This window comes from Emys orbicularis, chromosome 4 (assembly GCF_028017835.1).
Source record: "Emys orbicularis isolate rEmyOrb1 chromosome 4, rEmyOrb1.hap1, whole genome shotgun sequence".
NCBI classification, from domain to species: domain Eukaryota; kingdom Metazoa; phylum Chordata; order Testudines; family Emydidae; genus Emys; species Emys orbicularis.
This window is the reverse complement of record NC_088686.1, coordinates 140,848,389-140,919,967: the sequence shown is the minus strand read 5'-3', so window position 1 is coordinate 140,919,967 and position 71,579 is coordinate 140,848,389. Positions and strand designations below refer to the sequence as shown.

The following is a 71,579-nucleotide window of genomic DNA, read 5'->3' as shown; positions in this document are numbered from 1 at the left end:
ACTCCTTATCAACTCGGGTTTTTTTCCCGCCAAGCTACGGTTAATGATGGGGAAAGCAATTCAGATCTACTCCAGAGAACCAGGAAACCTCACCAACAAGCTGCTTCTAATTATTCACTGGTACAAGATGTAAAAGAACAAAATAATCACTAGCTCATAAAAGCGTTAACCCCTTAGGAAAGGGCAGGTCCCAATACCGTCCCAATACCTCAGGGGAGAACAAGTGGGGAAAGGGGTCAGTTTCCAAAGGGTGCCAACATGAGGGTGCTGCAGAACTAGCTAGTGGCTGCTTGAACCCGCAATCTTCTGGGGGCAACTCCCAGGCTGGCCTTATTTCTCGCCCCAGTGGAGGAGGGAACGTCTCTGCTGGGCCTTGGCTTTAGGATAGAGGGGAGGCAGGTTGGTCCTTGGCTCAGTTGCCAGGGGCACTTCACTAGGAAAAAGGGAGGATTTCTGGCCATTGGCAGGTAGGTACCTGTGAGGTCCAAATCCTGCGAAGCTCCCTCAGGTGGTTCCCCTGACATGACCGGTCTCCTGCTGTTTGTGGCCCCTACCGCCGTCCCTTCCCCGCAAGCTCAGCGCCAGCAGTGAAGAGACAGTCATAGCACAAGGTCCAGCTGCGTCCTGGAAGTGGGTACGTGTCAAAGGGAGGTGCAGTGGTTGCGTGACAAGGATGGGGGGTGGGCCAAGAGGAAGAGCCAGGGAGTGGTTCTTGTGCTGCTGGTGGAGGGAGTGAATTGGTGGTGAAGGTAAGACGGAGTCAGGGCTCCAGGGGGAGAAGAGAGGAACTGAGCACAGAAGCCAAGTATTGTGCTCGCTGGAGAACGCTCATATTGACTAGAGCTGGCTGGGAATTTTTCGACAAAACGTCTTTTCTGTTGAAACCAGAACTTTTTGCAGACACACGTTGGTTGCAGCCGAACTCCGAAACCGGGCCTGCATTCTGGGTCCCGCACTTCTGTTTCTCCCCGGGGGCTCTCCCCAGCGAGTCTGGCAGAAGTGCAGACGCCCTGTTCAGAGACTTTTTACCCCTTCAGGCACCCGAGTGAGTTTTGCAGTGACATCGTGCAGCCTTTTCAGAACAAGGCAGCACTTATTAGTCCCCTGGCATACAGCTTCTAGGTTAGGATGGGAAAGCCAAGCTGAAATCAGAGTCCATACTGGCAGAAGCAACTGACCCAGCATGCTTTCCTGGATCCGTCTTGGCTCTCCGTCCCTCTGTCTCTGTGACCCTGCATGTCTCAGTAACAATCTTAAAAACCAGTCTGCTCACCCCATATTCCTTTGGTCCCCATTTGCAGCCCGCCTCAGCCTCCCAGTCACTGAAAGTTAACATTCAGTCATTGAGGCTCCTGTCATCTCCCCTGGGCCTTCCATGCGTATGTGCTGATTCCAGCCAGCTCTCGTTAGAGCAGCTGGTCTCAACCCAGACAACATACGTGACACATGGCCATGCCTCATTCCCCTCTCCATTGACATCCAGTGCATAGCAATACAGAGTCAGCAGGTAAATTGAGTCACCCATGTTTGTCCTACACACGTTACAAAAATTCCCTCATTTGCCCCAGCTGGGTCTCTCTCGCTCTGCTAATAGTGCTCTAGGCCCAGGGTTCCCACGCTTTTTCATTGTGGGGGACCCTATTGTAGAGACAGGCCATCAGTCTTCTTACTCACAAGCACAGAGGACCAATATGACGTCCCTGTGGCAACCACAGTCATTGCTTACATGGAAGAACCAGGTCGGGACAGTGCTGAAGGTCCTTTTTTAAGTTTCTTTGGATGCGCATTAGCTGCTGGAAGTAAGGACGAGGAGCCAGCGCTATGTGACCAGGCAACTCGCTGCAGACCACCAGTGATCCACAGACCACAGACCGGGATTCTCTGCTCCAGGGGGTTAAGCCATTAAAATAGCCAGGCTGATGAATCAGAGTCTTGAACCAGCCAGAAAAAGCAGAGTAATTTGTACATCAAGAGAGGTCACGTTGGCTTCTCTCGCCTCTTTCTATGTCTCCTCCTTGCTCTCTTCTCTCTCCCCCCTGCTTTCCCCCCTCCTCCCTTTTCCCTCACCTTCTCTTTTAATTATTTGTACTGAGGTAGCAGTTGGAAGCCCCAGTCATGGACCAGGCCCCCACTGTGCAAGGCGCTGTACAAACACAAAAAGATGGTCCCTGCCCCAAAGAACTTCCCATAAGTAATCTGTTGTTTTGGCGTTGCATCTGTCTGCTCCTCCCTCTACGTTCACCTTTCTCTCTCTCTCTTCATGAGGGGAAGGGTGGCCTTGTGGTTGATGCCCATGTCTGAGAAGTAGAGGTGGTCAGCTCGGCCACTGACTCCCTGTCCAACATTGGTTAAGTCACTTAAACCAAGATTTTTTTAAACCTGGGGGCCTAAAGCTAGGAGCCCAAAGAAGTGGTTAGATTTTCAAAAGTGCTAAGCATTCAGCAGCCTCCTGAGAGCTCCAAAGGAGCTCCTGGGTGCACCTATTTAGGTGGCTAAATTTAGACATCCCTATTTTAAAACAAAAATAAGTCTTACCCTTTCTGTGCCACTGTTTCTCCGTCTATAAAATGGGGCTAATTCACCTATCTATAGCTTCTGAGCTTCAAAGTGGGGCTGGGAGCCTTAACTTGTGAAGTGCTTTGAGACCCTTGAAGAGAAGGTGCTATACCTGTGAAAAGCACTGTTTTTATTCCCCTCTAAGGCATGACAGCTGCCTCCCTTTGTGCTCTGTCCTGAGCTCAGAGTCAGTGACAGCAAGAAGCTTTCAGCTATTTTGACTTCCCCTGTTCATTAATTTGTTTGTCCCGCTGCTGCCCTATCATTTCCAGACAAAATGGAAGAGGGGGAAGCGGACATCAGGCTGGCCAACACAACACTGCTTCAGCAGTCATGCCAGACAGCAAAACACCACAGCTCTGGCTATTGGTGGGGAAAGCAGAATGCAAAGGAGATCAATCAGCATGTCACACACTGACTGCTCTTCCAAGCCTTCACCGAGTCAGGGGGAAAGCTACATGACCCTTTCCAAAGCACTAACCAAGCCAAGCTTTTTGCTAAGGTTGGTCCTCTGGCTGAGCCCAACATCTGGCTGGCGATTCCTTTGTGTTTGGAGAAACTCCACGTTGCAGACAATTAGCAGTGCAAACAGCTACGCAGCCTCCCTCCCCCCCTTCGCCGCTGCCTAAGGATGTGCCAAACGCTAGACAAACGTTGACCTTTTATTACCACTGGGCCTATTAATGTCTCCTAATAAATCAGGGCTCTTCACTGTGGATGGATCTCACCTCCCTTTGCCTCATTGAGTCATTGTTGCGCTTTCCACTGTTTCAATACGAAGAGAGGCAGTTTTGGCTCCGAATTGACACCCTGCGAGAGATTTATTGGGGGGATTTCTGCATGGACTAGGGGCACGTGAAAGTGAGAGAACAAAAAACTCTCAGCAGTGCAGTTCAAATGCTCCTCAGTCCTGCCCTGCAGCATGCCCTGCTATTCCAAGTCCTGAGCCCACCCCACTGATGCTACTCAATCCCAACCTCTACCAGCTCTTCCCGTGCCAGCTGTGAGCCCCCCCACGGCTATGCTAATGCACCTCAATCCTGACCTGCAGCACCTGCCCGGCCATTCCAGCTCTGGGCTCTACCAAGGTACCACAGTCCTCAACTGCCACCAGTCTTGGTCTTATTCTGTGCAGAGATTTTTCACATCTAGCCTTGCTGTGCGGTGCTTTTGAAAAGGTTCGCTCTGCATTGGGCTGAGACCATCACGCTCGCGGCATCAGTGATCCATTAGAAGGTCTCCAAATATAATCAATTCATTAACTTTTCTTGTGTCACTCTGACCTTCAGTGGGTGTAATTTAACATACTTGCTTCCTGCTCCACTAATTCTCTTCTGGGTGACATTCTTGTGTTCTCTGATAGCTAAATTCTCCCATTGAACCTGTCACACCACCAAACTGTGCCATCGCCTGCATTGCTGGTGTTGCATAACCTTTGAAATCAAACCCTGTATGCGCAATTGCCTTCCTCTATAGAAACACGTACTTTCGCGAGCCCCAAGAGTAGGCCCTGGATGCAAACTCGGGAGGACTGGCTTCAATCCCCAGCTCTGCCACAAACTCCTTGTGTTACCTTAGGCAAGTCACTTAGTCTCTCCGTGCCTCAGTTTCCCCATCTGTACAATGGAGAGAAGAATAATTTACTTTCCACACCATTCGCCTGTCTGGTCTATTTAGATTGTAAGACTGTCCTTTGCTCTGCGTGAGCACAGCACCTCGCACGACCCCCTATCTTAGCTAGGGCCAGCAATGATTACGTCAATATAAATTGAATGTCCCAAATAAGAAAAAATTAATTTAGACATTGATTTCAAGTTAATCAAACGATCCTACTCTTCGGGGCAGGCACCCTCTTTTTGTTCCGTGGTTGTACAGTGATTTACACATGGCAGGGGCTCTAGGGGCTGTCACACAACAAACAGTGATGAGTAACAATCATGACCATTTAACCACTGTGCAATAAGCGAACATCTATTGCAGGTTTATTATCCCTCAAGTTACCGTTTGGAACAACCCTCACTCGTTACGAAAGTAACATTTTATGGCCGGGGCAGGCCTGCGTTTAATCAAGATAATTTCATCGGGTTATTTAATGAGCAACAGAAGGACAAACATTTGGGATTTCACTGCCCTCTCACACACATTGTTTGCAGAAGGAATTTATTACAAATCTATGAAGTCTCGATTAATCTGCTTTTAACATTAGTTCGCCTTTACGTCACCTAAAATCAATGTCCTTTTTCTTCCCTCCCCAATTTAAATGCTATTTTTAGGGGCTGTTTGGGAGAAAGCGTAACCAGAATTCATCCTGGCTGCAGTCTGAATAACTCTTCCTATCAATTGGACCCCACCCTACTTACCCTCACTAGGGCTCTGCTGATCCCCAGTGAAGTCTCTCTTCCATACACAGAGTAGGAGTGTGCAGAATTAAGCAATGCTATATTTTTATACATAGCATCTTCCAGGCGAATGGTGCTGCAGGGCTAAAGAACAGAGGCACTGCATGAAAGTAACCTAGGAAATCACAGGGAGGTGCGGGCGGGAAGATACTGTTGCAGACAAGGTTGGGGAGATGCAAAGGAGAAGGCTCTTGTAGCAGCAGGGGCCAGATGGCAGGAAGGAGGAGAAGTGCTAGGTAAGCGGAGAGCACAGTAGAGAGAGCAGATGGGCCTGATTCTGCTCACACTTAAAATGATGCAAGTACCGTGGGCCTGATTCTACACTAAGCCCACCTTTATGCTGCGCTGGCAGTGCCAACAGGGCCTTAAAGTCAGTGTAAACGGCCCCCTGATCATCCCATTCCAAAGGAGCTTCCCTGGCCAATGTAGAACTGGTGCAGGAGCACTGCACCAGCCCTGCTCCCGGCCCCCTGGTAAGTGGCACATTGCTGGAGGGCATTGCACAGCATGCTGTTTATTCTCTGCTGCTTAGGGTACAGTAGGAAACAGGATAAGTTAGAGCAGCCCTCTACTGCGGACCTTTGCCCTCCCCCTTCCTACTCCACATGCAGGAAGGGAATTACTGAGAATCCGGTTCACTGCCTCCAGTGCAGCTGCTCCTGATTCACCCCTGTTTAGATGAGAGGAGAATCAGGCCCGTATCAGCAGAGTAGTATGGAGCAACGCCCGTGGTGGGCATTTACAGTCAAGGCGAGCGGCTCTGAACGAGACCCTAAGCCAGTGGTTCCCAAACTTTAACAACCTGTGAACCCCTTTCACGAAAATGTCAAGTCTCGCAAACCCCCTCCTAAAAATGAATATTTCCAGGGATTTTCTCCTTTACCTGAGTATAAATTATAAAAGCAGTGATCTTGGAAATACACAATTTGTTTTTATGACATGCTTATTACACACTATTTATCATTATTATTTATCATTACAGTATTTTTATTACATTATGAAAACAGCAACACTCTTCCAAGATCTCACTTTCGTAGCTTGTGTCACTTTGAATAAGCCTGTTATAAGACAAGGCTTCTATGTTTCATCAAGGAGTATCAGATGTGAAACAGCAGGAAGGTATTTAAGAAGTCAACTCAAAGAGTTCCTCCTACACAAGCATTCAGGTCTTGAGCAGCCCAGGCAAACAACGGACAAAGCTTAAACTTGTTCTTCATAATAATTTTAAAAACAATACTAGTTGCCTATTTCATTTTAAAAATAGCAAAAAATATCCACCTCCCTTTCCATTTCTTATAAGGAGTCTTGAAGTTTAAATCTCCTTAGTGTGTGATAGATAGGCTTGCTTTGATCTGCTTAGCTCTTGGAAGTCCAGGGGCTCTGGGCTGCTGGCCCCGTGCTGCCCGGGGTCCCTAGGGACAGCTCTGTCCACCATTAGGGATTTTTTTCCCCCAAGAACCCCCTGGAACATTTTACAAACCCCAGTCTGGGAACCACTGCCCTAAGCCAATGGGGAGCCATTTGGGGCCAAGGGGAACGTGCTGCAGGCAGCAGCCTTCTGCATAAACTGGAAGAAAGGGGCTGAGGAGTCAGGATGAGGGGACGGCAGAGCACACTGACCGTTTATCTTGCTGCCCCAATACCCCTGCCTTCGTATCACGAGGGACCTTTGTAGCAATTTTTGCAGAGGTTCCAAGATCACTCCTGAATCTTATACCTGCCCATCTAGCAGCCCAGCCAACCTGGCCTCTAGACTAGAGCGATCTGCTCATTCACCTGTCTCAGGCCTTTCTGCCTAGCCACGCCCTGGCCCTGCCACTCTGCAGTCTCACACACACACTGCCAGCTAGCAGAAAGCCATCCTCCTCTCCTCCACGCTCCCCTGAAGCCCCCAAGAGATATTAACTACATGAAGTTACATGGAAGGAGAGGGCAGGGATCGCCACTGGGGAACTTGAAGTAACTACCAGATGTAAAGTATCAGGGGGTAGCCGTGTTAGTCTGTATCTACAAAAACAACAAGGAGTCTGGTGGCACCTTAAAGACTAACAGATTTATTTGGGCATAAGCTTTCGTGGGTAAAAACCCCACTTCTTCAGATACAGATGCACTTGATCCCATAAGCATGGGGCAGGGAGCTGCCAGTCCTTCCCCTAGCCCCAGTCCCCATGCATAATGAGCCTGCAGCCTGCTCCCAATATCTCCATTGTGGGAACTCCATCCCCACAGAGCACAGCCCCCCTGCAGGATGGGGCCAGTCCTTCTGCTAGCTCCAATCTGCCACCCCCTAAACAAGCTGCTGTAAGACTCGGACGGCTCCAAACTCTCAGACTAACCCCACGCAGCACAGACACCCAACAGAGCACACTGCAAATCCCTCCCGTATCCCCACCCTCAGCAAACCCGCCACCTCTCAGTATAAAAATCACTGCAGGCTCCTCCAACACCTCCACTCGCTGTCTGGAGCTCTGCCTCCCACCCTCTTACAGCCTCACCCTTGTGCACTGGAGAATTACAAAGCACCCACTTCAGTTTCCTTAGCAGAGGTTCAGTTTAGACTAAACACCAAAAGCAATTGCCAAGGTACTAGACATTGCTGCAGAGGCCTGACCAGCATCAAAGCCAGCTACTGCTCTAACAACCCTGTGGCCACACCCAGATATCAGTTACCTAGCAGGTGCTCAGCACCACAGATTGCATCACCCTTGATTGGTCTCAGGCCGGACACCTTGGGGTCCTGATTAACTGATGTTTCATACCCTGGAGTTAATTTTAACCCTTTGGTTGCCACATGCCTCTCATGCAGTGGGCTCTCAGCCGCTCTGACATCCCCCCCCCCTGAACTCCATCCCTTCCCAGCATACCCCCAAGTCAACCAGAATTCAAAGGGGGAGATTTTGCAAGACACCCCAAACTCTGCCTCTCTCCTCAATGACGCCATTAAACCTATAGTATAAAGGGCCATTTTTAAGAACCCGATACCTAGCTTGACAAAACACAAGGGGTTCGTTTAAAACAATCCTTGGTCCTCTTCAAACTTTGGGAGAAGGCGCGGCAAATTCCGAGGAAGCATGTTCAGCTTAAGCAAGCTGTTGTGTAAACTGGCCGTTCTTTCTGCTAAAACCGTTTGAAGTAGCTCAGGCCTCCTGCATGGAGTTAGAGGTCTCCCTGTTTCAATGAACACGTCTGTATCATGCAGGGGTTCTCAAACTCCATTGTACCGCGACCCCCTTCTGACAACAACAGTTACTACACAACCCCGGGAAGGAGGACTGAAGCCCGAACCCCGCTGCCTGGACAGGGGGAGAAGCCGAAACTTGAGGGCTTCTCCCCTGCGTGGTGGGGCTCAGACTTTGGCTTCAGCCCCGGGCCCCAGGAAGTCTAACACCAGCCCTGGCGACTCCATTAAAATGGGGTCGTGACCCATTTTGGGGTCCCAACCCATAGTTTGAGAACCACTCAGCTACAGCATTTCTAAGGAAATCTGGGTAGTGCCAGTGTACAGGTGCAAAACTCCTCCTCCCTTTGTGGTACAAGTTCCAGAGACCTTGATGCCTTTGTTCACATCTCTTTGAATTTACTAAGGCAGAGACTAGTAGCAAATTGAGAAAATAGTTCAGACACAGATTTGTATTCTTCTGGTCTTGGCTTCCTCCTGGGCTTGCTTCACTTCCTTGGAGAGGGATGAAAAGATCCCTGAGGCTTTACCTGTCTTCCTGGCACCCGCTGACCCACTGAGGGAGGACACAGATCTCTTTAAGCCTTTGATCACTCCAAGGAACCTGCTGGTGGGACTCAAGACAGCAGTTTCCACATTTGTCATCTTAGACCGGCTGGCTGCAGCAGCGCTGGAACTATCTGGTTTGCTCAGGAGCTGCTGGAGGGTGGCAGGCGACTCATTGTTTAAGTACTGGAGGGGCTTTCTCCCACTGCACTCCCAGAGATCCACCTTGGCCTGGTAATTCCTGACCAGCATGGTGGCAGCATCTTCACGCCCATGCATGGTGGTGATGTGGAGCGGGGTGTAACCTCCGTAGGACTTTGCATGCGCGTCGAGGCAGCTGCCAGCTTTCTTGGACATTTCCATGAGCTGGCGTGCCATCTTGCAGTCCCCGCTCCTGGCTGCCCAGTGCAGAGCAGTGAACCCAGACAAGAAGTCCCTTTTCCCAGCGAGGTTCTTACCTTTGAGCAGAAGCCCATGAAGCTGGCAGGTCCAGTGGCCAGTGATGACTTTCACCACCCAGTCATGCTCACCAGCTTCCAGGGGGATCTCAGCAGAGCACTTGGTTTCTTTGTCCTCCTTCAAAACGTTTGATCCCCTTTTCAGGCTGCAGTGCTCAGCGCAAGCCTCATGAAACTGCCTTCTCTCCATAGAAAGGAATTTAGGGCACATGACTGCAGAAGGACAAGACTCCCTACTTTGCTAATGGGTCTCCAGCCACCTTGTCTCCACTTCCAGGCTATGGTTCTGAGGGTGCCAATATAAGTCACAATCCACCAGTCTGAGGTCAGGAGGAGCTAAACAACAAGCCAGCATCCAACAGGCAGTTTAAAGGTATAACCACTGAGTGTTTGGGGAGGCTTACATTGTATGTAGTAATGCCTGTGCGTTATTACCCAAAGGGCTGACAGTCTTAGGTACACAAGACAGACAAAGGAAGGGGTATTTTTGTACAGAACGGAGGTGCAGACAGATAAAGTAACTTGACCGAGGTCACACAGGCAGTCTGTGGCAGAGCCGAGACTTGAACCCAGGTCTAGAGCTAGTCGGGAACTTTTGGATGAAATTTCCTCCCTACTCTGGTTAGGAAAATGCCGATTCGTCGAAACTGAAACTTTTTTCTGGAAAGGGTCTGATTTGAAATGATCAAAACAAAACGTTTTGATCAACTCAAACCAACATATATATTTTTTTTATTTTAATTGTCGGTTCACTCAAATTTTTGCAATTTTGACTTTTCATCCTGATTTGGGACAGGACATTTTTCTTAAATCTCAGAAATTTCCCCATGGGAAACCCCATGTCCTACGCAGCTCTCTTGAGTCCCAGAACACCTTTCCTCCCCAGTAGCCACTGGCATCAGCAGCTGCTGAGCGTCCCTGCAGCTGGCAAACTAGCGAGGCTGTAGCTTCTGCCTCTGCCAATATTTTCACCTCCACAAGCCCCGTTATTTAATAATAAATATCTATTACACGGCTGGAGAATAAACGTCTCTCCGTGCTTGGGGTTTTGCTGCTTTGATTTTGCTCGTTTATTTTGATTTAAACAGAAAGGGCCGGAAGGGGGAGATTAGCTGCCAAGGCTGTAAAACTGACTGTCAAGAATAGTCTCAGAACACAGGCCAGGAGCTCCAATCCCCGCTGGCTGGCTCCACCACTGTGTTTGTTGCGGAGTGCTTTACTGAGGGACTGGGCATCAGCCAGCAGCTCAGTGCAAGGAGCAGGCAGCTCTGGAGGGCAAGGTTGATACTAGCTGATCTGAGGGCAGTGAATCTAGAGAGAACCTTAAGATCAAATCTCCTTCCACTGCAGTAACAGCTTCCTCAGGGACCACCCTCTCCTAGGAAGAAAAGACAGTTCACCCCACTGTGGTCCTATAATGATTAAAAGCAGCGTGCCTTTTCCCCGGGGGATGTAGCTGCTTCCTCTTGCTAGGGACAGATATCCAGGGCCAGGATGGTTTCTATAGGTCCTACACTTTGCCAGGAGCCTACAGGGCTAAGAGGAGGCTCTCCTGCAGGTGACATTATCAACCACTCTTTCAGAGCTGTCCAGTGAGGCTTGGGAGTCAAGATCCCACCAGCTCATTCCACTTGTCGGGCTGGTCAAATTCAAAGCTGAGCCTCGACAGCTCAGATGTTGATGTGGGCGGCCAGTCTGTTGCAGGCAACACGCACAAGTGCACTACGAGGGGGAAGAGCTTCCACAAGCCAACTCCGCTGGCTGGGATAAACACAACACTCCAGTTCTCTTGGCAACGGCCATTGGGATTTGCTGGAGCAAACTGCCTGCTTCTTGCAATCATGTCATGTAGTTATTCATTATTATTATTATTTTTGTTTTTATGGCTGAGGTTAATATGAACATGAAGGTCCTGGTGACGCTGCCTTCCCTCCCCACTGAGTCAAACCTCAGCTTTCTAAAACACTGCATGCAGGAGGCGGATGGGGTGGAAGCACCGTCACAATGAAAATACCTGTGCCATGGTTTCAGGAAGGGGGTTACATGCGGCAGGCAGACACTTTGGAGGCTTCTCAAAGTAATGACAGGTAGTGGGTTCCCAGAGTCTTTGGTACGGTCTAGAATCAAAGGGTTCCAGACTCTTCATCCTCTTCCAGAGCCATTGGCTTGCCTAGAACCAATGGGCTCCAGGACCTTTGTCAGGGTCTTGAATTGTGCTCAGCATCTTTGTCATCTTCTAGAACCAGTGGGTTCCAGTACATTTCACGTGTTCTAGAACCAGTGGTTTCCAGCACCTTTGTAATGTTCTAGGAGCAGTGGGTTTCAGAGCCTTTATCATGTTCTAGAAACAATGGGTTTCAGAGCCTTTGTTGGGGTCCAGAACCAAACTGGAACCAAACTATTTGTTTCTCAGTTGCTTGTCTGATTTTTTTGTTTAACCTCTTTTTTTTTTACCCTTTGGCTCCAGGTAGGACCAAACGTACCAAAGCACCATGGAAGAGGCTCCAAGATTACCAGTCTGGCATAAGCAAAGAAGGGGAAATGTGGGGGAGGCTGCCTGAATTAATGACCCTCACCCCTTTCCTTCTCCCCTCAAATTCTTCAGTCTTGTAGGCCTCAGGCGGCAGCAGGCTCAGGTCCACCAGATCTTTGAAAGTGCCAGCCATCCCCTCTGAGATCTGAATGTGTCCTCACCTCAACTGCTGCTAGTTGGTTGGCCACAGCACCTGGGACTTGTTCCAAGTTGTCACTGGTCATCAGCAACTTCCTCAGCTGGGAAAAGACCAAGAGACCTTCTAGAGAGCTCGTCAGTGACCTGATTCTTATCCAGGACAACACACCCCAGCCTCTGAAAGACACCACTGCTGGGTTCTGCAAGCAGCTGCCTCAAAGATGCAGGACATGGGTCTCTGGTGGGAGAGCAGATGGGCTTTTCTTTAATACCCTGTGACCACAGGGGAGGGCTACTGGACAGGAGAGCTGTACCCCAGGGCCAGCCCTCCCTGCTGACCTGGCTCTTCTAGCTAGAGGAGCCCCTCCCTGGAAGTGAGTGTGTGACAAGCTCCCCTGCCATGCACAGCAGGGATCACGATGAAGTCATTCCCACGCTTGTGCTCCTCAGCCTGGAGGCCAACGAAACTCAGGAACGTGCGGCCCAGGGCAGACGAACACCCCAAAGGCATCACTCGCTGCTAGAAAACAAACTGGCCAGTGTCACTTATTTTTGGCCAGTAGAAAACGCAGGGGTGTTCTTCCCTCAGTATCTAGGTGAATTTCAGTGCCTGTGAAAGTGCAAGGTGAATAGTCTGGGCTAAAGGCAGGCACATGGTGAGGTGACACTCTGCAAATTCCCCCCATATAGCTCTGCCCATGCACCTGAGTGCACCCCTGAGGTCCTGCCTGCTATTCCAGTACTGGGATCCTACACACCTGAGCCCAGTGCAACTCCTTCCTGGCCTGCAGCATCTCCTGCCACGTCAGTCCTGGGCTCCCCAGCGTTTTTCCAATGCACCGTGATCCCAGCCAGCAGCATCCCCTGCTAGTCCTGTTCTGGGCTCTCCCTCAAGCACCACTCTGCCAAAGGGCCTTAATTCTGACCAGCGTACACAGATAACAGGCCAGGGAAGCGTGTCATGAACCCCGGACTGGAGCGAGAGGCCAGGCTAGTGGATCAGGCACACAGGGTGGGAGGCCAGGAGACGACACACCCTGGATCCATGGGTAGGAGAGTGCAGCATTGACAGAAAGGTGTTGCTCACAGATTGTCCACAGCTAGTAACCAGCAGTTTAGACTTTAACCAAATACTGAACACGGTGCACAAAACAAGTCCCTGAATGGAGGGCCACGGGAATACATTGAGTGCACTGGGCTGCAAACAATTGATGTCTGGAGCAGAAAGAACATTTTCTAGCACCAGCATCTCTGATGTCCCTAAGTCCTGGTAATAAAAGCAGGCTAACCGCAGGCTCTGGGGGGAGAAGAGGCTGGGGAGAATGTGGGGCTCAAGAGGAGGCTCGGGAGAAAGACGCTGCAATCTGCAGGCTGTTTATTTTTCAGTGCCGACTAGGGCTCTTCTGGAGCTGAAGGAATTCATCTCCCTGAAAGAGCCTTGTTTTTCATGGAGGAAATGAGACAGGGAGCTTTTAATAGGAAATAAAAACACATAAAACACAGAGAAACTGAGACACGGGCCTGGAAAAAAAAAATCCAGCCAGCCAGCTCTGTCTCGCCAGCAGCCCGGACACTGCCAGCAATCCCAGCAGCAACTTTGCCATCTCTTGCAGTCTAGCTCTATCTGCCCCCTTTCCTCTCATTTCTCCTTCCTCTTCTGACCACGAAAAGCGTTAATTCCAGCCTCCATAATGGCCCGCTCCCTGCACAGCGTGTGTGTGTGTGTAGCCTTCATTTCCTCTCTTAAGCCTAGGGCAGATGTAGAACTTCTGCCCTGTCCCACCCAGAGCTGGCCACAGGCAGTGATGAGTGAGATCATCTCTAGAGATGTGGCCAGCTTCTGCCTAGGTTTATCCCTTGCCTGGCTCCAGAGAGCTGCATGGAATATAAATCTGTGCAGAGTTTGACTGAGGGGGCTTGACTGTCCGTTGTTATAAGTGGGCGTAGCTCCCCCAAAGTCAAAGGAGCTACATCTATTTACACGAGCTGTGGACCCGACCCAGGGTCTGCCCTGCAGCTGGGATCCAGTAGGATGAAAAATTCTATATACATGGAGGGGCTTTCCCACCAGTGGCATGTGAACACCTCCCATTTGAGCCAGTAGAAGTTGTTCCCATGCAACTGGAAAGAAGAATTTAGGTACAGTGTAAGGTAGATTTATTCTGTTCTAGATAGATAGATAGATAGATAGATAGATAGATAGATAGATTAGATGTGGTGTATGGAGATAGATAGATAGATAGATAGATAGATAGATAGATTAGATGTGGTGTATGGAGATAGATAGATAGATAGATAGATAGATAGATAGATAGATAGATAGATTAGATGTGGTGTATGGAGATAGATAGATAGATAGATAGATAGATAGATAGATAGATAGATAGATAGATAGATTAGATGTGGTGTATGGAGATAGATAGATAGATAGATAGATAGATAGATAGATTAGATGTGGTGTATGGAGATAGATAGATAGATAGATAGATAGATAGATAGATAGATAGATAGATAGATAGATAGATAGATAGATAGATAGATAGATAGATAGATGTGGTGTATGGCGATAGATAGATAGATTAGATGAATGTAGTGTATGGGGATAGATAGATAGATAGATAGATAGATAGATAGATAGATAGATCTGTTACACTCTCAAGAGTTTAGTGAATCCCTGAAGATCAATCTTTCCTTATTATAATATTTCTGATGATATTAGAGAGGTTTGTACGATGATGACTAGCTTCCGATCTATCTAATCTGTCTGTCTGTCTAGGTACTTATATGTCTCCTCCCCCATCACCACGGTACATAAGATTGCACTTGATGCTACCTTTGACGTGAGACATTTCACTGATTTGTTTTCTGAGCCTCTTCAGAAAATCGGAAGCGATGTAGTGTCTTCTGATGGGCGAAAAAACAAGAGCAGTAGCAAACGGTGCCAGGGAGTCTGCAATCAGTTGCGGATAAGTTCAGAATGTAAGGGGGGGGGGGAAGGCCTTGACTGAAAGGTGGAAGACGGACAGGCAGCAGCAAAGCCCCACGCTAGCTGAAATGAGGCATGTCAGGAAGCGAGGTTCCGTCTGGTGCTTGGAAGGAATTGCTAGATGAACATGGATATGCCAGAGTCCACCCCATTCACAACTATGCTCCATATAATCACGGCACAAGCCCATCCTTTTTGAAGCCCCAGTGGTCACAGCCACGGATGACTGAGCTCTCCTCAACCAGCCAAAGGTGCTGTTTATTCTTCTGCTCTGCTGATGAGGACGGTTGAGTAATTCTGCTCTCGTAGTGTTGAAGATGAAAGGCCCACAAGCAGTCCTCTGCCTAGTCCCTTGGCACTGAGGTTCGAGTTAGCAAATAGCTGACCTGCTTTTTCTGCATGTCTCTCTAGAGTCTACACAATAGCTCTGCCGCACGGCACCCCAATGTGCAGCATGCAGTTGCAGCATGAACTGTTACATGCAACGCCAGGATTGGGGCGACCCTAAACCTCTGACCAGGGGCGGCTCTAGGCACCAGCAAAGCAAGCACATGCTTGGGGCAGCCCATTTGCAGGGGCGCCAGGGATCCAGCATGGGAGCTGAGAACCAACAGGGGGCCCTGGGAGCTGAAGTTCCTTGGTTAGCTCCCTGCCTATAGAGGGAGCCCTGGAGCGGGGAAAGAACTATATTTCCCAGCATTCCCTTGGCCACTACCAACAGGAAAGAGGGGGAGGGAGGGAGGTAGCTGAGACCTCATGCTGCAGTGAATGGAGACCTGCACTGTGAGTAGGGATTCCATATTTTAACATTCAAAAAATAGGACACTCCACAGGGAGGGAGGGAAGCCCTACCCTGCCACCATCCAATCCCTCCGACTGCCCCCCACAGAAACCTCAACCCATCCAACCCCCCTGCTCCCTGTCCCCTGATCGCCCCTTCCCGGGACCCTTGCCCCTAACTGCCCCCCAGGATCCCACCCCCTATCTAAGCCCCACTGGTCCTTGTCCCCAACTGCCCCCTCCTGAGACCCCCACCAACTTCCCTCCTAGGACCCCACCCCCTACCTGTCCCCTGACAAACCCCTGGGACTCCCATGCCTATCCAACTGCTGTCTGTCCCCTGACTGCCCCCTCCAAACTCCTGACCCATCTAACCCCCCCTTCTCCCTGCCCCTGACTGCCCCCCCCAAACCTCCACCCCATCCAACCCCCCCGCTCCCTGTCCCTTGACTGCCCCGCCCCCCGGAACCCCCTAACCCTTCTCCAACCCCCCAGCCCCCTTATCGTGCCACTCAGACCAGCGTGTCTGGCTTTGCGCAGCGCCAGACACGCTGCTGCATACATGCTGCCGTGCTCCCCTGCGGAGCCACAGCGCCCCCCCCCCCCCTCCAGCACCTGCCTTCCAGATTTGAACACCTCAAAATTCAGGAGTGCTCAAGCTCAGTTTGGGCGGCTGTTACTTCATTTCTCCGAAATCAAATATACTGATCCACTGTAACTTGCTGTAGAAAAAGTAGGATAAAATTGAGCAAGAAATGCTTCCCAGTGGTTATTAGGACTGGAATTGCTATTTTCAACAGCCATTGCCTTTTTTTTGTATGTTTGTTTAAAAGGAAGACAGTGATATTGCATTGGCAAATTCCCCATAGAAAGAAAGAGTGGAACAAAAGAATAATAAAGGCACCTCAACTTTTCCTCATTTATGTAGGACAGTCTTATAATATGCATCCAGATATCCTCCAATCACACAAGCTGAAAATTGTTCCACTTTACTGCAGTTCTGTAACCATATGGGAACCAATCCTGTCTGTGTTCTGTGCACATCTAAAATCCCTGCTGAATGACCTGCCCTGGGAGTGAGTTACCAGTGACCCGGGGCTGCGGCAGAAGGAGGATGCAGGTTGGGTGGGGGTGAGCCCAGGGCTGGGGCGGCAGGAGATGTGTGTGTGAGCCCACGGCTGGGGTGGCAGGGGGGTGCGGGTTGGGGGGAGGTGAGAGCCCAGGGCTGGGGCGGCAGGGGGGTGCGGGTTAGGGGGTGAGAGCCCAGGGCTGGGGAGGCAGGGGGGTGCGAGTGGTGGGGGAGAGCCCAGGGCTGGGGCAGCAGGGGGGTGCGGCGAGGAGCCCAGGGCTGGGACGGGGGGCAGCCAAAATGTTTTTTGCTTGGGGCGGCAAAAAACCTAGAGCCGGCCCTGCCTCTGACTACCGGGAGCTGAAAGTGGAAGACAGGGGTGGATCACTCTGTAGTTGCTCTGTTCTGTACACTCCCCCTGAAGCTCCAGTACAGGCCAGTGTCAGAGACAGGATATTGGGCACAATGGACCATGGTCTGACCCAGTATGGCAGCTCTCATGTTCATCAGCGCACATCAATCCAGATACTGCCCTGGACTTGGTGAATGGGCAGCGCATGCTATGATATCAGAGCACATTTCAAATGCATCATAGACACTGTTACAGTGATACACAACAATGCACTCGTGCGGTGCACACCAACACTGGGGGATGCCAACTGCACATGTGCAATCCACGCCATTAGACTGAAGTCTGCTAAACCAGCTGGAAAGGCCTGGTATGTCTTCAGAATACATGGCACACACCTTTATATTTGATTATATCAATGTGTGGGACATACCATTATGCCAGAGTGTACCACTGTGGTACTCGTTGCGAAAGTCAAGCACTACTACATGCAGTATGCATGGTTCAACAGAAACCTCCTGATATTTGGTACTCGATTTCAGCAATAGATGGTACAGGCCATTACGTGTAATGCTTTGATCTATGGTGCATAGCATCACACCAGGACACATTGGTGCACGTTATGTGTCACAATGCAGGGGGGCATCAGTGCATGGCAGGCTCCATTGCACGCTGAAGTGCACTACCAGAACATCCCATTGCAAGGAACAGGCTGCTATTCCAGAGCAGATCAAGAAGAACAACTGCTTTGATCAAAGACAAAGAAAGCCAGACAAAAACCAGGGTAGAACTTAGTTCCCAGCTGCACATGTTATTGCATCTGAGACATTTATTATGTGATCAGACAATAATTAGTGACAGCCTTCGGGAGAACTTCCTGGCCCACCTGAGGGATGTTTCTAAATAGCTACGTGCTCTGATGGAGTCGGGACTTGGTCACATCATGTAAAAGGAAGGTTCACAAACAAGGCACTAGCTAACTAGGTATTGGACAGCAACGCACGAGAGGCGAGGGGTCATTATGGAAGAGAACAGGCCCCAGGGAACAGCTGTGGAAATGCGTTTTGAACAATTCATTGTTTTATGGACTCACAATAAATGTGTTATTAAATGGGAATGAAATGCACATCTGGAGATTGCACTGGGGAGCGCTTGCTCTCATTCATCTAGGACTGGTTAGCATCATTAGTACACCACTGCACACTGCTGTGTCCTTTAGCGCACCAAAGCCAGGGCTTTCCCAGTGCTCAGCACAATTGGAGCCAGACTTAGCATAAGAGTAGAACTCCCGCTTCCGCCCCTAAAGAAATGGCTGGAGTTTCCAAAGAGCTGCTGGGTGCGGAACACATCTGAAAATATGGCCCTAATTTTGGGTGCTGAGCATTTGAAAATCAGCCCCCAGGATGAGTGTGAAGGAAATGAACTAGCCATTTTGCTGAATATATTTAGCCTATCTAACAGTCTACCTGGAAAATGACTAAAACTCCCCAAATGCCCTGCAACAGCATACAATCAATCCCATGCAAAACTAAGGAGGTGGATTTGATTATGTCCTAAATTGCTTCGATCTTTTTAAATCAAAGCATTGAGCCGGGGTAGTAAGGTATGTTGCCGAACTTTACTGAGCTGATCTGCGCTGCATGAGTATTCACACACCACAAACTATCAAAGTTCTCTCTCATGATAAATAGAACCAAACTTCTTCTTAAACAGGCATCTATTAAAGAAGACAGCTGTAGCTACAGACACAAACAGACTTTCACACAGCTCAAGTTCCAGCTCTCTCTCTCTTGTTTACCAGGTACCACATCCTGTCTGGAAATCTGTGTAGCATACAAAGACATCTAGTGACTGAATGACATAACTGCACAGATCATTACATGAACTGAGCTCTGTGCACAACCTGAGGCTGGTCTCTTCTATGATTTTTCTAAAATCCTGGTCAGGATTGTGGAGCGGACGTTAGTTTCCCCAGCTCTCTCTGTTTTGGGGTTTCCATAGGCGTCGTCAGAAATCTGGAGTGAATATTTTCCAGGATATTACACACTCATCTGCTCTAATAAACCAACATTCAAGCCAATTAAGTATATACAGTATTGATCTATAAGGAGAAGCTGGACATGTGGTGCAGGGTGGATCCCAGCTCCCTGGTGATCTCAGAGAAATGGAGGAAGGTTTTCCATGACACCATTCTGCATTTTGGGCGCGTACGCTCTGAAGTGCATCTTAAATTTGGTAGTGGCAGATCGGGGGGGGGGGGGGCAGAGGTGGGGTTTCCTGGCCCCACTGCCCCAGAAGAGGGCAGCAGGCATTCTGGCCTACCCCAGAGGAAGATCCCTGAGTGGATTCAGGTGGAAGGAGAGAAATTAGCCAAAGCTGTCTCTTGAAGTAAAGTGATAATAAATGGGGAGCTGGTGGGGGCAAGACCTGTTCACTCTCTCACAAGAAGTCCCTGATGCTAGATGAGATAACAAACTCTAAAGCCTAACTCTGAGGAGCAAGGGCCAGCCCCCAGCCCCACTTCCCACAATGGCCGCACAGCATGTAAGAAGTAGAGGAATGGGGCTGGTGGGCAGGTAAAATGGGGAGGTTGTAGGCTCAGGATTGGTACTCCCCATTCAAGGAAGATGTTGTAGGAGCACCTTTAACCCGACTGTCCCAGACCTAAGTTCTGAGTGGTGGTTCCTATTTTAACCAGGCTGGCTCATAATCTCTAGTCAAACCTAGACTCAGATGTTCTCCTGAACCTAGATAGGAAGGAGGGGAGCACAGGAGGGTCTCATCGCCAGGCCCTAGCACTCATCCAAAGCACTGTAAACCACCCTGCTCTAAGCTGTTTCTCTGTACAGCCTGTTGTCCACTCCTTTCCTTCCTTCCTTCCTCTTGGAGGGTTTGCACTTTGCCCCATCGAGGTAGGACCTAAGGGAGAAGGGGGAGGCAGCTTTCTGCTTTCAATGCCATTTCTCGAGGTCTGAGAGCTTTCCAAGTCCTCTCCAGTCGCACGGCAAGGTGGACATACTTTTGTGACCATGTATTATCTGCAACTGGGAATGCTCCTGCGGGATATTCGCCTAATAAAGCACGCATCCTGCTGCAGCTGAGCATCTAGGATTTCCTGCCTCACCCCTGTGCTGATGGTGTCTGGGGCATTTCTCAGCAGAATGCCAGAGCCTGCAATTAAAGCTGTAACAAAAAGCACATGCGCCAAAATCCCAGAGATACTGGCCCTGGTTTCTGATCGGCAGGTGAACTTCACCCCGTATGGATCCCAGCTGCTGCAAGTGAGACTGGCAAGCCAGCAGCCTCTGCAGAAGTAAGGGAGCTTCAAATGGGAGCCCACAGAGCAGGTAAGCAAGCACTGCTAAGCCCTTTGAATCAGCTCCTCAAAGGCAACCTGCTGGGGACCCCTGAAACGGCAGGCACACCAAGACAGTCTTGTTCGGCAGTATCTAATTGAGGGGGTGGGAGGAGACGGGATGCCCAGGCATGCCCAGGAGCTGGAGAAGGAACAGAAGGAAGAGACTAGAGTGTGTACAGGTGTGATTTTTTTCTATGCCATAATGACCCCAGGGAGGGTTTGCAATGGAGCTGTCTCTCCAGAGCTCTGATACAGAGCTCACCCCCGCAGAGGATGAAATGCTGTCTGAAATGCACTTGGAGTGGGGGAAGTGGGGATGTGGGTGATGAGGTCTCTCCGTTGGCTGTGTTTAATGAGCTCCTTTCACATCTATGCCACCCACCCGCACCCCCTACAGCCCGTCACAGGCAGTGGGCTAACAGCTGTGCAGTTTTGTTCTCCTGGGAGTTCTGTGCCCAGAGGGGTGTCTTATGCTGGACCCATCATTCTCCAGTGGCACTATCAGTGGTAGAAGCTGTAGGGTGGACAGGCCTGCGTTGGGGGCAGACACTGGAGCCAGTCTTGCCCCTTGTAGTTGCAGTTACAATGGCTCAGGGCAAAGGCAGAGTTTTGGGATGCTGTGTGTGGGGTGCACCCCCCCCTTTGAAGCTTGGAGCCTCTCTGCAGAGGGTCTCTGTGCAGCAGCACTCAAGGGGGAAAGGCACTGGCAGGTCCTCCCATTTCCCCCCATGTAGGGGGGTCGTATTAGGACCCTGGGGGCAAATGCAGGGTGAAGCAGAGTGAACCCTGCAGCAGGTCCTTACCCAGCAGGGGAATTCCGGTCCGTTACCTTCCCTCCCGCACATCTCCCCAGTGCTCGCTCGTCACACTGGGGTCTACAGGGAGGATTTTCCCAGCAGAGCGACAGCAAAGTAGCCGAGCTGAGGCCATGTCTGTGCCACGTGGGCCTTTGGTGGCATTGCTACAGCACTGTATTTGCCAACAGCGACCAAAGGAGTTTTTGCTTCTCCTCCTGCCTGAGTGACGGTAGCTACGTCCACAGCAGCATTCTTCCATTGACCTCGCTGCATCTACACCAGGGGGTGGGGGGTGTAGGGCGGTGTAGCTCCAGTGCTCAAGGGGCGGGGGTGTCACACTCCTGAGCGCCGCAGGTACGTCAACCTGCGTTTTAAGTGCAGGCCACTGGGTGGATTCCAGGGCAGAATGCGTCCTTCTATCTGGAACGATGGTACCAAGCCGAGCCATCCCAAACTGCAGGTCCGCTCCAGCAGAGTGCAATAATAAACCCCCATGCATGAATATTGGGTTTTCGTTTTCTGGAAGGGGCGTGGGGGAAGAGGGCTGAGAGAGAGGATGGAAGAAAAACCTACTACTATTTCGCAGCCATTTTCCCCAACAAAAGCCCCTTCAGTCCCTGTGCTCCTGGCTCCTCGGAGGAAGCCAACGGTAACATTTTTGTATGTGGCGCTATAAGGAAATGTGTTTATTTTTCAATGCAGTCACTGAAACCGTGCAGGCATGGACAGGGAGGCAGGGAGACCTCAGGGCCAGACCCTCAGCTGGTGTAAATCATCAGAGCTTCATGGATTTCAGTGTAGCACTGGCCCCTTACACCAGTTGAGAAACAGGTCCCAGGAGTTTATCTGGCCCCATCAAGTTCCCGTGACCCTCAGATCATTTCCAAACAACAACATGCTGAGTTTGTCATTGGCAAAGCATTTAACACTTTCAGTGCCTGGCCCTTTTCACACAACAGATCTCTCTGAAGTTTAATAATAGATTTAAAAATTTTATTAAGATGATGTTAGAAAAAGTTAACAGAGTTTGAGCATAGAAGTTTCTGGTTATCAGGGAATAAGGTACAGATTATCAAGGGTGCAAAGTTTTGTTTAAAATCAGGTGGCATAAGGAATACATAATCTGCAATATCCCCGATTGGGGGTAAAAGGTTGATGGGTGAAAGTACAGGCATTGAGATATGAGGGTATGAAGTTCATAGAGTGGCTATGTTCGGGTGTGGAGTATAATGAGTGGATATGATGATGAGGATGGATTGACCCTCATTTGGTGAGATTTAATGTTTAGGGAGCTTATGGTTCCAGTTCATATGATCCAACGGAGAAGGTCACTTGGTCCCTTTCTCGTAGTGGGAGAACGATGTCACTCTGGCTCACGCCTCCTGGTACTGTCGGTGGCCGGTGATGTGCTCGATGTAGATGTCCCTGGACCATCGGATGGTGTCTGAGACCATGAGGCGCCGCATGAGCCGTGCGTAGCGTGGACCGATCCCGCAGGTCCACAGCACACGCTTGTTGCAGGGGTCCCAGGCGCCCAGGGCTCCGACAATCAGGGCGTCCATCTGCGAATCAGGGCTGGGTTCTGTTCCTTGTTCTGACGCTGACTTGCTGTGAAGCCTCAGACAGGTCACGTTCACCTCTCTGGATTCCTAGAGGAAAGTGCTAGCTCTTATTATCCACTAGTTCTAGGGTTTTGTTGGGAGCAAGGCTCTAGAATGGCTTATCTGGGCAGTAATATCCCTAGATGTGCATGGGGGAGCAGGAGGTGCAGGAACTGAGCTCTGCATGCTGTGTAGCTGGGATGGGGCAGGTCAGCCTACAGCTCAGGTGCAGACGCCTGAGCTACACCACTCCACAGCTTCACGGTGCTCCTTCCTCACAGCCTGCACCGCAGCCGAGAGTTACAGCCACTAGGGGTCAAGCTTTCACATCTGTTCTCCATTGTCCTCAGTCACTGGAAAGAGAAGCAGCTGGAGACCAGGCCGCTTCCTTTATTTTGCTCTCTGGCTGGAGAAAGGCAATCCGGTTCCAAGCCCCGTGCCACCTCCCGGCCACCGTTTCAAGAGCACTGCCTGGTGGGCAGGAGAGACAGGCCAGGGCTTAGCTGTGGCATTCTCATGGTGGGGAGCTGCATAGACACAGAGACAGCCGGGTGGGAGATGCCTCTCTATGTAGGTTCTATGGCAACCATTAGAGAGGGAACCAGCCAGGTAAATCCAGGGATCTGGAGGCACAGGAGTTAGAATCAGACGCTGCTGGAAGACAGCAGGCCCTGGCTCGTTCATGCACTGGCAAGGGGATGACTTTGCAGCTGCTGTTCACGCTGATTGGAGACGGGCAAACGTAATCACAAACAGGTGTTGTTTTGCTGCTCATTAATTCACCTAGCGCTTCGGCAGCCTCCCCGGCCAGAGCAATAACAGTAGCACGTCAGGCAGATCGTATCGGACTCAGATGGCGCTCTCTTCACCAGTTTAAAGCACTTGTTCGCCTTGTTTCCATTTAAAACTCTCCCCTCGGGGTTGACTCTCCTTGATGGGTGTCAGATATCATGAACAGGGCCGCCGAGAGCGGGTTCGGGCCCCGGTGAAAAAAAATTTTCGGGCCCCCCAGCAAGGTCGGACTGGCTAAACAGGGCCGACGAGAGGTGGGGGAAGCTGGGGAAGCCGGGCCCAGGGCCCCCTTCCGGACCGCCGGGCCCCGGTAATTTGTACCAGCTTCCCCCCCTTCTCGTCGGCCCTGATCATGAAACAAAATCCCTGCCAGAGAGGAAGGATGGGTTCATTGCATATGGCGATGGCACGGGCCTGGCATTGAAGCGAGATGAGTTCAGTTCCTCACTCTGTCACGGATCTCTTGTGTGACCTTGGGGAAGTCAATTCCGCTCTCTGTGCATCAGTTCCCCATCTGTAGAATAATCCATCTGAGACCAGGAAGCCTCCTTATGCTAAGGAGTGAGAGATGGTCCTTGCCCCAAAGATTTTACAGCCTAAGCAGACAAGACATGCAAAATATGGGAGGAAAGAGGTATTATCCCCATTTTACAGATGGGAAGTTCATACACAGATTAAATGACTGGCTCAAGGTCACAGAACCAGAAACTGAACTTGATTCTCCTAAATCCCAATCCAAGGCCTTACCCACAAGATCTCCCTCTCCAATCAGGGAGAAGAAACAATACCATAGGACTCGCCTGACCAATCACAACTAACCAACACAGAGAAAATGGTGAATACTCCTGAGGGAAAAAATTATAATAAAAAGTGCATTGAATGATTTCAAACCATGAAATATAGTAGTCAGTGGACATCCTGGTCTGCTTGGGAATATTCCCTGGCCAGCAAAAGAGATTAGCTCAGGATGTGACATTTTCCATTGTGAATTATTCTCCTAACTCTGCTATTTTATCATGGCCACCTTCGGAACAGTAGCCTTATCATTCTGAGTCATTGAATCACAATTAGCATCCCCGATACTCACAGCAAAATCAAAAGACTCCCTTCCAGTGACTTCAAAAGGGCTTTGGATGAGGAGTTCCAATGTGAATTCTTGCAAAAGTGTTTGCTGTGTCACTTTCTCTTGCTTTAGGGGTGGGTGGGTGGGATGGGAGGAAGGGGACAAAAAGGCTGGGAGAGGGCGGGTTGGCCAACAATGTTTGGAATCACAGCTGGGAACCCACAAGTCAACAGGAAACAGTGTTTTCCTAAATACAGCTGACGATAGCCAGCACACCAAATAAAGAATCTTTGTGAGTATATGACACAGAGAGCGAGAACAGCATCTTTAAGATGGAGTTCAAATGCTCAGGGAAATCCAGCATTTTCTAAATATAGAGGGAATAGAATATTACAAATGCCCAGCTTCATTCCCCTAGTGGTGTTTGCATTTCTGTGCCGTGTTTTACTTTGGAAAATGTCGCTGATCTGGGCTGAAGGTCGGGAAAAAGATGTTAAATAATAGTGAGATGTCTTGCACTTCTCCTCAAAGCCCCCTGTGCATGTTAACCAACTAATCATGATACAGCCCCCTGGCATGTGAAGAAGCTTTATTATGCCCATTTTATCGGTAGGGAAACTGAGGCGCAGAGCAGCAACTTGCCCAGGATTGTAAAGTTATTTTGGATCAACGCAAGACAAGAACTCCATTATTTGCCCAGCTGAGATCAGGGCCCCATTCTCCAAGGTGCTCTACAGACACATAATAAGAGACAATCCTTGCCTGGAAGATCTTTGGTCTCAATAAACCAGATACACAAAGGGAAGCTTATTGTCCCCATCTTACTTCAACTGGGTCCCTCCTGGGAAAATCAATAAACAAATTAGGAAGGCCATTTTTCTTCTTTTTTTTTCCTCCTGTAACATTATGATGCCTCTGAAATGCCAAGTAAATATAATTATTTTCCTTGGGCTAATTAGTTGTTTTTCATCCATGCAGTGTAGTGGCCAACGGGTCTGGCTGGGGATGTAGGGTGGTGGTTAGAGCACGTTGCAGGTGAGGATTTATTTAGTTTTTCCCGTGGGAGTTGCAGACCTGTAACTTAAAGCAGAACTGGGATCTGGTTATTTATTATTAATACATTTCACATTCGTGATCATTTATTGATGAAAAGTTCCGAGTCCTTAGAAGTGAAGCATCAGTTTATTATTCTTGTCAGCCGGTGATTTCAAAGGTATCTCACAGCCCCAGCTCCAAGCCAATGCAATGTGGATGCCTGACTCCCTTACGCTCTTGGAAAATCCCAGCTATGATTAGGACGATACCACCTAGACAGCCCACTGAAAATCAAGGCCCGGTTGTTGTTGTTATTTGTATTACCGTAGCACCTCGGAGCCCCAGTCTGGACCCCACTGTGCCAGGTGCTGTACAGACACAGAACAAAAAGACGGTCCCAGCCCCCGTGCTCGGTGCTGCACATAGATATTGTAAAAGACCCAAAAGCTTATAGTCTAAGGCCTTGTATACACTGGTGGCAGCCTGGAGGGTACACAGTGCGACAGGTGGCAGTGAAAGGCAGGCTGCGTCCTCCCTGTGGTGTGCAGCTACACATGGCAGTGGGACACGACACTGCTAAAAATAGCAGTGTATCTGTGGGAGGTGTTGCTTGGGCCTGTAGAGAGCTGTGGCGGGTACCTACCTTAGGGGCCTGGCATGTCTCTACTCACTTACACCAGGCCTTAGCATCTACACTGCTATTTATACCCATGCTAGCAGGGCGTGCAGTGTCTATACTCTGTATGTTGCTGTTAAGTGCCGACCTACCCTAAACAGACAAAGGGTGGGGGAAAGGATAGAATATCAATCCCATTTTACAGAAGTGGAACTGAGTCTCAGAGACATTAAGTGACTTGTCCAAGGCCACTCAGGGAGACTGTGGCAGAGCTGAGAGCTGAACCTACATCTCCTGAATCCCAACCCAGTGCCTTAACCCCAAGCTCAACCTTCCCTTATTGTTACTGTGACACTGGCAGACTAAATTCCAGCTCATGCCAAGGTCCCCGTGTCTCAATTGAACACTGACAAATACACAGCTGGAGTCAGTCTGGCTCACCTGTGTGTTAGTATTGTTAAAATAGGTATTAGAGTTATAAGAATGTGTTTAGTGTTTAGACTTTACTGAATACTTGCAAGTTGCTGCCACTTATAAATCTCACTTATAACATCTCTATCCCATATTGCAAGGTAATAGTTGAGTGGTTGTATTGTGAGTCTCTGTGACTAGCAATCACCAGACAGGAGAGAGACATTAATTAGCGTGAAGGGCTGATCTCCAACAAAAGATGTTATGCCCTGCCCGAAAGGAAGGATCCATCCACACCAGATGGACTATTTAGCGACACTGCAAATGCAGTCTCCCCATATACCATCAACAAGAGAACAAAAGACTCTCCCCTGTGAAGATGAGCCCTGTAAGTGGACTCCTCCCATCAGCTGAGTTTGGTTTATTTTTGCCCCTGCTGCCATGTGCTCAGAGCTGCAAACAAAAGGAACTTGGGATCTCCATGCTGCTTGGATTCTGGGGGTTTCTAGACATAAACGAAAGATCCTCAGCTGCTTAGTCTGGGTTAGCCCTCAGGGACATATAGCGCTTGCTGGATATAGAAGCTTTTATTACCTTTTGAAATTTACAACTGTAACTCATTTGTGTACATATGTTTATCTGCTTTATCCTTGTAAATAACTCATTTCTTTTTCCTAGTTAATAAATCTTTAGATAGTTTATATAGTATTGGTTACAAGCAATGTCTTTGGTGCGAGATCTAAGGTGCAGTTGACCTGGAGTAAGTGACTGGTCCTCTGGGAGTAACCTGAATATTGCTGTGATTCTTGGTGTAAGCAATCATCTATCACAGTGGTTTTCAACCTGTGGTCCACGGACCCCTGGGGGTCTGCAGACTATGTCTAAGGGGTCCACAAAAGTTTGTTGTTACCATAGAACAGCAGTTTTCAACCTGTGGTCCGTGAATTTCCAAAGGGGTCCTCACCTCCATTTGAAAAGGCATCTGCAAATGCAAAAAGGTTGAAAACCCCTGAGCTATGACAAAGGCACACTCACCTGGGTGGCAAGATAGATCGGAGTACCCAAGGGGACTGTTTGTGACTCCAGGTTAACGCTGTTATAGCACCTGAGGAGTTTAGACTTGATAATTGGGTGGTGAAATCTAAGTATAGACCTCACAGCCGATTTGGGGCTTATGCCCTGGTTCCTACCAGTCTCCCCTAAGCTTCCTACTCATGCTCTTGAGTCACTGCAGGCCATGTTACAATTATCCTGAAATTAACCAGTATGGATTCCTCCAGTACAGACTATGTGCCTGCTGTCATGGCAGCTCCGTGGAGGCCAACCCCATCTGCACTCCAGCTGCCCGGCTCCTATCGCTGAACAAAGTTGCTTCAACAGCTGAGGCCCCTTGGGCAGCACCAAGGACTCTGAGGGCAGGTCTTCACTACAGGGGGGGGGCGATTTAAGATACGCAAATTCAGCTACGCGAATAGCGTAGCTGAATTCGACGTATCGGAGCCGACTTACCCCGCTGTGAGGACGGCGGCAAAATCGACCTCCGCGGCTCCCAGTCGACGGCGCTTACTCCCACCTCCGCTGGTGGAGTAAGAGCGTCGATTCGGGGATCGATTGTCGCGTCCTGACGAGACGCGATAATTCGATCCCCGGGAGATCGATTTCTACCCGCCGATTCAGGCGGATAGTGTAGACCTAGCCTGAGAACAGAGTTTATTTTCCCCCCCCTCCCCCCGTACCGCCGCCCCTGCATTCCATTTTGCCCGTGTGTCTGTATCACTACGGCACTGTCACATGATCCATCCCCAGGCTGATAAGATCAATTTCCCTGAATAATCCTGGAGACCGCTCAGCTGAGAAAACACTTGGAGGGATGAAGACCCAGCCTCCTTCAATGAACTGAGAACTGCACGTTGATAGAGCAGTGTGTACTATTCTTTACAGCCCATTAATTCCATTTGGGCTTTAGAGACGCTCTCTCTCTGTCTAGCACAAGACAGCCAACAGTGAGCACAAGGGAAATTTAAGTGCCTGAGGCTGGAAGAATATAGCCGAGTTCTATATGAAAGAGTTTCCTGGCTGCTATTTCTGCGCAATGTGACTTTTATTACCAGCCGTAGAGAACCTAGGGAGCCAAAGAGACCCAGAGCTTACACATCAGCCCGGCAGCATCTCTCTCATTCTTTCAGGGAAAGAAGAAAAATCACATGCTTAATATTCCACCAGCCCCACCCCTTCCCTCACATAAAGCGGCAGTGCCTGGACCGGAATAGAGCTGCCTTTCATTAGCAGGGCGAAAAGTATTAACAGCAATAAAAGGAATCCTTTTTCCAGCAGCTCCCAGAAAGGAGCGAGTGCTCCAAGGGCACTGGAAGTGCCGGTGTTCCCCGTGTTGAGTGCTGCGCCACAAGGGGATTGGCGGAGGGGGTGCCCAGCTCTTTGTACAGAGCCTGTGCACCTGCCATAGGACAGACCTGCCTCTTTCCCACTCCAGAATGTTGGGCCTGTTAGTCCATGTGCCTCACGCTGCAGTTCCCATTGGGGCCTAGAGGAGGCGGGATTGTCCATTGTTCTCAACGTGAGTTGCCGTGTGCTGGCCCATACTCTCTCTCAGGGGCAAGAGGTGTCACTGTACTGGCCAGTGCAGCGGGGAATCCCACCGATCCCTGGGCTGGTGGAGAGAGACAACCAGAGGGGAGTGGGGGGCAGGAGGGGAGGGGAGTTGTTCTTTGAGGGGCAATGAGATCATAGAATATCAGGGTTGGAAGGGACCTCAGGAGCTCATCTAGTCCAACCCGCTGCTCAAAGCAGGTCCAATCCCCAAACAGATTATTGCCCAGATCCCTAAGTGGCCCCCTCAAGGATTGAACTCACAACCCCAGGTTTAGCAGGCCAACGCTCAAACCACTGAGCTATCCCTTCCCCCTGTGGGATATTCTCCCATGTGCATGGGTGTACGGCTGCAGGATGATGCCTCTCTCCAGGAAGGGGAGGTGAGACCAGATCCGGTCTCTGGCTGGAAAGGAAAACTAAGGGGTCTGATTCTTCCTGCCCTGAAGGGAGAGGGGACAAAAGTAGATAAAGGCTCCTTTGCGATCCCCATACTCTGTGACCGTGCAGGGGCCCTGGTGTAATTTAGGGCAGCCTTACAGCTGCTCTAACTTGCCCCCCCCCAACAAGCCGTGGCTGAGAAGCTGTGAACAGTCACAGTGAATTCCAGTCACACTCCCAATCCAACCCCCACACCAAAGGCAGGGAGTGGGGCAATGAGAGCCCTTATCCCAGCTCTCCCACAGCCAGGGAGGCCCCCTGCACTTAGGTGTTCTCAGGGGACAATTCCACCCACGCTAAGGCCCCTTGACGCTGGCAGAATCACTGAGGCTCAGACTCCAGACGCCTCTGCCTCTGGCTCAAAGGTCTCTGGAATCAGCTTCGAACATCGGCACCATTGGCTCAGCCCAGCAACCTTTTGCAATCCATTGAATTCCCTGCAGAGTGGCTATTAGAAGTCCTTCTGCAGTGGTTCTCTCAGAAAGTGCCGGGGCGTGTCCCCATGTCCTGGGCCAGAACTTTTCTTCCCCATGCTGTGGGGTGCACCCTGCGGCGGCTGCCCTCTACTCGGCCGTGGGAAGGGTGATGAAAGGTGTTAGGGGCGTATCATTAGAGTCGGATCTCGAGGCACAGCTCCATGGCCATAGGGAGGGCAGGTTACCCAAAAGAGAGAGCTCAGGGGTAAGCACAACTCACAGCTGGGGGCTTTGCCAGGAACCAAGAATGAAAATCAGATTCCTGCTGCCCGCAGAGCCTTATTTTGCATAATACCCACAATTCCTCCTCCTGGTGTCTCTTTCCCAGCTCCAGAATAATCCTCCCTCCTCTCCGGCCACAGTTAATGGTTCTGCCAGCAGCCCAGGGATTGACTTGGCTTGTTAACCCTGCTGGAGCTGCCCTTGTCCCCCCCAAAGGCTGTCTGGTCCCCGAGAGGTGCAGTACATTGGAGCGCCCACGTGTGGAACTGGAATCACACTTTGTCAGCTGGGCTGCCCCGCCCCTCCGATCAACAGCTAACAATGTGGTGCAGGGACATACAACGCAGGGAATTCGCTGCTGACTGATGCTCTATTGCGTCACGCCTAGATGCGGCCCTTTACCAAATCCCCCCGATCTTTGGCAAGGGGGAGCCAGAATCCCAGATAGCAAGGCTGAGCCCTGATCTCTATAAGTGACCAAACTGGAACCCTGGATCTGAACTCCTGAGCTTTGGGGGGCCCCGACGTCCAAGCAGAATTTTCCGACCCTGGGCCTCTCTCTGTTATGAACGGCAGCCTTCCCACCAAGCCATTCTCCTGTGTGGGTGTCAGCCAGAGCAGAAAAGAGGAACATTGGCTGCAGGCATGGTGAGTGAGAGGCCAACTCTCTTCCTCTTTCTTAAGGGGCTGCTGCAGGCCTATAGCTCCTCTAGCATCTTCCGCGGGATTTCAGGGTATAAGGAAATTGCCGGGCTGACAGCTCTTCTCTTTTTATCCACCGATCGGGTCCAACGTCAGCAGCTGCCGAGCAAACTTCCCCCACCTGCAAGGAGCTATGGTTGAACATGGAGGTGTCCCTCCACCGTGGCCATTCAGTCCTTCAACAGCTGTTAATTAGGGTGGAGGTTTCCATCATGTGTCACCTGCCCGGATTGAGACGCACCAACCTCATTTCACATAGGCCATGTAACCGCCTTCAGATAGTGACAACTGCTTAGCTAGGGATCTGACCAGATTCAACCCAGCACCCTAAGCCCTGCCCAGGCAGGCAATTTGCCCTGATTCCAGCCCTCCGTGTAGCTGCAGCACTTCAAGCCCATGGGCGCAGACAAGAAAATAAACTGTGATTCGCACCAGAGCTGCTGTAGAATTCATCGTGCTGGCCCAGAGGTCGTGTGCAAACAATGGCCCCTGCCTGCCGCTATCCTAGCAGGGCTGCCTTTCACGGGGAGTTTGATGGGGCAAGGGGCCCATTCACTCTACCTCTGCTCCCTCCCTCACATTCACCTCAGTCTTCACAACCCCTTCAGTGTCTGTCTCCTCTCTCTTCGTTCCCCTGTCCTCCTCTTCCCGTCTCAGCCCAGTGGAATTCCGACCAATGTCGTCAGAGACTGCAGGTCCCACCGAGGCGTGGAGATGTGGGATGGCGTCAAAATCTTTAAGGCCCCTTGCAATCAATAATGGGATCCTCCCATGGGGGCATAGCTTGCATGGGTCCCAAGAGTTTGCTCTGTATCCCAGGGAGTGGCATATGGCAATGTTAGAGCAATTGCATTAGTAACATTTTCTATTGGATGAATGGATGGACAGAGGGACAGACAGGATTGTCCTGCAGGAAATGACTGAACTCTTTCATAACAGGCATCATTTCCTGCAGGAAATGAACTCACAGTACAGAAGAAGCTTCCCCTTTTCAAAGATCTCCAGGGTGTGCATGAATTAGCACAAGGGACACAAAGCCAGGCCCCCTGAGTCCTAGCCCCAGCGCCGTCACTGATTCATTGTGGCCAAGCTTTTCAAGAAGCCCTGATTATCCGCGCGTGGGTGCTCAGCACTTCCTGAACTTCAGGCCTGGTCTCAAGCTGGGCTCCCAAAACGAATGCACCTTAAATAACAAATGCTTTTTGAAAACACTGGCGGGCACAACAATGAGATTCTCAGCACACCACTGCTGTCAAATGTATCTACCGTCTCCCTCTTCGTGGACTAGCTAGACTCACCAACTCACGGGTTCATAAAGCACGGTGAAATCTTTAGATGTGAGGCGCTAAGCTCCGTTCTCTAGTCTTTCTCTCCGGGTCTCCAGTTAGAGGAATACTGCCATTGTCTCTGACTGAATACAGCATTGGGCTCAGAGCCCAGCCACATCCCCATCCCTGGGAATGTTTGGCAAGGAGCTGCTGATGGAATCCTTTCAATCGTGCAAACTTGGCTTTACAGAGTCTATTTACTTATTTAATTATTTTCCCTAGAGGCAGAGAAATAACTCATCCCAGCAGGAGTAGAGAGCTCCCAGGGACGTCAAAAACACAACACATATAATTGCGGATGGTGTGTGTGTGGGGGAGTAATCTATGAATCACACAGGTACAGAAAGCTTGATTGAGGTCTGAAGGATTGAGGAGAGGTGGGGTTTTGGGTAATGGACAGAGGTTTGCAATGACTGTGGCTAGATTTTGGGGGAAGGCCATTTCATGGGGGCATCACACAGGTGCGGAGGGAGCTGGGTACAGGGGAATCAGGGTGGGGCCATAGGCGCTGACTCAGTGGGTGCTCTGGGGCTGGAGCACCCACGGGGAAAAATTAGCGTGTGCTCCGCCCCCACCGGCAGCCAAGCTCCCCCCGCCCCCACCCACTCCTCGCCTCCTCCTCCTCCCTTGAGCGTGCCGCGTCCCCGCTCCTCCCCCTCCCTCCCAGCGCTTCCCGCCCTCCTCCCCCCCGCCGCCTAACAGCTGTTTGGCGGCACTTACAACTTTCCAGGAGGGAGGGGGAGGAGCAGGGATGCGGCGCGCTCAGGGAAGGAGGCGGAGAAGAGGCAGAGCAGGGGCGGGGACTTAGGGGAAGGGGGTAGAATGGGGGTGGGAAGGGGGCGGGGCTGGGGTGGGGACTTTGGGGAAGGGGTGGAATGGGGGCGGGACGAGGGCGGTGCAGGGGTGTGGCCAGGGGCAAGCACCCACTGGACAGAGGGGAAGTCGGCGCCTATGGGTGGGGCACTATTTGGAGTAACAGGGCCAAGATTTGCAATGACTTGTACTTGTTTTTAATGGGAAAGTAGATCAGAGTGTGGCAAAATTTCACATACTAAGCAGGTCACTTTCATCTTGAAGCCGTGTTGGCAAATGTTGGAGTCAGCAAAAGGCAGCTTACACCAGTAACAAATAGGATACTCCTGGTCTGTGCAGAACAGAAGTCACTGGTGCCTCACTCATGGAAGATGGAGTAAACTCAGCTGACAGCAGCTCCAGTTCATACCCGAGATCAGATCCCCATTCTGTCCTTAGAGAACATCTGCCAACCAGAAAGCAAAAGACAATCTAAAGAATATGACTGGAAAACTTCATTCTAATTGCATGTATCCAACCCGCCCTATAACATATCGAGCTCCACGTGTGCTAATCCGTGGCAGCATTTAAGAATACACAATATAGGTGTTGGGTGTTAGGGAGCCCATGACCTGACCATGTGGATATTTGAATAGTAACGCTGGAATGAACTGGCTTGTGTGTCTGTGCACCATTGTCCTCTATTAGGGAATCAGAATTTTCCAAGTGTGTCTCATAAGTTCTATGTCTCTACACAGAAACTGCAATGAAATTCTGTGTCTCATCTGCAGTAACTGAAGTGGTTAAGTGGCCACAGCTGCATTATAGCATTTTGCAGTCCTCTGGCACCTTCCATCCAAGGACCTCAAAGGAGCTTACTTAATTAAAAGAAATTAATGTCTGTATCACTGTATTTATTTATTACAGATGGAGAAACTGAGGCACAACTGGTCACAGAGCTGGGAATACAACCCAGTGGGCCTGCCCCCAAGTTCTGTATTCTAACCACTCAACCATTCTTCTTCCCAGTCAAGCATCTGCTTGGGAAGAGACTCCCTAACTTTACTGGTGCAACTCTGTGGACACTGCAAAACCTGTTCGGCCCAGGGAGAGAGCTCTGCATACAAAGAGATTTCGTGTCTGTGATCTACTGAGGATTCTCTGACATGAGCAGGTTTTTGCTGTCTTTACACTGGGGGTTTGAAAGAGGGTTTGCATCCAACTGGGATTTCCATACATCAATATTCATGAATGTTATCCGCAAGCAGCTTTGATCATTATTAATTATTATTTGTATTCTGGCATCACCTACAATGTGCTAGGCACTGCCTCCTTCTGCCTCCAACACCAGGAATTCAGTCTGTATTTAACTACCTACATGAGCCCTCATCATGGCCCCAACCCCACCCCTTTCCCCCAGCACACACAGGAGAGCGGAGATGGATACAAAGAAAATATGTACAATTTTTCTATGCATGTTTTTGTGGCAACCTGCCTGGAACTTGGAGGGAGGAACACAGGTTTCAAGAGGGAAGAGTTTGGAGGAAGCACCTGGAACATAGTCAACAGGCACATGTCCAGAGTCAAACGCTAGATACGGTTGCAGCACCTCCGTAAATCGTTCTCTTAATAAAGATCCAGTTTAGTTTTATGAGCCCGGAGTTCTTTCATGTTATTACCCCACAGGCGATGCGTGAAACGGTGATTTCTGTTATTATTTGTATTACAGTGCAAATAACACCGAGATGAGGGTCTCACTGTGCTAGGTGCTGCACAGACACATAGTAAAAGGCGGTCCCTGCCAGGAAGATCGTACAGTCTCAATAGACAAGGGGTGGGAAGGGAAAACCGAGGCACAGAGAGGGAAAGCAATTCGCCCAAGGTCACCCAGCAGGCCAGTGGCAGAACTAAGAATAGAACCCTAGTCTCTTGACCCCCCATCTAGAGCCCTGACCATTCGACAACACTGCCTCAGCAGATACACACGTTCTATTGATTGTTTAAATTACAATTAAATAATTATATAATTCAATTTAATATATTTAAACAAACCCTCATCAAATCTACCCAGCGGCTCCTCGAGCTCTGTGATTAACCAGCCAATCAATCCCCTGTAGGCCTTATGGAACCAACCTGTGTTATTATTTGCAATGCAATATAGCTCCGAGGTCCCAGTCACGCTCCCCTTGTGCTATGCACCCAAAATGAAAGAGAGAGTCCCTGCCCCTTAAAATCAATGGGCTTGTCTACATGCAAGCCTGCACCGGCGTCACCAAAGGAGCGATTTTAAATGGATTTCATTAAACTGGTGCCAGCAGCAGTGGGGATGTCCTTTAATCAATATAAACCTGGTTTATATTGAGTTGGCTTTTGTCCGACAGGAGTATGGTTTAGCTAAAAGGACATCCACTCAGCCTTTTGTACTGGTTGAACTCAATCCATTTAAAAAGCACGTTTTTAGCTAACCCCATGGAACTTGTGCGGCTAGAGCAGGCCTTAGTCATTCAGAAGGGGGTTTGAAGGAGGGGAGGGCACTGCCTCAGCGGCTCATTTCAGGGAGGCATTGGCTGCGTTTACTGAACACGAGCGCCGTGCCCCATGAGAAATGAGGTGGCTGACGCCAGGGCAAGGAGAGCTCGAAAGCTGGGCATTTCATTTCTTTATTTGCTCTAACAGAAAGCCAGGCGGCAGGGCCAGGCAGCATGGAATGGTAATGGCTTTCCCAGAGAGCTGACGTTTCCCTTCAATGTCATATTTCAGACATTTTTAAGAGACAAAAACCAGCCCGTGTGCACCATCTGGGAGCCAAGTTCTGTGCGTGACCTTCTGCACAATGATTCCCCAAAGGCAGGTGGGGTTTATTTCAAACTAGGGGAAACTGGGCAAGCTTATTATGGATTTGAAGAAGTGCGGAAATGTTCCCCAGGGTCCTCGGCTGCCTATCAACGCGGCTTAAAGAGAGCAGGCCACCTGCAAAGATAGCAGAGCGAGCAGAGGGGAAGGAGGTCTGCATACTTGCAGGAAAGGAGGAGATCTATCTGCAATGGAATCCCGGGTATCAAGTGTGTTGCTCTCTAGCCCAGGCATACAGAAACACTGGACTGCTAATTGTTCTAAAAGGAGAAGTGCATTCTGCTCCTAAAACAATGGGATGCGTATGCCCTGCCACCCTAAACTGTTGCTGTGCACTATTAAACAGCTGGTTCTTTCCACCCCAGAAGTGGCTGCATTTTAGTAAGAGGTGAAGCAATTCCTGTGTACCGTATTTCACAAAGTGCCTGACAGGAAAAGGGCGGTCTAAAAAGAGGGTCTGTGCTCTGAAGAGCACACAGAAGCTGAGCAGGGCAGGCAGCTGTGAACACGACAGCAATGTTCTGTGCTTTGCAGTGGCTACCTATTTGCTCGTAGGTGCAGTTTAAGGTGTCAGCTACACTTTATTAAGCTCTGGATTGATTTGTGTTTATCTCCTAAAGAGTCGGCAACACTGTTTTTGGAGAGGTCAAATTTGGGGGTCAAATTTTGCCTCCAGATCGATGCCTTGGAAGTCAAAACCAGTGGGAATCGAGGGGACTCAGCAGCTTGCAAGCTGTACGAAAAATGACACGTAGCGTTCCTCAGAGGGCTTTACCTTCCAGGGATCTCAGCCGGCTGTCAACGAGATGTAAAGGAACCTGTTTCTGTTGTGCTGTTTGTTTAGGACACTGAGGCTTCTGAGACGTGCAAAGCATTCAGTGGTTCTTTGAAACCATGAATTCAAAGCTGTGAGTAAGGAAATGCAACACTTTTTCCCTTCCCTCCTTTGACAGCTGTTGGCGCTCACAGCAGCAGCCTTGATGCCACAGACTGGAATGGTGGGGGAGGGAGAGAGCTTGCCTTCTGCTAAGTGGCTGCTGTAACCATACAACAAAGTCATGCATAACAGACATTAAGCAGAAAGAGCCACATGGACCTGGCCTCTGTCTTGAGATCTGCTGGAAAGCTAACTCTCCCGTCACCTTGTGTGAAATTTGCCATCTGTCCCATGGCATCAGGACTAGGTGCTGACGGTCAGGGGCGGTGGGGGATAGCTGCAGCACCCCATGATGAATGGGAAAATTGCTCCCCCAATTTTAAGAAGAGTCCAAATTGTGATCTCAGATACAGCACTGTAAGGCCCGTTGCGAGGTTGCTCAGGATTTCTGCCAAACAAGATGTGTCCCAGCCTGTGATATGTCCCTCCCAACGCTGCAAAACAGGAGAAGATGTAAGCCAGTTACAGCTGTCTGGATCTGTTGTCTATCCCACATTCTCTAGACCTGACACTCCTTGAATCCCAGTGAAACAGGTTCCATAACCAATCCTGTGTCAGAGGGACATAGCTCCGAGGGAAACAGCCTCTGGGAGTATCAAGGTGAAAGTGTTGTCTTGGTAAATTCCATGGAGATGTCATAATTCTGCATTGTCATAGTCTGGGTAAGAGCCTTGGAAGCTTGGTCTCCATCCACACCCTACTTCACATATTGCCAATACATTGTGGCCCGGGGGGTTGACCAGACTGAAGCCCTTTTTGGGATCCTTGCCCACTTTCTGCTCAGGCTTGTGGACTGTGCTGCTTGGCCCATGGCTGGGACACTGCTGTGGTTTCTCAGACCACTTCAAAGCAGCAGCTGTGGAAGACAATCCTTCAACACCCCCCTGTTTAACCTGTGCTTTCCCGATCGCTTTACTAGGGCTGCTGACTGGCGTGTGCGTGTGTTGTGGGGAAGTCGGCCTTAGGATGCTAACATCCCAGAGCTATTTCACACACCACCATAAGCAACCCCCTGCCTAGAAAAGTGCATTCGAGCTACAAAACCAGGAAGTGGGCTGTGATCTTTGGAACGTTTCCTGCGATCATTATGAAACCTCTGCAAAGGGCCAGCCTGCCAAGAGGGGCGTATTAAAAGAAAAATAATTGTGGTGCTGAGCAGCCCACAGGCTGCCGCTAGACCTTGAGCCCTGAACACGAGACATCTTGCTGACTGTCCTCTATCTCCAGGATAGGAATGAATTGCAGCAGGAGTCTGACAAATCCTGGTACCTGCAAGCGCACTGATCCAAGTTCAGTTCCCATCTGACTCTGATGACCCACAACTGCAAGGTCTAGCTCTTTGGAGAACCTGGATTCCCATGCGGAATAATACATCCCCTGGATTACTGTATGCTAGAAGTGAGTAGCTCAGCTTCTTCACAGCTGGAAGTTGATCTACCTATCACAGGTGTTTCTATAGCAGCCATCATTTGTAGTATCTAACCATTGAAAAGACAATTGGGTCTGACAGTTGTCCATTGTAGACTTCCTAATGTATCAGTAGCATAGTGGCTCAAGAGCAACAGGGGAACCTCCAAGATTTGGGGCATTGCTAAGTAGGGAAGGAGTTTCCTCCCAAATCCAAAGGATCACTTTTCAACTGGGAAGCAGGATAGCCAGGTGTCATGCAGAGAGTTTACCATGTAAGTTTATAAACCATTAAACGTCATTCAAGTGTTACTGGGCCCCAAGGCCAAATAGACATCCCTCAGAACAGGGCTTCATACGCAACTCTACGGCAAGCTTACCCACAGGAAGCAAGGCCCAGGAGATGGGAAGATAAGGAAAAGGCAAAAATCCCTACCATTAGGTCACACAGAGGCTTAGGCCTGATTGCCAGTTACATGAAGGCATCTAAATGCCATCCTGGTAGCATACAAAGCCTCAAAGGGTTTTGAACCAGCCTGCTGAGCATACCCCCAGCCTGTGCAGAACTGGTGTAAGACCTCTACATAAGCCCTACTCTCAGCCCCCTGCTTAGGATACATGGACAGAATGCATTGGTCTAGGGCTAGCCTCTGATTCCCAGGGCATAGCTTAGGCCTGGTCTATACTAGAAAATTACGTCATTTTAACTATGTCGCTCAGGTGTGTGAAAAAGCCAACATAACCCCCCCGTGTAGATAGCATTAGGTTGATGGAGCGGGAGAGGGATAGCTCAGTGGTTTGAGCATTGGCCTGCTAAACCCAGGGTTGTGAGTTCAATCCTTGAGGGGGCCACTGAGGGATCTGGGCAATAATCTGTCTGGGGATTGGTCCTGCTTTGAGCAGGGGGTTGGACTAGATGAGGTCCCTTCTGATATTCTATGATTCTATGAATTCTTCCACTGACCCAGCTATGGCCTCTCGGGGAGATGGATTACCTACACCGAAGGGAGAGGGGAAGTGTCTATACTGAGGTGCAGCTGCAGCGGTACCACTATAGCATTTCAAGAGTAGATAAGCCCTGTGGCTGCTCTAACCTACCCTAGAGGCTGGGCAGGTCCTGACCAGTCCTAGAATATGGGATGCACAAATCCTGACCATCTGCCACACACCCTTCCCCAAGCACAGGATCCGAGTAATTGAGACACAGGCCTGTGAAGTACTATAAAGAAAACAAACTGCACTCAGCCGTACAGGGTTATCCAGGGTGACAGCATAAACCACACGAGGGAAATGCGAGTCCCCGAAAATGCAGCTGCACCAGGTGGGTGCATTCGCATTTCTTTATTCTACTTTCAGGATCCTGGAAAAACCCAGCCACCTCCCAGAAATAAGCACGACTGGCAATTCACTTACTGTGCTCCTGAATGGATTTGCACGTGGCTAATCTTGTGCAAATGCCTCCCTTGGCTCCTCTCTTCTCAAAGTTGTTTCTCTACATGCTAATAACTGACCTTCTGTTTAGCTCCTTCGGTATTAACAGTGCCCGGCGTTTGTTCCCGGCTATGCAGCACGGCCTCGCTAATGCACCCTGACGACTGGGAGAGCCATTGGAAGCTGCTGCTGCACCCGTAACTTTCCTCAATTAGGGACCCACCCTTTTCAAGTAGATTTGGCACCGTGAGTCCTCCCCCCTTGGGTATTGTTACTCTTTCTCTTTGTACATAAAGGGTATCCAGGGTCACTCTTATTATGAGGATAACAGTCCAAACCAGCTGGGAGCGATGAGGAGGCCAAAGTTAGGTTCCAGGGTGATGGGTGCTAAGGAAAAATGGAAGGAAGACAGGAAGGATGAAGATTAGGTAGATAGACAGAGAGATGGATAAGCCAGCCTGATGGAGTATGTGGCAGTTCTCCAGAGTTACAGCCAGTTCTTTTCAGACAGAGGAGGATCATCTGAATACAGCATCCCAGAAGAGTGGGGATGCTGAGGATCCTGGAAACCCTCTCACCTGGCCTGGCAAATGGCTTGTATTTTTATTCGGTCCCAGGGGCCATTGATGGGATGATGGCATCGTATGACCCTCCGAGGCTAGAATCTCATGCCACACCCCGTTGCCCCAGCTTTCCCATGCTGTATGTAGCAACTTGGCTGATTCGTGAGATGTCAGACTTTAAAAATCCCGTGACTCAGATTATATCCTCTTCACATCCATCCTGTCTTGTGCTTGCAGAGTATCTCCCTGGCCTGGGACCCAGCCTCTCCTCTCCTGGGCCCAGTGGTGCTGGTGAGGAAGTGGATTTCTAGGGCAAACAATGGAGGTTCCACTTTGAAATCCCTCGAGCAAATGGCTCTGAAATGGGTCAAGCCAGGTGGGTTTGGAGAGACCTTCCTTCCTTGATGAGGCCTTGGGACTCTCATTACTGAGTCCAGGCTTTTGCGGGAGGGAGGAGACGATGCCTCCAGCCTGTCTTCAACCCCCCCAGTTCCTGGGAGAAGGGAGTGCTAATTACCCTCAGGATCTGAGCTATAATTACCGTGGGACAAGTCAGAGGCTGCTCCAGCAAACTATCATTCCCCAGTGCTGGAAGCCAAGCCGAGTGAGCAGCTGGAAGCAGAGTGGCGCCAGTGCACCCTGCTAGCAAGGGGTTCTCCCGTTGCACCACTCCTATTCTAGAAAACTCCAGGCTGAGAATTTAAGTCACTTATTTATTTCATTTGAGGGTAAACATTAAAGAATCTCCCATGGAAACAGTGTGACCCGAGAGAGTCTGGGGATCCTAGGTGGCAAAGACTTTCCACTGAAACACAAGCGTCGTTTATAAAACACCAACCAAACAACTCTCCTTGGAGTCAGAGTTTCCGGGAGCGGCGCTGGGGCTGCTCCCCGTAGCCGCATTGTCTCCGAGTGACCGTCTCTCTCTTCAGACTCTCTCAAATCTCGATTCAAGAATGTTGTTTGGGTTGAAAAAACTATTACTAGGAAAAGTGAGATCATGGGTGAAGAGGCAGGTCCAGAGAGAATTAACCCTCTCACCCCCATCATGACCTTTGGATTTTTGGAAAGCAATATTATAATGAGGCTTGGCAAAATTCAATTTTTTATATAATTTAATGGATAGTATCAATCTTTATTGTTAGCATTTTTTCAATTTTGATTGATTTAAATTATCTCAGCTGCATGAAATGATGGGGTGGGGTGGGGGAGGGTCAGATAATTATTCCATGAGAGTAAACCGAGAGATTGAAAAAGTTAAAGCTTTATAAACTGTTGACACCAAATTATCAACATCACGTGTCAAAATATACAAAGCAAATCAACAAGTCATCCCTGTTTGTACTGTTCATTGGCTAGTCCATCCGTAACAAGCCTAATTCAAAATTCTAAATCACTGACGTTTGGCTGTAAGAAGTTCTCAAGCAGCATTTTTCTAATTAGAACCACTGGTTACGGCCAATTTGTAGATGTCATATAGGTGCCATGCAAGCTTCCCATGCACTGTTTGATGGAGACATCTCCATTCTGATCTGCCACATCCCCTGATAACCCTCTGCCACCTTCCCCCTTGGCCTTCCTTCCCCACTACCACCCCACTCTGCAGGGCACCTCAATGCCACCCATCTAATCCAGTCTTGGGCTCCACTGCAGCTCTGCCAATGCACCTGAATCCGGCCCTGCAGCACCCCTGGCTACTTCACTCTTTGGCTCCAGCTCTGCTGCCCCTCAACCCTATCCTGCCGCATGCCTTGCCATGCTATTATTATTGTTTCCATAGTAATAATGCCTAGAGCCCCCAGTCAAGACTGCCCCCCCTTGTGCTAGGTGCTGTACAAACAGAGTTAGACGTGATCCAGGCTGGGAAGAGTTTGCCATCTAAATGGACTAGACCGATGAACAGTGACTGACACCAAGAAAATTTCAAAGGTGCACGACTTGTAGTTAGATTTTTTTTCTCAATGAAGAGCCCCCATCCAGGGGGCCCAGCCAGCCTGCTCCTCCACGGTTAGGCTTTGATTTAAGCAATCCATACAAGGGAGCAGGGTTTGAGAGGAGCTTGGTTTCCCAGAGGACACTCTTACGAGTGAGCAGACTGAATTCTGTATCCACCGCCGAAATTTCTAGGGTTAAGAGGCCATTTCCAACCCCAAACTCCCATTCACGGGCACAGACTCTCTTATAACAAGCTAAAAGAATTAAATGGTTTCCCAGCTTATGCTAGTACTGGGCACAAAGCCTGTGCTTCACACCCTGGCAGTTCCCCTGGGAACATAATATGGAACCTTTGATGACCACTAGTGGCCCATCCCCTTGGCATTAGGTCTCAGCTTACTGCAGCAGCACAGGGCATGCAGGGGGCGGGGCACTTCTTCTGTACTAACTCAGAAGGAAGGGTGACGCCTGCTGGATCACCAGCTCTATTGCCTACACTATCCTGGCTTTTCACAGCAGCTCAACCATCCAAGTAGTGACCAGGGCCAGTGCTGCTTAGGTTATAATATTTGACATTAGTACAGCAGCAGGTGGTATCTCTAATGTGGGTCTGATTGATGTTCCACATTCCCTATGAACCTGCCTTTCCTTGCCTCTTCTTTGAGAGCACAGTCCATCCCGGGTATCTGGACTCAACCCCCTTACTGGATAACAGAGCCCTCCAGGAGCTCTGCAGTGGCTTGTAGACCTGCTGCCCACCCCTCTGCTGGTAGCTGCCTTTTCCAGGATGCAATGAAAATGAGCAAGGGAGAGAGAGACTCAGATTTGTTTGGAGAAAGGGCACCCTGTCAGTGTCAATACAAGCATCCTTTTTGCCTTTCAAAGAGGATGGAGAGAGGTAGCGCTGGCAAGAAAGACTGTATGGATGCAAACTCTCAGACGTGCCAGTCAGGAAACATAAGGCCTGAGATCCACAGGCCCTGCAGAGACCAACTGCAGAGTCTGAAGTCAATTAAGGGCTGTTTCTCCGCCTCTCGCCCTGATGTTCTGTAGTCACCATTTCTGGATCTAGCTGGTCTGTCTGTGTAGGCATTTGTACCATTCTCATCATCGGGCTCTCTCAGTGCCTTCTGGAAAATATACGAGGCTAACGAGCAGAGCCTGGATCCTAGATGCTTGGGTCTCTCTACAGGAAGGTGTTCAAGGCTTTAGGCTTAGGTGTTGCAGATGGTACCCTCCCAGCTGTCACTCACCCCAGCAAGTATATAATATTTATAGGGTACATACCCTGTCTAATGTAAGAGTGGGTGTTCTCACTATCCAAAGAAATGTCTCACCCTTTTAACAGCCTACTAAGTTCCTGGTGTTAGTGGTATCTTGAATTCCCAAAGATTTGACTTTGGTTCATCTGTCTAGCAACTGGGTAATGTACATTATTGTGTGCATCTCCTCTCTTTGACAGCAGGAGAGACCCCTTCATAATGGTGTTGCTCTTCATATTAGACCAAGGATAGCTTGTGTGAAGCAAATAGGCTCTTTTCCTCTTAACTTTAGATCCGCCTAACAGCACACAAATTAGAACTTCCTGGTTGGTCTAGTGGGTAGGGGCCCTTGCCTCAGACTTGGGAAGCCTAGGGTCAAGTCAGTGCTTTGACACTAATCGTAGGACTGGAAGGGACCGCAAGAGATCATCCAGTCCAGTGCCCTGCTCTCAAGGCAGGACTAAGTATTATCTAGGCCATCCCTGACAGGCGTTTGTCTAACCTGCTCTTAAAAATCTCCAATGATGGAGATTCCACAACCTCCCTAGGCAATTTATTCCAGTGCTTAACTATCCTGATAGTTAGAAAGTTTTTCCTAATGTCCAACCTAAACCGCCCTTGCTGCAATTTAAGCCCATTACTTCTTGTCCTATCCTAAGAGGTTAAGGAGAACAATTTCTCTCCCTCCTCCTTGTAACAACCTTTTATGTACTTGAAGGTGAATACTAGGGTGACCAGAAAGCAAGTGTGAAAAATCAGGACGGGGGTGAGGGTAATAGGCACCTATATAAGACAAAGCCCCAAATATCAAGACAGTCCCTATAAAATCAGGACATCTGGTCACCCTAGTGAATACACATTTAAGGTGTGTATTCATGAGGAATCAACGTGTGTTCTTAGTCTAAGGTTTACCTTGTCCTGCAAACTTGTGTGAAAACTACAAACTGCCTTGTCTTCATTAGGATTTCACCTCATGTTAGCTAACTCAAGTTAAGAACACATCTTTTTTTCTAATGAAGCTAATGCCTTAGTCTCTCCGTGCCTCAGTTTCCCATCTGTAAAGTGGGCATACTAGCATTTACCCAACTCACAAATGTGTTGTGAGGATAAATATATTAAAGATTGCGGTGCTCAGATCCCATCGGAATGAGGAGTCTTGTATGTACCTAAGCATACGTCCATGCTTGAAAGTTGTTTGGGGTTATGTCGATCTGCGTTAAGTCGTCCTGAACAACTGTTATGCGAGTGGCATATCCACACCGCGTCACCCCAGGTTAATGTACTTCTCTTTGGGATCATCATGCCCACACACCACTGCATTGCTCCAAATAAGCCCTCAGCATTCAGGGCAGACATCCCCTGGTGCAATACTCCTCCACTAGGCTCTATGCAGTCTGGTATTTTTTTCCCCACTGTGCTTTGTGGGATAGCTACCCCAAGGCACTGGGATTCTGGAACTTGGGGTCAAACGAATTAATTCCCAACTAATTAGTTCCTCTCACTGCATCCCATGATTCTTCTGGCATTTCACTGTCACCCAGCGTAGTGGAAACACTGCTGAGTGCTGTGATCCTGACAAACAAGTTGCTTCCCATGTATCTCAAATTGGGCAAGGGTTTCTGGGGCAGTGCAATGCAGGCACCTGGAGAGGAGGTGGCTGAAATCAAGCAGTCACTTCTGCATGAACTTTTCCTGGAGCGGCTTCCCGTGGTGGGCTGCTGTTTCTGGGCGTGGCCAACTAGCCATGATGGGACAGAGATGCAGACCTGGGAGGCCAGAAGTGGCGGCAGAACTTCAGGATATCAGAGGTGACTTTCTTAAAAATCTGTGCTGAGCTCACCCCACAGCTGCAGCGCTGGACCCAGGTACATGGTTAGTGGTATTTGGAAGCTCGCCACACCCTGATTGCTACCGGTCAGCAACTGCCCAGTGTGGTGTTGGTAGATCAACTGTTGGGGCTATTGTCATGGAGGTGCAGTGGTGCTATTCAGAATGTGCTGTTGCCCTAGGTCATAAAGCTTGGAGATGCTCAGGGGTTTATTGCTGGAGTTGCATGATTGGGGTTCTCAAGTTGTATACGGGGTAGTGATGGGACCCACATGCTTATTTTTGTCTCAACCCCAGGACTCAGAATTCATCAACAATAAGGGGTCTCTCTGCACGGTGCTGCAAGGTCTGGCTGATCCCCGTAGAAGGTTCATCGGTATTAATGTAGGGTGGTCTGAGAAGGTCCACGATGACAAGACCACTAGAAACTCTGCAAACTCTGCACCTCATCCTGCAATGACAAATGGAACTGTTGCTTGGAGGACCACTATGGACCTCGGCGGTGTTCGGTTCCTCGTGCCATGTCTGCAGCTGCTCAGTGAATGCCAATGACAACCTTGAATGGTTTCTTACTGTGTCCCACAGCAAGCTAGCCTCCAAGGAATGTCCATGTTCCCCGCGGCTCCTTTGGTGGCTCTGCAAATACTGCAGGATCAGGCGCCCCGTGCTCGCAACGCTCATCGCAATAGCGCACAGCTGTGCAGGATCCATGCTTCTCACAGAGATGGCCGACGCGCGGGTTGGAGGTGCTTTTGAAAAGAGGCACGAAACATTATTGGATGCAGATACAATTATGGGATGGAGAAAACTGCATCATGAGACACAGAAACCATGTTCCTGGTCCTCCTGTGCGACTCATTTGCTCCCAGGAGGCATTGCAAACCCTTCCCATGGGTGGCAAGTTGCACAGTGGGATAGCTACCCATGGTGCACTGCTCTCCGCACCAATGCAAGCACTAGTAGTGAGGACGTGCACCACCAACCCACGGAGCATAGTGTGGACATGCAAAAGCCATTTAATGACGGTGGCAGCTGTATGTCGACATAACTTAGGTCAACTTAATTGTGTGATGTAAACTTGCCCTGAGTTTACCCCTCTGCTTCCCAGCTTATGAAGCCTTTTATGGATACTTGGATAGGTGCAAGGAGCTGTTTAGCTATGCCAGAAGCAGCTGCAGAATGACAGTGGAGTGCACATTTAGAGACTGAAGGGAGGATGCAGATACCTACTGCCAAGAATGGAGGCTGCTGAACATTATCTGCCTCGTGTGAGAGCTGTTTGCTGTGTTTTGCACAGCCTAAGTGAGCACAAGGGAGAGCACCTCAATGACAGGTGGAAGGAAGAGATGGATAGACAAGCTGAACATTATGAACAGCCAGAGAGGTGGCTTCTATGAAATGCTTCAACTGGTCAAGGACACAGGGTCAGGGATGCTTTATGCTCCTGCTGTGAGGCCAGGGCAGTCTTGCGGACAACGCAGCTACCTTAGTGTAAGGCTTTTCTCATGATTGTGTGCAGGAACCAGTGATGCATGGCGCACGGCTTGTAGCAAGCTTCATGTGGGGATTTTATCCTGCTTCGGGCAAGGCTTTCGTGAAATTTTTAAACAACCTCATGACATTTCCAATGACATTCAATGTAATAAGAAATCATCCACCCAGTTGTATGTTATGAACAGCAAAAAAAACTACTGCGTAGGCATTACACAGAGCAAACTTACAAGCCAGTGCCAAAAAACACAGGGCTGGGGGAGCACAAGTTTGTGCTTTCAAGATCACCAATTTGCACACATGGGGGAAATGCTCTCTGCATCTTGTGGGGTAGGATGCGGGGGAGAGAGAAAGGCCTGTCCCTTGTGGGTGTGGGAGTTGAGGGATTCTCCTGCTCTCCACGCTGTCTTGTGGTGTGGAAGGTTGAGGAACGGGACTGGGGAAGTGAAGGGTGTAGCCCGGTTTGCAGAGTTCTCAGAAGCAGAGGGTTTCAGGACATGGCTACGTTGAGGCAGATAGTGCCACTGAGCTGAAATATCTGCCTGGGATTCAGGGGGAGCCTGGGGCTCCATCAATGGGTCAGCCTTGGGGTTTAGAGGGTTGACAAGAACCTGAATTTCAGGGGGTTGTCTGTGGTGGAGTTGACAACATGCCATGAGGCAGTGGGGGCATTTCTGCCAAAAATACAGTCCAGCTTCTCACAGTAGCTGCAGATCAGGCCTGCTCTTTCAGGATATGTGTACACTGCAATTAAACATCCGTGGCTAGCCCGGGTCAGCTCACTCAGGCTCATGGGGCTCGGGCTATGGGGCTGATTAATTGCTGTGTAGACCTTTAGTCTCAGGATGGAGTCCAACTCTGGGATCCTCTGCCCTCCAGCCTGAGCCAGCCAGGATACCTACCCTGAAATTGGATAGCCCCGCAGCCTGGGCTCTGCATGCCCAAGTCAGCTAACTCAGGCCAGCTGCAGGTGTTTTACTGCAGCGTGGAGAGAGCCGTAGCAGGCAGGACTCTACTCTGACCAGCAGTCACATTGCTACAGAAAGGGTGACCCTTTGATCTCTCCGGCCACACCCTTCCCTAATAAATAGCAGCTGCTCCGTAGGACAATGATTCCATACAACCAGTCCCTTTCCTAATAACTTCCATGAATCTGCCTCCCGTTCTTTCCGGCTACAATGAGCGCTCCTACTAGCAATTCGTTATGGGTTATTTAGGGTCACTGCAAGCATCCCAAAAAGCAGTGGTAGTTTAGGCTGGGATTTTCAAAGGAATCTACATAAATACAACCCCCTAAGGGAGTTTGGCATCCATCGCCTGTTGAATGTAACTAATTTACTCCAGGCTCCTTCAGAAACCCTATCCCCAGTGCCCTGACTGCTGCTGTACTGAGGGGTTATTAGTAGCTGGATGAGGATCTATTGGTTTTTCTTTTGTGAGGGGAGCGGGAGGAAATGTTTGAATAACTAATAATTATGTCTTGAAGTTTTAAAAATACCCTGTGCGTCGAGAGCTGGTGAAAGCGGATAGCCCCGGAGTTACAAAGGCCTCTTGCTTCTCCAGAGGCAAGTTGGCAGAGAATAATGTGGAATCTGGAAGCAGCTTGGATTGCCATGGCCCGGGTGGTGGATAAATAATAATATTTAAGCCCTTGTCTAGGCCCATTTTATCCCCAGATCTCAAAGCGCTTTACAAAGCTGGGTCAGTAGCATTAGCTTCATAACACAGGTGAGGAAACTGGCACTGAGACGCAAAGCGACTTGCATAAGCTGAGCGACTATCTGTGGCAGAACTGGGAGCAGAGCCCCCTAGGCAGGAAGGGTGGGGCAGTAGTTAGCATGCCAGCTTGTGACTCTGGAAGACTCCAGTCCAATTCCTTTGGCTGTGTGAATCTGGGAAAGTGCCTTCGGGCTTGTCTACATGGCAGTTATTCCAATTTGCAAGTGGATTAAGCTGATTTGGAATAAAAGCATCCACATGTGGAGTTAATCAAGAACAGTGAATCCACTTTAAATTAACAGTTTATCTTATTCCAGATTAATGTTCATGTGGAGGCAAGCACTAAATGTCTCTGGGCCTCAGGTCCCCCATCTGTAAAATGGGGACAGTAGCGCTGCCCTGCTGCACAGGCATGTGATAAAGATTAAAGATGGTAAGATGCCCAGATATTACAGTAATGGGGATCATAAAAGGATGGATAGAAATCCAGGACTCCCAGGTCCTAGTCTATGTGCTATGTGTCTTCGATATTTCTATAGAACCCTTCCCCACAGTATCTAAGCAAGAAACTATGTTGCTTCCCATGTGGCTTGGCAGAGGACTCCAGCTAGCAGGACGGTCAAACTGGCACCTTTCAGCAGCAGATGAAAACAAATTCTTAGTGTGACATTAGGTTTTTGGTATGTAGTTTATGTACCTTGGATGCTGCTTCATTAGAATAAATATTTCTATGATACATTCCTATTTAATAGTAGAATAATAAAATATCAAGGTTTGCTGGTGACCCAGAGCCAAGGGATGCAGCCTGTGGGCCATTCTGCCATCTCTCCCCCCGCAGTGAAAACGTGAAAGATGCTTTGTTTCTAAGCTGTTCATCCTCAGCGTCTCCCCCCACCCAAAGCCTGTGTTGTTTTTTAAAGCGGCCTCATCATCTCTGTTTGATGAGAAACGCAGGCGACCTAGCAAAAGTCTGTTCCAAACAACACCCACGATTCCACTAACTTGTTAAACAGAGAGAGGCTGGAAACTGCCAAAGCCTCTGCAAGGAAAGACACGAGAGTGAGAGAGAGGAGAGAGAAAAAGCAGGTTATTTATAAAGTCAGGCAGTGGTAGGGTATCTTCACTCGGGTCTGCAAACTGTCTGCCGCTGGGAGGTCACTCCAAAAGAAAAACCCTGCAGTGCCCATGACCTGCAAGCACAATATTTGATCAGGACTGCGGGGCGGGCACCAACCCTGGCAAATTGAGATACACACATGCTCTTTAATACACAGGAGATCAGGCAGACGAACACTGAGGCTTTGGAAAAGGGACTCTGAGTCTGGTAAGTCGATTTCTGTATTTATCATGGGTTGTGCTGCCTTTTTTTTTTTTTATTTGTTTGCATACCTGTACCGCAGAGGGAATGCAATCCCCTCGCCATGCCGGTGGCACGACGCTGACACAGGGAGCCATGTGAATCACACGCCAACGACATGGATGGCACAGGTCTGAGCCTCAAGGGCTGCTTTGGTTACTACTGGGGGAGCTTTTGTCCTTATTAACAATGCTCTTTTTTTCCTTTGGTGACTTGTTAAATTCCTGGCAGGGAAGAGTGAGACAAGCTAGACAGACAGATTCATAGATTCATAGACTCTAGGACTGGAAGGGACCTCGAGAGGTCATCGAGTCCAGTCCCCTGCCCTCATGGCAGGACCAAATACTGTCTAGACTATCCCTGATAGACATTTATCTAACCTACTCTTAAATATCTCCAGAGATGGAGATTCCACAACCTCCCTAGGCAATTTATTCCAGTGTTTAACCACCCTGACAGTTAGGAACTTTTCCCTTCATGCCCAGGGCCGGCTCCAGCATTTCTGCCGCCCCAAGCAAAAAAAAAAAAAACCCCGCGATCGGCGGCGGCAGTTCAGCGGCAGGTCCTTCGCTCCTAGAGGGAGTGAGGGACCTGCCGCCCCCAAATTGCCGCACATGCCGCCCCTCTCCCTTGGCCGCCCCAAGCACCTGCTTGTTAAGCTGGTGCCTGGAGCCGGCCCTGTTCATGCCAGACTCTAGTCTCCAGATCCCCAACCACCACCTCCTCCACCAAGCACATCTACCTGGCTCTGCATTCGGTTCTAGATGAGGGCTATTACCTGGTTAACAGGGTGAGAAGGTGGCAATGGATGAAGCTCATGCTGTCTGACTCTGGTTGTTCCAGCAAGGTGCCCTATGCAGCACAATCCCAATTAGACTAGCAGCCAGTGGAACTGGGACCAGTTTATTCATGCTGACAGATGAAGAAGTTAAACTTGTGTTAGCCTACACATGAAAGGGTTACAGACCCCACCGTAGAAATGGGGTTGGACAGTGGAAAGCTCCCTATAGGAAGGGGGCTGTAGGTTGAGACAAACCCCGTAGACTTGGCATTGGACAGAGGGAAACTGTGCTGTATATGCAAGAGAGTCTCCTTAGGAACGGGTAGATTGAGGGAAAGACTGCCTCAGAATGGTGTGTACTTGCAGGAAGGTACCCCCTAGGAACAATAGTGGATAGTGGAGATTCCCCCTTAGGAACAGTGCCACATAGTGGGAGAGACCTAGGAATTGGGGCAGACCCTCTAGGAATTGTGCCAAATTAGAGGACAAACCCCCTAGGAATGGTGCCAAATGGAGGGACACCCCCTAGGAATGGTGCCAAATTGGGGGACAGAACTCCTAGGAATTGTGCCAAATAGAGGGATCAGACTCCCTAGGAATGGTGCTATACAGTGGGAAAGATGGCCTTTAGTGGGGGTGGAGGAAGCCCATTTATCGGGAAGTAGGACTAGTATTTTACCCATCAAGGTACCCCTGGAATGGGAGGAGGAGGAGAGCTGCTCTCTGAAGCAGTCTGCATGCCAAGCTCTTGCACCACACACAGACTCAGTTTCACGGGCCCCATCGACTGCCGGAACTCCTGTACGTATGGAAAATGGAAGAAACCCAAGAGCCCAGCCACGGAGTGTTTCAATCCCTCTTTTCTTCCCACACGAGCAGCCTGCCAGCCAGCAGTGTGCCTAGGTGGCGATGCGCAGTCTGGCTCAGAGCAGGACTGTACCCTCTTTGTCTGGAGCGCCGGGATTCCTCATTAGGGCTGAAGCTATAAATATCCCCCCCTTCCTGCAGCTCTGTTCTGTATGTATGTCTGAGCCAGGGCTATGGATGCTGTCAGGCCTGCTACAAGTAACCCAGAGGCCTCCTGTGATAATTAGTCTGGGGATGCCCCAGCCAAAGGCCCAGTTTGGACAGGCTGTCTGCAGGGGCAGCAAATCTAGATCACAATGTCCAGCAGGCACCAATTTCACAGCTTTGCAAGGGCCTGGGCATGCCTGTAAGGGGACCTCTGATCTTCCACTCTTACTTGGATTATAGTAGCACCAGCCAAGAGCACGGCCCCGTTGCGCTAGGTGCTGTACATACGGGCAGTGACGGTCCTTGTCCCACAAAGCTGACAGTTTAAATACACCAGACAGAGAAAGAATGGGAAGTGTTATTCCTATCCCCATTTCCAGATAGGGAACTGAGGCCCAGAGCGAGATAAGGTGACGCAGGAAGACTCTGGCAGAGGTGGGAGTTGAAGCCCGGTCTCTTACATCCCAGGCCAGTGCTGTAAGCACAAGGGCAGCCTTCTGCCTCCGCAGAGCAGACCTTAACAATAAGTTGGACTCACACCATGCTCAGAGTAGCTGGAACCCTCTGGGAGCAGCCCCCTCTCCATCCTGCTGGTCACTCTATGACAATAAGGCCAGGCCGTTGAATGCTGATCAAGCGCTTTCTGGTACGTACTGGAAGATGCCTCAGTCAGCAGGGTCATTATCCCCTCCCTTCAGGAAAGAGTGTAAGCCACTGTGTGGGTGGTTATACGGCCCTCATGGCCATGGTGTGCCAAAACCTACTGTCATTAATGGGAAGGTAGGGCAGTATTATTGAGGTAGGGCTTATTTAGTCTGCAAAAGAGAAGAGTGAGGGGGGATTTGATAGCAGCCTTTAACTACCTGAAGGGGGGTTCAAATAGGATGGAGCTCAGCTGTTCTCAGTGGTGGCAGATGACAGAACAAGGGGCAATGGTCTCAAGTTGCAGTAGGGGAGGTCTAGGTTGGATATTAGGAAACACTATTTCACTTGGAGGGTGGTGAAGCACTGGAACTGGTTACCTAGTGAGGTGGTGGAATCTCCATCCTTAGAGGTTTTTAAGGCCCAGCTTGACAAAGCCCTGGCTGGGATGTTTTAGTGGGGGTTTGTCCTGCTTTGAGCAGGGCGTTGGACTAGATGACCTCCTGAGGTCTCTTCCAACCCTAATCTTCTATGATTCTATTAATCCCATTGTACAGATGTGGAACTGAGGCGTGGGGTAGATTAAGTCACTTGCCCAAGTCACGAAAGACGTCTGTGACAAAGCCAGGAATGGAAGCCAGGTTTCCTGAGTCCCAATCCAAAACCCTCTCCAACAGGCCACCTCTCCTCCCCAGCCAACAGCTTTTGTCTCATTGCATCCAGGTGCCAGGGTCTGTGACTGCAGCCTGATGAAATATTAACAGCAACAATTTCATGCCACTAATTTAGCCCCTTTTCTTCAGCTTGCAAATTATCCATGAATAGACTTTGATCTTTATAAATGTGTTTGCTATGCAAAAGTCGATGATGAATGGTTACTTCAGCCTCTGGGTTTCATCTTGACTATTTGTCACTTCAAACAATTGCTATTCATGGGGTCTAATTGGTCACTTAAGTCACAAGGTATTGTTTCTGCTTCCTTATTGGGTGACACCTAAAGAGCTTCCAAGCAATCACTCATAATGCAAATCTTTATACAGGTCCATGTGCATTAAATATATTTGCAATGTCAGGAATCTTGGGTTCTCTTCTCAGCTTGTCACTGACCTGCTGTCTCTGTCTCTCCTCCATCCTGTGTACTTCTTGTCTATATATATTTGGAGTAGGAACTCTTACAATGTACAGCTCCTAGCACAATGGGGCTCCAATCTCATTTGTAGCATCTATAGACACTACTGTAATAATTAATAATAATAATAATATTTTTTTCATAATAAATAAGTTATCATGATCAAAATGTCACTGGCATGAATGTTCACAAAAAGCAAATGAAAGGATGGTGAATTGGATCCAGCTCTCTATTACTGCAACTCAAGGGCCACCTCCCTCAATGGTATGATAACAATACCTAGCTCTTCTATAGCACTTTTCATTAGCAGACCTCAAAGCACTTGACAAAGGAGGTCAGTGTCATTATCCCCATTTTAAAAATGGGGAAACTGAGACAAAAAAAGAAGGGAAGTTACTTGTCCAAGGTCACCCAGAAAACCAGTGACAGAGTCAGGAATAGAGCCCAGGTCTCCTGATTCCCTCTCCAACGCTCTAGGCTCCATGCCTCCCCATGATAAACTCCCTCCTGCTTCCTATTTCTAGTCACTTGTGCCTGACCTAAAGTTGCTCATATTTTTCCCACTTCCATACAGGTTCCATGAGGTTCTGCACAATGCACTGGGCTTCCGTCCTGATAGTAGCTGGGCTGTGTGGGGTCTCCCTGGGCCAGTATGAAGATGAAGAAGATATGTACTGGTTGCATCAGTACCTTCGCAGCCAGGCGTTGTCCTATAACTACGTGCCATACTACGAAGATGAGGTCCCCCATTACCCTTATGTCCCACCTGGGTCCCCCTTTGCGGAGCCCATCCTTGAGCCCGTTTCCCGGGAATGCCCCCAGGAGTGCGACTGCCCCCCCAACTTCTCCACGGCGTTGTACTGCGACAGCCGCAACCTGAGGTACCTTCCCTTTGTGCCTTCCAGGATGAAGTACGTCTACTTCCAGAACAACCAGATCACCACCGTCCAAGAGGGGGCTTTCGACAACGCCACAACACTGGAATGGATTGCGCTGCATGGCAACCAGATAACCAGTGAGAAGATGGGCAAGAGGGTCTTTGCCAAGCTCAAGAACCTAGAGAGGTTGTATCTGGATAACAACAACCTGACCAAGATGCCCAGCCCCCTGCCCAGGTCCCTGAGAGAACTCCACCTGGCTTACAATCAGATCACCAGGATCCCATCCAACGCTCTGGAGGGTTTGGAGAACCTTACTGCCCTGTATCTCAGCCACAACCAGATCCATGATATAGGAGCATCTTTCAAAGGGTTAAAGTCCTTGATCCTTGTTGACCTGAGCTACAATCACCTCAGGAAGGTCCCCGATGGCCTCCCAAGCTCTTTGGAGCAGCTCTACCTAGAGCACAACTACATCTACACCATCCCTGATGAGTATTTCAAAGTGTCCCCCAAGCTGCTCTATATCAGGCTGTCCCACAACAGCCTGACCAATGATGGGCTCTCCTCCAACACCTTCAACACCAGCAGCATCCTAGAGCTGGATCTGTCTTATAACAGGCTCCAGAAGATCCCCCGGGTTAGCACCAACCTCGAGAACCTCTACCTCCAAGGGAACCAAATCAATGGTGAGCAGCCTCCCAACAGCACCCTCTTGATGCTAGGGGATCCTAGTGTCAAATGGTCAGGACAAGGGGTAGGGAGATGGGGAGCCAGGTTCTGGCACTGTTTGTTGGAAGCAGCCTGGTCTAATGGCCTGAGCAGGGGGGCTGGGATTCAGAAAACCTAAATTCCATTGCTGTCTCTACCACTGATTTCTTGTGTGGCCTTAGGACAGTCACTTCCCTTCTCTGTGCCCCAGTTTGCCCCATCTACATGGTACTTTTGTAAAGTGCTTTGAGATGTTGGGATGCACGGTGCTCTGGTAGGTGCAAGGTGTTATCCTTTTGCTCAGTGGAAGTCTTTCTCGTGTCCAGGACCGGCTCTGGCTTTTTGGCCGCCCCAAGCAAAAAAAAAAAAAAAAAAACCGGGGCGGCCAGAACGGCAAAGGAAAAAAAAACAAAAAAACCCTGCGGCGCGGCCGGATCGCGGGTGCAGGGGGACAGGCTGGGGGGGAGGGGGAGTGAGCGGGCGGGAGAGAGAGAGAAGGGGGTGGCCAGGGCTACAGCAGGGGCGCTGCCACGCGGCCCCTCCTGCTGCGCCACCTCCTGCCGCCTGCCGCGAGGGCTCCGCTCCGGTCGGCGGGGAGGGAAGGAAGAGGACTGCCCTGCAGGGCGCTCTGGTTCTCCGCGCCACCGCCCCCTACAGGGCGGCCGGAGCGGAACAAGAACAACAACAACAAAAAAGTGGCCGTGCCGCCCTAGGATTGGGCAGAATGCTGCCTCCAACAATCTGCCGCCCCAAGCACCAGCTTGCTCAGCTGGTGCCTGGAGCCGGCCCTGCTCGTGTCTGTGAGATTATCTTTTTAAATTCTGCAAGCTGAGGTAGAACTCCACAGAGAATTTAAAGGTGAAGAAATCTCGAGATGGAGATATATTAATGATTAAAAAAATACTAGCTGAATTAAATGGTCAGAGATCAGATGACAAAGGTCATCTTAGGCACAAGTGATGTGGCTGCACTGAGAATGGGGGATGCCACTGAGAGAAGAGGACATAAGAAAGCATAGTGTATAAGAATAGGATAGTATCCCTTTAAATATTTTGAGAACACTGTCGTGGTGCTCACTATATTAGAAGCCAGTGAGAGCAGCAGCGTGTAGGTGGCTAGGTCTGGTGTGTTTGTGTACATCGAGTAAACACAGTTATTTGGGACCCAGCTGTGCGCCCATGTGGCTTCTTTATATAAACTTTTGTTGTGTAAAGAGCAAAAAAGCACAACAGAAAAGGTGTGAAAAGAACAGAAAGAAACTCATCCTTTGCATGACAGGCGAAAGACAATATTCTGCTCCCCCTCACGCTGGTGCACAGCTGAATAATCCTAGAGACGTACATTTGGTTCCCTGCACCAGGATGTAAACTGTGGTGCAAGTGATGCACCTGATTCCGTTCTCACTTACATGGGTGTAAATGGGGAGTGACTCCGCTGAAGTCAATGGTGTGGGTGGGAGCACAGTTGGGTCCAGATGACACAGGGTTGGTCCGGAAGGAGGGGTAAGTGGCAAAGTGGAGTAACGTATGCCACTCTTTGGCACTCAGTGGGAGTGCAAGTCTGTGGGGCCCCGATTCAGACCTGAATAGTGAGCACAACTCCTATTAAACCGAATGGGGATTGTGTCTGCTTACACCAGACCTGAAGCTAACTCTGGGAATATGGGTAATGGTGTAGGTGCACCTTCCCATTTACGTGCATGAGCAAAGGCTGCTTTCTGAATGCCACATCAGCGCAAGGTTTGCTACTTTGCCACTTAGGGTATGTCTACACTACAAGAGTAGTTCGATTTTACTTAAATCGAATATGTGGAATCGATATTGCAAAGTCGAACGTGTGTGTCCACACTAAGGACAGTAATTCGACTTTGTGAGTCCACACTAACGGGGCAAGCGTCGACATTGGAAGCGGTGCACTGTGGGCAGCTATCCCACAGTTCCCGCAGTCCCCGCTGCCCATTGGAATTCTGGGTCGAGCCCCCAATGCCTTCTGGGGAAAAAAATGTGTCGAGGGTGGTTTTGGGTAACTGTCGTCATCCAACCGTCACTCCCTGAAAGCGCCGGCGGGAAATCAGTTCGCGCACTTTTCTGGTCAGTGACAGCGCGGACGCCACAGCACTGCGAGCATGGAGCCCGCTGCGACCATCGCTGCAGTTGTGGCCGTTGTCAACGCCTCGCATCTTATCATCCACCTTTCCCAGAGGCAGATGCAGATAAATCAGGCGAGGAGGCTACGGCACCGCAGTGAGGGCCTGAAGTCTGAGAGTAGCACAGACCTGTCAGAAAGCACGGGACCCAGCGCCGAGGACATCACGGTGGCAATGGGTCATGTGGATGTTGTGGAACGGCGATTCTGGGCCCGGGAAACAAGCACGGACTGGTGGGACCGCATAGTGCTGCAGGTCTGGGATGAATCCCAGTGGCTGCGAAACTTTCACATGCGGAAGGGGACTTTCCTTGAACTTTGTGAGTTGCTGTCCCCTGCCCTGAAGCGCAATGACACCCGGATGCGAGCAGCCCTGACTGTCCAGAAGCGAGTGGCCATAGCCCTCTGGAAGCTTGCAACGCCAGACAGCTACCGGTCAGTCGCGAACCACTTTGGCGTGGGCAAATCTACCGTGGGGGTTGTTGTGATGCAAGTGGCCAACGCAATCGTTGAGGTACTGCTCTCAAAGGTAGTGACCCTGGGAAACGCGCAGGCCATCATAGATGGCTTCGCCGCGATGGGATTCCCAAACTGCGGTGGGGCTATAGATGGAACTCACATCCCTATCCTGGGACCGGACCACCAGGCCCGCCAGTACATCAACCGAAAGGGCTACTTTTCAATGGTGCTGCAAGCACTGGTGGACCATAGGGGACGTTTTACAAACATCAACGTCGGATGGCTGGGCAAGGTTCATGACGCTCGTGTTTTCAGGAACTCAGGTCTGTTTAGACGGCTGCAGGAAGGTATTTACTTCCCGGACCACAAAATAACTCTTGGGGATGTGGAGATGCCTACAGTCATCCTCGGGGACCCAGCCTACCCGCTAATGCCCTGGCTCATGAAGCCCTATACTGGCGCCCTGGACACTGAAAAAGAACTCTTCAACTACCGGCTGAGCAAGTGCAGAATGGTGGTGGAGTGTGCTTTTGGCCGTCTCAAGGGGAGATGGAGAAGCTTACTGACTCGCTGTGATCTCAGCGAAACCAATATCCCCATTGTTATTGCAGCTTGCTGTGTGCTCCACAATCTCTGTGAGAGCAAGGGGGAGACCTTTATGGCGGGGTGGGAGGTTGAGGCAAGTAGCCTGGCTTCTGATTACGCCCAGCCAGACAGCCGGGCGATTAGAAGAGCCCAGCGGGACGCGCTGTGCATCCGGGAGGCTTTGAAAGCTAGGTTCCTGAGTGAGCAGGGTAACCAGTGACTTTTCAGTTTGTGTACAGAGAAGCTGAACCTGCCCCCGTTTCTTTACCCACTAAATGTTCAGTATCCTCTCCAGTTACATACCCCGTTCCCCCCCTTCCAACACACGTTTAAAAATAAAATCACTTGAATTTTGTTAATGAACACCGTTTTCTTTATTACTGTTTTCGTGGGAAAGTGTTGAACCTGGGACGCAGACTGTGGTGGGGAGCGGGTGTAGTGTAGTGATGCAAATGACGCTTCCAAACTCCAGGAATGACAGGCTCCGCGGTGGTGGACTGGTGGTTTCAATGGAGCCTGCCACCCCTCCTGTTTGGGACTCTGTGTGGGGGGGGGCTATGTGACTTTGTGGCAGGGGGAGGACGGTTACAGATCCCCTGCTGCGTGGCTCTGTGATCCAGGATAAGGACCGCCGCATAAGATCTGTAACTGCCCTCCCCCGCCACAAAGTCACAGAGCACCCCCCACCCCCCACAGAACACTAAAACCACCTCCCAGACTGACCAGGGTAACTAGTGACTGCAATGTGTGTGTGCCCTGCTGCTGAACCTGCCCCCGCCTCTGTACCCTGCTAAAGGTGACTGTCCTGTCCAATTACCAACCCCCTTCCCCCCCTTCAGACAGACTCTCCTCTAAAGAACATGATGGAAACAGTAATTAACAGAAACGTATTTTTTATTATCAACTACACATGAAACTGGGGGGTGAAACTGGGACGGGGGCTTGGGTGAGGCGGGAAGGAAAGGACTTGTCAAATTTTGGGGAATGAGAGCCTTCTAGTAGTAGAGCAGTCTGCAGGGGTGGAGTGAGAGTTTTCACGGACTCTGCCGCCCCTCCTTCTTTGGACTTTGGGTGAGGGTGGTATGGGACTTGGTGGCGGGGGAGGGCGGTTAGAGATACACTGCAGCGGGGCTCTGTCCTCCTGCCTCTGGTCCTGCAGAACATCCACAAGGCGCCGGAGCGTGTCCGTTTGCTCCCTCAGTAGTCCAAGCAGCGTTTGAGTCGCCTGCTGGTCTTCCTGCCGCCACCTCTCCTCCCGTTCCATGTTTGAACGGTGCATTTGGGACAAGTTCTCCCTCCACTGGGTCTGCTGGGCTGCCTGGGCTCGGGAGCAGCCCATAAGTTCCGAGAACATGTCCTCCCGTGTCCTCTTCTTCCTACGCCTAATCTGCGCTAGCCTCTGGGAGTGTGATGCCAGGCTACATTGGGAGACAGTCGCAGCTGTGGGAATGGGAAAAAGGGAGTGAATTCCTCAGAAAGATAAATTTCGTTGTGAACAAAGAACATAGTCTTTCTCTGTGAACAAGACCATGCACAGCACCTATCACATGCGCACTCAGGACAAGGTCGAATTTTCGGCCTTCGCATTCAGTGCCTGGGGTCTTGCAGTGCAGATCAGAGAAGCGGGGCAGGACACCGGAATTTCTGTAGCAGGCCGACATGGTAAGCCGTAGACTTGTGGCTGCTTAAAACTTTAATAGTAGCACTGGCCTCCTTTCACATTGAAAGCAATGCCAGTCCCTGCTGCCAGCAATCCGGCAAGCATGAGCTCTGCCCCTGTCCCACCCCCTCGCAGCTGTCCCAGGGAAAGATCCCTGTATGCTGCCCCTCTCCCGCCTCCACCGCGTGGCTGTAAACCGCCGGTTACAGTTCTGTAAAGGAACGGGCAAGCAGTCCCAATACTAACATTCCCCTACCTAATTCAAAGCAGGTCACCATGAGCGACATCACCCTGATGAGGATCTCAGACACGGAAAAAGAAAGAATGCTTCGGGAAAGCCTGCAAAGACCAGGGCCGTATGCCGCCATGCTCTGCAGGGCAATGATCCCGGAGTACTTGCTTGTCTCCTGGCGCGGAAATGTCTGCTATTACGGAGGACCCAATAAGGCCGCTCTCCCCAGGAACCTGATGCAAAGGCTTTCCAATTACCTCCAGGAGAGCTTCGTGGAGATGTCCATTGGGGATTTCAGCTCTATCCCCGGACATATAGACCGCATTTTACTGTAGCTGCACTGGCAGGGACTAAACAGTAGAGCGGCTTGGGCAGAACAATCATGCAAAACCGGACATTGTTAGATTTTTTTTCAATAGTTGCACTGCCCAGGACTGAAACGTTAAGCGCCTAGGGCACACTAATCATGAGAAACCCATTGTTGTTATTGTTGATATTCCTGTTCTGTTAAAAATAAATGTTTAGATGTTTAAAACACTTACTGGATGATCCTTCCCCTGAGTCTGTGTCCGGGTTAACGGCTGGGGACGGTTGGTAGGGGATCTCTGTAAGGGTGATGAAGAGATCCTGGCTGTCGGGGAAATCAGCGTTGTAAGCGCTGTTGACTGCCTCGTCCTCCTCATCTCCTTCCTCATCTTCCCCGTCCGCTAACATGTCCGAGGAACCGGCCGTTGACAATATCCCATCCTCAGAGTCCACGGTCAGTGGTGGGGTAGTGGTGGCGGCCGCACCTAGGATGGAATGCAGTGCCTCGTAGAAACGGGATGTCTGTGGCTGGGATCCGGAGCGTCCGTTTGCCACTTTGGTCTTCTGGTAGCCTTGTCTCAGCTCCTTGATTTTCACGCGACACTGCGTTGCATCCCGGCTGTATCCTCTCTCTGCCATGGCTTTAGAGATCTTCTCATAGATCTTTGCATTCCGTCTTTTGGAGCGCAGCTCGGAAAGCACGGACTCATCGCCCCACACAGCGATCAGATCCAAGACTTCCCGATCAGTCCATGCTGGGGCCCTCTTTCTATTCTGAGATTGCATGGCCATCTCTGCTGGAGAGCTCTGCATCATTGCCAGTGCTGCTGAGCTCGCCACGATGTCCAAACAGGAAATGAGATTCAAACTGCCCAGACAGGAAAAGGAATTCAAATTTTCCCGGGGCTTTTCCTGTGTGGCTGGTCAGAGCATCCGAGCTCGGACTGCTGTCCAGAGCGTCAACAGAGTGGTGCACTGTGGGATAGCTCCCGGAGCTATTAGCGTCGATTTCCATCCACACCTAGCCTAATTCGACATGGCCATGTCGAATTTAGCGCTACTCCCCTCGTTGGGGAGGAGTACAGAAGTCGAATTTAAGAGACCTCTATGTCGAACTAAATAGCTTCGTGGTGTGGACGGGTGCAGGGTTAATTCGATATAACGGCGCTAAATTCGACATAAACGCCTAGTGTAGACCAGGCCTCACATGCACCTCGTAACATACGCTGTCATTTTACACCAAGACTGATTTGACTCATGGGAGTTGTACCAGTTCACTCCAGCTTGCATTTGGCCCATGAAGTGCACTTGTGTCTATGCATTTGGGCTTCTGCCTAACTTAATCCTGTATCCATTCCCGGGCTGGAGCACTGGCTGCTTGACATTACCGGCCCGGAGGCCAAAAATTGTGACACTCCCCTCTCTGGGGTGCTAAAGCGCCACAGTGCATCTCTTCCACCCTACTGCTCCCAGCATGCATCATCCTTACAGACAATTAGTGAGAGCTGTTGCCTGGCCTTTCCGGCAGCCTCCTCGGCACAGGAACTAAATCCATCTGCACTGGCCCAGAAACTCCAGTGTGGATTTAGCTGGGGTGTCCTGGGTGATAGTGACACTAAAGCCTGAGCAAATGTCTGATGGAGGGTCTCCATCAGGGTGGGATGATGGGGTTTGTGCTGGGGTCAGATGGGGCCAGGGGTAACAGGGTCTGTGCTGTCACAGGGGTTCTTATATCTGCTCACGTTGGAACAGTTAGCAAATGCTTTTCACTTGTGGCAGTCCCTGAGCCATCCCAGATCAGAGATTTGGGCACAGGATAAATAGTCTTTCTTGATCAGCGGTTCTCCATCAGGACTGGCATCTCCAGGCTTCGATGACTGCTGCTGTAGGCTCCCCCTGCCCTACTCAATGCTGAGCTTCTGTCTGCTTCCTCTTTACCGGTGCACATTACATTCGAAGGCAGAGGTTCTCAACCTTTTTCTTTCTGAGGCCCCCTCAACATGCTATAAAAATTCCACGGCCTGTCTGTGCCACAACAACTGTTTTTCTGCATATAAAAGCCAGGGCCGGCGTTAGGGGGTAGCAAGCAGGGCAATTGCCCGGGGCCCCACACCACAGGGGGCCCTGTGAAGCTAAGTTGCTCAGGCTTTGGCTTCAGCCCCAGGCGGTGGGGCTTCGGCTTTCTGCCCTGGGCCCCAGCAAGTCTAATGCCGGCCCTGCTTGGTGGACCCCCTGAAACCTGCTCGTGGCCCGCCAGGGGCCACTGTTCTAGGGGGCTATGGAGTTTCCAGACACCTGTGCAATGTAGCGTGCACACAGCTGAATGGAAAGCAACAGAGCCAAGGAATTAGTCTGGCTCAGTGGGACAGTAGTGTACCATGTCGCAAGAGACACCAGGTGCCGTGTGAGGTCTCATTCAGAGGACTCCCTCGCACATGCTGTCTGTGACTTTGATTCGGCTGTTACACCACTTGTCACTAGCCACGGCAGAAGTCCCATCTGTAGGGACAGCATCTCCTGGTTGAAAAGTCTTTGTGGCCCACCTCTCTTTTTCGATTCCTAAGGTCACTTATTGGTTCCCAGAAACCAGCTGCCATCAATGGAAGCTCTGCAGGCCCAGACTGGAGAGGGGATGCAACCCTAAACTGTAGCTTGCGTGCTGGCTACTTAGTTAATAACATCTCCATCTATTTCCAATACACATGGAACAAATACAGGAAGGAGGAAGCCTTCAGTCCGTGACAGCATGTAACTGAAGCAACCAATATCGTGGGCTCCAGTAACCAGTACACAAAGGTTACTGGGTTCTTCCATAGATGACTCTTCATTCAGAGGATCCCAAGAAGACACATGCAAAGAAGAAAAGATGCTTGGTTTTGTCTGGTCCTTTCTGTCTGCCTCGCTCTCTATCCCTCCTTACTGGGATCCACTAAACTTTTACCATCAGCATCTCTTTAAAATTTCTCCAATTTGGCACCATCAGGGAATTCTGCTTTGGACCCGTTTATTCTAAAACCTTGGATCACCCAAAGCAGCTTGGATGTAATGGGCAGCTTCTTTCACATCGGAAAGTCTCATGTCAGCGTCTAGATTTCTCTCCAAAACATCCAAATCACAGGAGCAACATTCCTGTTCAATATTTGGTTCCCCCCTCAAAGGCAAATGGAAAAATCTTGTTTGAGATTCTAAATGTGCTATTTTGGGGGGGGTTGGGAACCTTTCGCCTGACAGTCACCACTTCGAATCCAGACTGGGTCCATTGCTGACCATAAGTCATTAATGTTAATTTCTGAAGGATGTTCAGTACCCTGAAGGGGTTTCATCTTATTATTTATTATTGTCTTGCTTGTAGACTCAACCGAGATCGGGACCTTAGTGTGCTAGGGGCTGCATAGACTCATGGTAAGAGAGCGCTGCCCCAAAGAGCTTGCATGCAGATCCTCAAAGGTATTTAGGTGCCTAACTCCTATTTATTTCAGTTTACCTCCAAAGTGGATTATGCTAATTCAGAATAAGGCATTCCTATTCTGGAATAAGAACATCCACACATGGAGTGAATCAGGAATAGTTAATCTGCTTTAAATTCACATCCTACCTTTTTCTGGATTATTTTTCATGTGCCAACAAACCCTTGGTCTCTTTTGCCTTGCTTTGCCATCTGTACAATGCAGATAAGAGCACTGCCCACCAGTGTTGGGAGGGTAAATCCATTTTTTAAAAATTGTGGGGTGCTCAGTTACTATAGTTATGGGGGCCATATAAGCACTTAAGACAGACACCCCAAAAGGGGCCCCTCCAGGTTAGTGGAAGCATCATGTGTGGGAAGCTTGCCCTGTCATTTCCTGTGCTGCCCAGGTTCTGTGGTTAAACAGAAGCCTTTCATCTCCAGAACCAACCTGGCATCTTTCACCAGGGTGAAAGTCACTGAAATAAGAAAACAAACGGAACATTTTTTTTAAGCTGAATGCCTGGAAAAATCCATTCCTGCTTCGCTCCCCTGACAAGCCCTGCGATCAGGATGCTCTGTAATATCAGAGAAACCTGAGCAACAAGCTGTGCTGCCTGCATCACTTACTTAAATTAAGTGTTAGTGATGCCATCAACGGTTTTAGGGGAAACGCATGGCCCTGCACTGGGAAGTGACAGACATGCAAAACGAGAACAGACTCCCAAATGTTTGCTTTCAACATGTGCAATTGTTGAGTCTGCGCCTAGATGGCGTTAGATCATGCTGGCGCTCAACCCCTTGTGTTTATTTGGTCATGCATTTTTACGGCTGTTTTAGCAGCTGAGCTTGAAAGAATTCAATGGGGTTCTCTGAAGAGCTTTATTTCCCTGGAGTGAATGAGGAATGCTGCAGATCGACAGAATCGAGAGGCAGTGTTTTGTTTTAACACAGACCTGGAGCCTCTGCTGAGCTTTTAAGATAATGATGTTGTGATCTCCTGGACGGAAAACATTCTCCCTGTGACTCGTCTCTGATGGACAATACCACTTTGTCTTTAGTGTCTTCATCCAAGGATCTCAAAGAACTTTACAAATCCTAATGACTGAAGCTGAGGCAGTGTGGACCAGTGGATGGGGCACTGAACTAGGTTTGGGGAGAGATTGGTTTGACTCCTGGCTTTGCCACTAACGAGCTGTGTGACTTTTGGGCAAGTCATTTAACCTTCTCACCCACTCACTGTCTTGTCTTCTGAAGCTTTTTAGGGCAAGGGCTGTCTCTCACTATATGTATGGACAGTACTTAGCACAATGGGGCTTGGATCTTGGTTGGAGCCTTTAGCTACTACTGCATGTTCCCATGTAGGTAAGTAGGTTCAGGTACTCTACAGACTAGTATTTAAGTACTTTAAATGTTCTGTACTTAGTACTTGACTTTAAGTACATTTTAAAGGTACTTAAAGAATAAATAACTTTTTTAATCTGCAAATACTTTTTCAAAATAGCTGTAGGAAACCATCACGTCCCTCCCAACTGTCCCAGAGTCTCGCTGGCCCCCGGAACCCACTGTCCCAGCTTAGGGTTTCAAGCCCTGAGTTCCAGCTGCCAGGGCTTTTTTCTGGCCCTGCTGTCGCACTAGTCAGGGAGGGTGGCAGCCTTGCCCCCCCACCTTCGTTTCCGATTGGTCAATGCAACCGGCAGCAGGAGACCTGCTCCCCGGCCCAGCTGCAATGGGGAGACTTGTTCACAGCACCTGGGGAAAGTCCAGAATACAAGGCCCCTTTGTATGGATACTTTTCTGTAGCAACAACTCTGTGATGGGCCAGTGTCCAAAGAAAAAACAGATCAGCTATTGTAAGAATTAGCTTAATTTTTATAATACGGGGGTTGAAAGAACTTGTACGTGTATTTATAAATACATCAGTTCTATTTCCACAGCATACTTGTACTTCAAAGTTCTCTGTAATGGTGTACTTGGCACTTATATGGAAATCCATTTTATCAGTACATACGGCAACACTGTGCTGCTGTAATAGAAATAACAGGGAAATGGAGGCAGTGAGAGATGAAGTGACTTGACCAAAGACACGTAGTGAAACAGTAGCAGAGGCAGGAATAGAATTCACATTTCCCTGCTCTTACCATTAGTCAGGGCTACTCCCCCTGTGAAAGAGCTACAGAGGGCCAGGGGGAGGCTCAATGCCTATTCCCTGCCCCGCTGTCCCCGTGTGGTGCTGGAGAAATGGAGTCTCACTGTTCTCCCAAGTCTGCATGTGAGCAGCGCAGTCACCTCCCCAGCTTTAAACAAGGAACATCTGTGCTAAGGAATTCTCTCTCCCCGGCTAGGTATTTGTTAAGTCTCCGCCAAGTCCTGGAGCTTTGCTGCCCCCTGGTTGCTCTCTTCCTTCCCAAAGGCTGCACGGAAAGCTGGAGCATGTCCCTCTCCAAAACACACCCTCTCCCACAATACAACAGGGGGCTTTCAAGGTTTGCTGTGACTCTGTAGTGGCTCAGCTGGGATCACAGCAGCCCCCTTCACTGCTAGCAGAGAGATCTTGCTAGAAGTAAGGAAAACAGACCCAGCCCTGCTCTGCAATCTACTCCCCTTCCCAAGGTTAACAGGAGGGCAGGGTCTGACTCCTCCCTCAGCTACGCGAGTGTAACTCCATTGACTTCAGTGGGGTGACTCCTGATTTACACAGGAATAAATGAGAGGAGAATCAGGGCCGGGGCATTTTCTGCCCTTTCAGACATGGCTAGTGATTTTGGTAGCCTCCGTTTGTTGGGTGCCCAACTTTAAGGGTCCTGATTTACAGAGAGCAGGCAGTCAGCACTGTCTGAAAATCAGGCCTCCTGAAGGTTGTCTCAAAATCGTTACTCAGTTCTGAAAGCCTTGGCCCTGGTTCAAAGTACTACATGAGATACAAAGTACAAACCCCACTGAGATAGCCCAAGTGTGTTTTTTAGTTATGGGGGGGATTTTTGGAGGGGTGGGGGGGGGTAAAGGGGGCAGAATGGTTCTCAACTGAATTTCAAAGGCCCTGTGTCTGCACTATGGAGCAAGACATTGCGCTGTCCAAAAAAGTATATTACCGGAGTGCCTAGGCATTCTAGTCATGTCCACTGTTATGACTATTACTTCCCATGGTGCTGTTAGTCCGGATCTATCCTAGACACGGCTCTTTTCCAGCAGGATTGTATGAACACTAGCTAGCGAGTCGTGGGCTCTGTCTCTTAGCGCTCTGTCTCCTTTTCTCCCTGCAGAATTCTCCATCAGCAGCTTCTGCACAGTCGTCGACGTCATGAACTTTTCCAAGCTCCAGGTCTTGCGGCTGGATGGGAATGAGATCCAACGGAACGCGGTGCCCCCGGATGCCCCCCTCTGCCTGAGGCGTGCTGCCGTCATTGAGATTTAAACCCCTCCCCTTCCCCCCGTGCTCTCCTCCAGTCCTCAGGGCAGCACCACAGCCGCTCCAGTAATCCAGGCTGGGGGGGGGGGTTCACTCTCGTTTTAACACGGCTTGATGGTTTGTTTGGCTTCTGCAATAGCGTAATATGGGTGGCACAATAGTAACCTGTGCAGGGTTCCCTGCCAGAGTAGGAAGGATGTGTCATTAACTCCACCCACTAGATGCTACCCCTTTTAGCCTATCAGGTCACACCAGTATGGAGGCAGGTCTCTGCTTTGTCCTATAAAAACCCTACGGTTCTCTCTCTAACCAGCCAACCAGTTCTCTTGATGATTCCCCACCATTGTCTTGCGGCACGCGTGTCCATGCGGCTCCCACCAGCATGGGTGGGTTGCCCAGAGGGGACTCAAGTTGTCTCTGTTCAAATGCATTGGATTTGAAAGTTTGATGCCAGCTGGGATGGTTTTGGAGTTCATGTTCTGTGTAGGAGGAACTGTGGTAAAGGGATCAGAGACGAGGGAGGAGGAGAATTCAAGTTTTTCAAAGGTAGTGTGGAAAAACAGAACAGGCCAGGATGGGGATGGGGATCATTTGAAGAGAGACTGTGGAAGAGAGGAGCAGAGAGGAAGGGTGAGAGGAAAATTCTAATGGAAAAATAGCTAAAATCTATGGTTCAGAACTTCACCAGGTGTAAATGGGTGTAGCCACATTGACTTCAGGCAGCAGGTTTAAAACAAACGAAAGGAAGTATTTTATCACACAACGCACAGTCAACCTGTGGAACTCCTTGCCAGAGGATGTTGTGAAGGCCAAGACTATAACAGGGTTCAAAAAAGAACTAGGTAAATTCACGGAGGATAGGTCCATCAATGGCTATTAGCCAGAATGGACAGGGATGGTGTCCCTAGCCTCTGTTTGCCAGAAGCTGGGAATGGGTGACAGGGGATGGATCACTTGATGATTACTGTTCTGTTCATTCCCTCTGGGGCACCTGGCATTGGCCACTGTCGGAAGACAGGATACTGGGCTAGATGGACCTTTGGTCTGACCCAGTATGGCCGTTCTTATGTGCTTATGAATGATGCTGATTTACACCAGCTGAGGATCTGCAACTTTATATCCTGTATTTACTGGTCTCCTCTGACTTGAGACTGCTGAACTTTCAGGAGACTATCCTCCTAAAACACACTGCAGGCTTCTATGTAGCTAGCAAGATGTAGGAGCTGGTTTATAAAGGGGAATTGCCTGGGGGAGATTTGTGTGGTTCAAAGGTTTGCAGACTAGTTTTTCGAGCCCCACACTTCCCCTCCCTCCTCAGAATGTTGGCAAACCAACAGAGCCTATTGTCCGATGATGTGGTCAGGTATCACCCTCTAGCTGGAACCTGCCAGTAGGATGTTTCAAGCTGAATTGGTCAAAAAAAAAAAAGCCAATAGTTATATAAAACCTGATTCCCATTTATCCTACGGCCCTTTTGAACTGCAAGAGCGTGGCAGAGCGGCTTTAGCATGAGTGCAATTATCTTTAGTGCAAGCGAGACTCCATACCGTGGGTTTTTTAATTGATAGACTGTGGGCCAGTTTCTGATCTCTGTAACAGTGGTGTCAAACCCGGAACAACTGCATTAGATCAACTATAAGGGTTATAAACCCTCTTGCTTCAAGGTACCAGCTAACCAGTAACTGCTGGAGTTAGGGTGAAACTATTGCTAAGGGAAGCTCGTCCAAGAATTGTCCATGAAGGAAATTTCTTGAATGTTGCTCTGAAGCAGCTCGTACTGGTCACTGTCAGAGACAAGATACCAGACAGATGGGCTCCTGGTCTGAGCTAGTATAACCATTCCTATTGTATCCTATCCTTCATCTTTCTCTATAACCTTTATAGAGTGCCTGCCACCAAAGTGGCTGCCAATGGAAGTCAGTGAGGTGTTAGTCTGCATTTTTGCCGGAGATCCAAATCTAACCTCTCCTCTTTGTATTAACTCTTAATTCATAGACACAAACACCTTCGGTGGGCAAAGCGAAAGGAGCATATGTGGCTGAGCAACAGGGAGGGATCGACGGGCGCCTGAAACAAAGTTAGCCATGTGAACATGAAACATTTACCAGGCACAAGTTAGCCATGTGAACGTGAAGCATTTACCAGGCAGCAGCACTCACAGATGGAGGGTGCGGAGGAGGGGTTGTCCCTGACCTGTCAGCCAGCCAAGCCAAAGTACCAATAGGTGCTGGAACTAGGAGTGCATGGGGGTGCTGCCGCACCCCCGGCTTGAAGTGGTTTCCATTATATACAGGATTTACAGTTTAAAATTCCACCTTTTCCTGCAGGGTGTTTGCACTGGATAACTGAGTTCCTGCTGAACTTTGTCCCCTTCGGGTGGGACGAGTGGAATTTCAAGGCTGCAGGAGCATTACATTTCCCAGTTGCACTGAGTTGAAAGTTATAAGCTTCTGGCACAACGTAGCAACCTTTTACAGTCCAGGTAGCAGAAGGGCAGATCTTGGGTGGCAGCTTCCTTGGGGTAGTATCAGTCTATGAGCGTCCTTGCCTGCGTAAGCTCCACCAAATGAATTTACAGGTGACCAGCAGGTACCAGGAGGAGACAGTGCAGCAGCCATAGCCAGAGAGGAAAAGCGTTCTTGTTACTTTCAACTCCTGTGGAATCCAGCTTTACTATCACTGCTCGTAACGTATGGATCATACCTTTTTTCCCATGTGCTGCTTGGCTGCAGGTGAAGAATGCTACAGTTTAACGAAGTGGCATTCAGAGCCAGTTGTAACTATAATGCGACCCGCCTTGACATTATAATACCAGGCAGGATTCACTCTGGTTCAGTGAGCTTTTGCTCTAAGGCAGACAATCTGGTTCTGGAAAGCTGGTTTCATGGTTGTGTGTGAGCCCAGTCAGATGTCGCACTCAAATGAAAGGAGCTGCCCAGACTGGCCCTTATTGCAAATTCCTACTGTGCCTTCCCGTTGTGGTTAATTGCATTTGTTAAGTGTGGCACTCTCTGCCTGTACAATCGTTTGCTCTTTTCTCTTGAGGAACTCACAGGGTAGCAACGCTCAGTCTGCTCTAAGCATCAATCCCCTTGAATTGTTTTGGTTTGAAACATCCCTTTTCCCCAGCCCAGATTGGGTCCCATTTTAAAAAAAATCTTGGCGGTGAATTTGAATTCCACAAAAGCCAAAATACCAGCTGGGTTCATTGGACAAGGCAGAGAACAAGGGTCAGGTGAGCTTCTGGGGGACTTGGGAAGCTCAAAAGGCCATCTAAACCCTCCACATTTAAACTGCATGCTAACGATATAAAGGAATCTGTACTCTCACCAAAGCATGAACTGTAGATATCATACCAATCAATAAAACCCTTTTTATAATTGCATGGAACGTGTTTCAGGAATGCAAAAAAGGGAGGCCAAGTTCTGAATGTCTAGATGGCAATTAGAGATGGGCCTGAAACAAACACTCCAGAATTTTATAAAGGTTTAAGCCTAAATTTTCAAAAGTGACTAGTGATTTTGGGTTCTGAACATGAGATGTTAACCTTAAAGGGGCGTGTTTTTTAAGAGGGCAAGACCCTCAACATTTGCTGAAAATCGGGAAGTCTCTTAAGAGTCTCAGATTGGGCATCGAACAACGGAGGCGACCAAGATCACTAGTCATTTTTGGAAAGGTAGACCATAGATCCTAATTTTACAATCAATACCATGCTCCAAACATACCTGAGCTTTGGGAATTTTGAAAATGCATCTCTAGATCCTAATTTTGCAGCTTGGATCCCTCTTCAGTGGTGACTGGCAAGCTCTCGTTTAAATTCTTTTCTATTCGGAAAGGTTCTGGAAGGGGGCTTCTGGGTGGAGGGGGTTGTTACTTTAAACAAACAAACCAGCAGCTACCCAAAATTACGAGACGCCTGCTGACACAATCACACAAGGTACCAGATCTGCCACTGGGCTAAACGGTCAGATAGTCAATTGATGCAAATCATGTAGCTCCACTGACCTGTCTGGAAAGTGAGCCATGGACAGTGTCCTGGTAAAAGCTTTCTGCCAAAAGCCCCATTAGCCAGTAATTTTACTACAATAGCTCTTAGAGACCCCAATGCCCAATTGCTCTTGGTGCTGTGTGCCCATATAGTAAACAGAGTCCTTGCTCTAAAGAGTTT

The 71,579-nt window shown here is 49.7% G+C and overlaps 1 protein-coding gene across 1 annotated transcript; it reads left to right on the top strand.

Moving 5' to 3' along the window:
* Positions 1-54,160: 54,160 nt before the first annotated feature.
* On the top strand, positions 54,161-67,417 carry FMOD (fibromodulin). Its single transcript, XM_065404372.1, has 2 exons — positions 54,161-55,148; positions 67,266-67,417. The coding sequence occupies exons 1-2, from the start codon at positions 54,161-54,163 to the stop codon at positions 67,415-67,417; spliced, it is 1,140 nt and encodes a 379-aa protein (XP_065260444.1).
* The last annotated feature ends 4,162 nt before the right edge of the window (positions 67,418-71,579 follow it).

Excerpts from the sequence above, each read along its gene's own strand:
- FMOD (XM_065404372.1), top strand. The coding sequence starts at position 54,161 with ATGAGGTTCTGCACAATGCACTGGGCTTCCGTCCTGATAGTAGCTGGG. Across the intron at positions 55,149-67,265 it reads CCAAGGGAACCAAATCAATG|AATTCTCCATCAGCAGCTTC; the intron begins GTGAGCAGCCTC and ends TTCTCCCTGCAG.